This window comes from Cornus florida, unplaced genomic scaffold (assembly GCF_030987335.1).
Source record: "Cornus florida cultivar Cherokee Brave unplaced genomic scaffold, ASM3098733v1 CherokeeBrave_3.0.0_Hap2_Chr08, whole genome shotgun sequence".
NCBI classification, from domain to species: domain Eukaryota; kingdom Viridiplantae; phylum Streptophyta; class Magnoliopsida; order Cornales; family Cornaceae; genus Cornus; species Cornus florida.
The window spans coordinates 30,472,125-30,533,072 of record NW_026775578.1 but is presented as its reverse complement, the minus strand read 5'-3'; the positions used below and the strand labels follow the sequence as shown (position 1 = coordinate 30,533,072).

The following is a 60,948-nucleotide window of genomic DNA, read 5'->3' as shown; positions in this document are numbered from 1 at the left end:
TATGGAAAAAATATGATGTAGTTATTATAAAATTTCATCTTAAATAAATATGGTATCTTTTCCCTTCTTTATTTTTCAGTTTTTCATAACCCATTTTCTTATTTTTTTTAGTAAATGTACAACAAAAATTACAATTTTTTTTTTTACAATTTTTCAAAACTTTGCAAATTTTTTTTTTTTTAAACTTCTCTCCTTATTTTTATTTTTGAAAATAAGATAAATCACTAACAAATGCCTATCCAAGTAAATAACCACATAAATTCAAATTAGTAAGTTTTTATTTAGCATGACTCTCTCACACACACACACATATATATACTAGGAAAAGGTGAATGTTTTGTAACTTATACAATTTTTGTTTTCATATTTTTTTCTTCTAATTGTTGATTTGAAGCTTGTAACAATAAACCTTATAAAAATTTGCAATTTTTTGTAACTCTTTTTATATTAATTAATAAATATTTTTTTATATTAATAAATAAATACCGAAATATTTTGAAATTGGTGGTAGAGTTTGAGTTTTGTAAAGTAATAAATTATTCTAAGTTTTTATATTAATACTAAAATAGTTATAGTGTGATAGAGTTTTATTGAAAATAAAATAAGTAATTTGTGATTGAGTTTTATAGAAATTATTTTATTTTCATTAAATATATCATTTTATAATTAGATTTCCTTTTAATAATAAACTCATAATAAATAGATAAATACAGGTTATATGTGATAAAGTTTTAAAGAAAATAAAATAGTTAATTTGTAGTATAATTTAGGTAATTTGTGTTAGAGTTTTACAGAAACTCTTTAAATATATCCTTATCTAATGTGATAGAGTTTTATTGAAAATAAAATAGGTAATTCGTGATAGAATTTTATATAAATTATTTATTTTCTTTAAAAATATATATCCTTATCTAATTAGATTTTATTTTATTCAAAAAACTCATAATAAAAGGTAATTTGTGGTAGAGTTTTAGAAAAATTATTTTATTTTTTATATCAATTATTAAATATTTTTATATCAATTATTAAATATTTTTTATATTAATAATTTTTTTACTTATATTTTCTTTTATTAAAAAGCTCATACAGTTTTATTGAAAATAAAATAAGTAATTAGTGATAGAGTTTTTTAGAAATTATTTTATTTTCTTTAAATATATCATTGTCTAATTAGATTTAATTTTCCTAAGAAACTCGTAATAAAAGCTAATTTGTGGTAAAGTTTTAAAAAAATTATTTTATTTTATATATATCAATTAATAAATATTTTATATATTAATAATTATTGTCTAATTTGATTTTTTTACTAAAAAATTCATAATAATAAATAGATAAAGAGGTAAATTTGAATTTTATTAGGTAGATTTTAGAATTTTATAGATTTTTTTTTAAAAAAAATCTTTTCATATCAATTAATAAATATTTTTTTATATAAATAAATAACTACTGAAATATCTAAATTCTTTGCACATTTAATAATAGCATATATAAAAAGTCTTTTTATATCAATTAATAAATATTTTTTTATATAAATAAAAATTCAAACTCTTTGACAGAGTTTCTGTATTTTATAGTATTTTACTCTGAATTTCTATAATTCTTAATTTCTGTAACCCTTTCTCATTCATCCATAACTCTATTTATAGGATTATTGGATTAATAAGATGATGATATGTGTCCTCTCCTGATAATGACATAATCATAACTGGGCTGGGCAGTTATATTGCGATAATTATCTATAAAAAATAACTATTATTTTTATATCAATTAATAAATATTTTATTGTGATTGATTTTATTAAGTAATTTTTAGAGTTTTATAGAAACTATTTTTATAAAAATCTTTTTATATCAATTAATAAATATTTTATAATAAATAAATAAATAGATAATTTGTGTTAGAGTTTAATAAAAACTCTTTTTATATTAATTAATAAATCTTTTTATATTAATAAATTTTGTCTAATTAAATATTCTTTTATTAAAAAATTCATAATAAATAGATAAATAGGTAATTTGTGTTAAAGTTTTATAAAACTATTTAAAAACCTCTTTTTATATCAATTAATAAATATATTTTTATATTAATAATACTTGTTTAATTATATTTCCATTTATTAAAAAATCATAATAAAATTAATTTGTGGTGGAGTTTTAGAAAAAATAGGTAATTTGTAATAAAGTTTTATGGAAATTATTTTATTTTATTTAAATATATCATTGTCTAATTAGATTTCATTTTATTAAGAAACTCACACTAAAAGCTAATTTTTGGAAGAGTTCTAGAAAAATTTATTTTATTTTATATATCAACTAATAAATATTTTTTATATGAATAATTTGTGTCTATTTAGATTTTATTTTATTATAAAATTCATATTAATAAATAAATAAATAGGTTATTTTGAATTTTATTAGGTTAATTTTAGAGTTAGCTAATTTGTGGTAGATTTTATAGAAAAATTTTATTTTCTTTAAATATATTCATGGTTAATTATATTTTTTTTTCTTAAAAAAACTCATAATAAATAGATAAATAGGTAATACATGTGTCAGAGTTTTATAGAAAATATTTTAAAAACTATTTTTAATGATTTAATAAATATATTTATATATTGATAATTTTTGTCTAATTAGATTATCTTTTATTTAAAAAAACTCATAATAAAAGGTAATTTGTGGTAGAGTTTTAGAAAAATTATTTTAGTTTTTTTGTATCAATTAAAAAATATTTTTTATATTAATAATTCTTGTCTAATTAGATTTTCTTTTATTAAAAAACTTATAGTAAATAAATAAACAGGTAATTTGTGTTAGAGTTTAATGGAAACTTTTTAAGAACTCTTTTTATATCAATTAATAAATATTTTTATATTAATAATTCTTGTATAATTATATTTTCTTTTATTAAAAAACTCATAATAAATAGATAAATAGATAATTTGTGTTAGGGTTTTATAAAAACTCTTTTATAATATCTTTTTATATCAATTAATAAATAATTTTTTATATTAGTAATATGCTTGTCTAATTAAATTTTATTTTATTAAAAACTCATAATAAATAGGTAAATATGTAATTTGTGTTAGAGTTTTATAGAAACTCTTTAAATATATCTTTGTCTAGTGTGATAGAGTTTTATTAAAAATAAAATAGGTAATTTGTGATAGAGTTTTATATAAATTATTTTATTTTTTTATAAATATACCCTTGTCTAATTAGATTTAATTTTATGAAGAAACTCATAATAAAAGCTAATTTGTGGTAGAGTTTTATAAAATTTATTTTATTTTATATATTAATTAATAAATATTTTTTATATTAATAATTCTTTTGTAATTAGATTTTCTTTTATTAAAAAATTCATAATACTAAATAGATAAATAGGTCAATTTAAATTTTATTAGTTAGACTTTACAGTTTTTTTTTTTTTTTTTTTTTTTCTCTATAATAACTCTTTTCATATCAATTAATAAATATTTTTTTATATAAAAAAATACTGAAACTCTTTGCACATTTAATAATTGTACATATAAAAACTCTTTTTATATCAATTAATAAATATTTTTTTTATAAATAAATATATATGTTGAAACTCTTTGACAGAGTTTTTGTATTTTATTCTGAAATTCTGAATTTTTAGAATTCTCAATTTATGTACCCCTTCCTCATTCTTCCATACATTTATTTACAAGCTTTTTGGATTAATAGGATGACAACACGTGTCTTTTCCTGATAATGACATAATCATAATTGCGACGACATTGGGATAATTATCCATAAAAAATAATTATTATTTTTATATCAATCAATAAATATTTTATTGTGATTTTATTATGTAATTTTTAGAGTTTTATAGAAACTATTTTTATAAAAACTTTTAATATGACAAAATTTATTTCATCACCTTCCTAATCCATTTTCATTGATAAAAATAGCATATCATATCCTAATGTATCTATATTTGTAATTTTTCTTTATATTTTTTTATATAAATAAATAAATACTGAAACTCTTTGGCAAAAATTAAATATTTTATTCTGAAATTCTGTATTTCTATAATTCTCATAGGATGATGACATGTGTCCTTTCTTTATAATGACATAATCATGACTGGGGCGGGTCGGTTACATTGTGATAATTATTCATAAAAAATTACTATTTTTTTATATAAATAAATATATACTGAAATACTAAATCAAGAGTAGCATTCATAAAAAATTACTATTTTTTTATATAAATAAATATATACTGAAATACTAAAACAAGAGTAGCGTAGATAAAGAGAGGGAAAATTTTTTTTTATGTGAATTGATTGCTTCTTTCCTTTTTTTTTTCTTTTTTTTTTTTCAAATTTTTTTTTTCTCTCTCACTTTCTATCTCTCTCTCTCTATATATAGTAGTTAACCATACTGTGAATAGATTAGAAACCATACTTCTCTTGTTTTATATATCAACTAAAACTCAAAATTTATGATATTATTTAAATTAAAACTCAATCTCATATTGTTATTTCAATTAAATTACATAAAATCAAATAAAAAATCCATCAAGGTGGAACATATATATATATATATAAAAAAAAAAAAAAAGAAGAAGTAAAGAATGAAATATAGCCATATATATCCAATCAGAAAAAAAAGAAATAAAGAAAAAAAATAAAGTTGAGTATATGTAACAAAGGAAAGAAGAAAGGTTATTTGGTCCCAAAGTTAAAAAGGTAATTTGGTCTCAAATTAATTTAAAAGGATAATTTGATCTCAAAGTTGAAGTTTTATAATGCCAAAAAAGTAGAAAAGCGAACGACAACTGTATTGAACACTCTATATTAAGATTAAGATTTAAAGAGTAATTTTATCTTAAAAAAATAGGTAAGTTTGGAACATCCTTAAAAATATACACACTATATTAATGGGTGCTGCAATAATTAATATTTCAAGGAATTCCTCTCATTACGATGGATCTCCAAATGGCACGTAGTAATAAAGGACCTACAAATGATACCCTGACGTGGCATAATCAGAGACCCTACACCTGGCCCCAATGATTGACAATAAAAAAAAGACAAAATACTAACACAAACAAAGCCTTGTCTCCGTGCCGGCAAGTCGTTAGGACGTGGCCTGCTCCTTTGCGGGTCCCACACAACATCTGCTGGCTTTTTTTCCTTTCCATCATCTTCCCTCTCTTTCTTTCCTTCCCAGTTCACTATACATTCGACCTCCTCCGATTTCAATCCCTCTCATGTCATCTCCATTGAACTCGCACTGACTCAATTACTCTGATTTTCTCTGCTCTCAATATGAGGGTATATATATACGCCATTGTTGTATTGACATTGTTACAGTTCGTACAGTGCCAAGTCGTGGACGACAGCGACTATAGTCAAACCGACAACCCTGCGGTTCTTCAGTACCTCACACAGCATGTCTATGCTCAGCTATCGAACGTCACCAAATCCATTATCACCGGCGAAATCAGCAATCGCTCCAGATTTTGCGTTAAGGATCCGTGAGTTGTTCATATCTCTTGTAGTCTCTGTTTGGTTGCCGGGAAACTGCAGGAAAATTTCGGAAGAGAAATTGCAATTGTGAATTCTTTTTCAAGTAGAGTTTGAGTTTATTTATTTTTTATTTCGGCAGCCGAACGGAGGATTAGTGTTCCTTTGATGTTTGTAATGTTGGGATGAGTATGAATTCGATGTTTTGAAGTTTATTTTGTACTTCAGGGAAGCTGATTGGGATCGTGCCTTCAATTTCTCTTCTAATTTGGACTTCTTGACTTCTTGCATTCAGAAAACTAAAGGTATAATGTAGTAAAAGAAAAGAATTTTTTTTTTGCAATTTTGGCTTTTAAATTGACTTGTTTGGGGTTTGAGGAAACTATTCCCTCAATAACACGTTGCCAGTGTTGTTTTTAGCTTAATTCAGCCATATATATATATATATATATATATGTATTGAATAACTGCTTAAAGCATGGTTTTGAATTTCATTTTCTTTTAGTTTGCTACCTTTATCCTATTGATCAAAGGTGATTAAGTGAAATCGTGCTTTTTCTTGGTCTGAAATGACTATCTTGATGGATCAGCATTGATGGGGAATAACAGGGTTTAATGATATAAAACTTGAGGTACCAGTTATGCTGTGTCTGGTAAATTGAATTGGATTTTTGCTACCACTTAGTCAAAGCCATTCAAATCTAGAGGGTTTCACTTTAAAATTATTGCAATTGATCCTGTAATTTCTTCATTTTAATGCTGTTATGGGAATGTTAATATACCCATATTTTTTTGTTCCACATAATGCACAAGTTGCTCGTGGAGCTACCATTGTACTCTTTTCTTATGCAGTGATTTCTTTGATTACACCAGTGAGGCCATGAGCAGTACCTTATGGAAAGTGATAAGATGGAAGATCTAAATGCTAAAAACATTTTTTCTTATGAAATGTCTTGCTTCATTCTTGTCTTGTGACAATACCTATATTTTTTTGCTAAGTAGTTTCACATCGTTTCAAACCACTTATGTTCACTTTTTATGCCAAGTTTGTCTCATAAAGTATATTATAGCCAAGTTTGCCTCATAAAGTATATTCTCTTATATTATCTATCCTCTCGTGTCTCATTATGGTTTCAATTTTATCAACAGGAGATATCACACGACGCTTGTGTACAGCAGCGGAGGCAAAATTTTACTTCAGTAATTTATTTGAAGAGCACAGTGCCAATTACCTAAAACCTAACAAGAATTGTAACTTAACATCGTCGGTTTCTGGTTGTGAGCCAGGATGGGCATGTAGTATTGGCCCAAATCAGGAGGTTGACCTGAAAAATTCACGGGACACACCTGCTAGAACTCTTGATTGCCAAGCTTGTTGTGAGGGTTTCTTTTGCCCTCGTGGACTTACTTGCATGATACGTAAGTATTTGAAAAACCTTCAAATTCTGTTTCTTTCAATGACTGGAAGGTACTGATTATGTGTTTAATTTCATCTTTGTTAACTCTTCGAGCCATTAATGTTTTTCTTCTTTGTTCTCTGGAAAAATCATTTTAAATCATTGTTAAGGTGTTTTGTCCCCTATGAATGATCAAAGAGTTGCAGCCTTAAAGCTAAGATATATTATCATCTGGTCCCGAACTAATGTGAAGATAAAATGAAAGAAAACTGTCAAAAGTACCAAGTGTCAACTCTGAAGCAGCAAAAAGCTTAATATCAAACGTAACCAATTTCTCATTGAGAACTTCTGAAGAACTTGTATGACATACACAAAATATTTACTTGGCACTATATTCATATGTAGTTTCCATTTAAGTATTCTAATTAGATTGAACTGCTGAAGGATAGAGCTCTTAACATGTTGACTGTATTACTGGAGTTAGTGAAGTCTTACCCCAATCCTCCATCCTTCCCAAAGCAGTTCAAATAAATGGTTTTGTGCTTATGTGTGCCCTCTATGGGCTGGTTATGGATAATTTGAATGTAGTTTCTCCAGGGCAGGGTCCTTGCCTTTATCCCATATGAATTGGGTCGGCCACAAAATCCAATTTTTTATTTATTTTTAGCACCTAACATTTATTTTTTATTTGGATAAGTTTTAACACCCACCATTCCGCTCCTTATAATATAGCTAGCCTAATAACCGTCCTAGAGATTTTTCTTTAACTTATTTGGTATTCGTTTGTCACATAGAATATCACTAGTTTGTCTCCATTTTGTCCACCTGGCTCCAATCCATATTACTACACCAATATTTATTTCTCCACCTTGTTGTATTATGAACCCTAAATATCGAAATTGGCTATTTTGAGTAACCCTTTTGTTCTTAAATTGTGAGAGTTGTATTGTTATTCTCTACTACTTTATCACGCTTACATGGCATGTATTCTGTTTTATCCCTACTATTTTTTAGGCTTATACTTCTAAGACATTTTCTCTTGTTTCTAATTTTATTGTTAAGGCTTCCTTAGAAGTATCCAATAGAACTATGTCATCAACAAACAACATGCACCATAGAATGTCTTCCAGGTGACCCTTCGCTATTTCATCTGTAAGTACTGTAAATAATATGAACTTAAGATTAAGTCTTGGTGTAATCATACTTTTACAGAGAAATTACTAATCTCTCAGTTTATAGTATGAATAATAGTCCTTGTCTCAATATACATATCCTCAATAAGATTTATAAGTTTTATAGGGACTTGTTTTCTTTGTAGAGCCCTTAACACTCTATCATATGCCTTCTCTAAGTCTATAAAGCCATCTATAGGTCCTTTTATTTATTTCTACGCTCTTCTATCAATTATCTTCTTAAATAGATGGCCTCCACAGTGGATCTACCTGGCATAATTTCAATTTGATTATCGAATATTGAAGTTTATTTTCTTTATCTTTGTTTGATTATCCATCCACATAGTTTCATGTTAGTTTCATTGTATGACATTTCTCTTTTTTAAAAATTTGTTAGATTATCCATTCACATAGCTTCATTGTATGTCATTAATTTAATTCCTCTATAATATCTATAGTTTCACCTAGTTTCTCTATATTCATTATTACTAATGTTTTCAATACTTTTAGTTTTACCAAGTTGATTTAAGGTTGGCCCATTAAGGCTCCAGGTTTTCTAACCTGCTACGTGCAAGTATCCATGAAACTTAGAAAGTGACAAAATCATCTTCCAAAAGACAGCTGGGTGTTTTGAGAACTGAGACAATGTGCCCAAAATATTCTTAACCTAGAAAAGTTAACCCCACTTTAATTTACTCCAATTCTTAGCGAAAAGTGTCTCCCTAACTCAACCAAACCCAGGAACATATGTTTCGATGCCATCTGAACTCAGCCAGCCTTGGGCACCTGACCAAGCATGTCTGTTAGGTGTATGATGTATGCTTAGAAGACATGCACTTAAACAGGTTTAATCCTAGATCAAATTTTGAAAGCTATCGCCCAGGTTCTGGAAGTTATGCCCAAAATATAATCCAAGTGCAATTGTCTCAAGCAGGCCAGGTAACATATGTTTACTGATTAACATGTCATATTGCTACTGGAGGAGAAAAGAGTCAAATGTCATGCTCTGAACGATTCTATTAAAGATTTTTGGTTACTAGCTGTTGTTCATTCTATATCAAACTGAAAAGATATATTCGATGAGATAGAAAATGTCTAATAATATTCTGCGATGTCATTTGTTATCTTGTTTTTGAAGCTTGTCCATTAGGTTCCTTTTGCCCGCTTGCAACGCTCAACAATGGTACTGGTGTTTGTGAGCCGTAAGTTCAGATCTTAGCTATGGATTTTGCTTTATCTTTGTTTCTATGGCATATGGTGTGTGCAAAATATTAAGTGATAGGTTACTGCAGATACTTTTACCAGCTACCTCCTGAACAGCCAAATCATACATGCGGTGGAGCAAACATTTGGGCAGATATTGGTGGTAGTAGTGAGGTATTCTGTTCTGCGGGATCATATTGTCCAACAAGTACCGAAAAGGTTCCTTGCAGTAGTGGGTATTGGTCTTTATCCCAACTGTTCCAGTATTTATCTATTATTTTGCTAGTTGCATCCTTTCTTCATTTGTTGTAGCTTATTTTGATAAGACAGTCTGGATACATTAGCATTTGATCTGTATCCAAATAATTTGCACTTGCTATGTTATGCTCAATTACTCCTTGCTGCCCTTATTTTCATATTTTAATGCTATTAGTTTTCTCTTGCTTTTCCAGACATTACTGCAGGACGGGTTCCACATCTGAGAAACGTAAGTTTCCCTTTAAAGTGTGAGTTAATGCATGCTATATGGAATAAATACATTTTTTTTTGGTGGTGCGCGGGGGGGGGGGGGGGGGGGGGGCGGATTTTTTTTTTTTTAATTTATTTTTTTATCTATGCACTTGCTACTTTCATCCTTCATCTCCCTACGGTCTAGATTTTGAGCTCGTATCCCTGCATTGCTGGCTCCATAGAGCGTCTGACCTTTTTATTTTATCTTGCAGGGTGCTTCAAGCTGACTTCATGCAATCCCAACACTGCAACCCAAAATATTCATGCATATGGAATTATGCTTATAGTGAGTTCTTCATACCTGAAACCATTAAATTGATAATAGGCTTGTCTGGTTCCAGTGCTTCACAATTTCTTATGATTTAATTGTTCATTTGAAAGAAAAAAAAGTGCTATAGGTTTTGACTAATTCTTTTTCACAACACCACCACAATTCATAGTTGTAGTAGCATTGTACTAGATTATTCCTGTTGTTGTGTGATTGTTTCTGATAACTCCATTAGAATTTTCCGATTTAAACATGTTAGTGTATCTCTTGATATCAATTATTTGTTCTCCTAAAATTATATCTAATGTGAATCTTTTTATCTTCTGTACCAACATTGCACGAGGTATTCCATAGTTCTTCTCATGCAACCTTGCTACTAGATATTGACAACCTCCAATTGTCAATGCAGGCTGCTTTAAGTACTCTACTACTCATTATTTACAACTGTTCTGACCAAGTTCTTACCACACGCGAAAGGAGATACGCCAAATCCAGGGAAGCAGCAGCAAAAAGTGCAAGGGAGAATGCAAAGGCAAGTGAAAGGTGGAAATCAGCTAAAGATGCTGCTAAGAAGCATGCAATTCAACTATCTCGCACATTTTCTCGTAAAAAATCTGTCAAACGTCCTGAGAAAAGTAAGATTTTTAGTCAAACAAAAATTGAAACAGATGATAATCTATATCCACCAATGTGCCCAAGTACTTCAAGTTCAGCTCAGCAATCATCTGCTGCATTGGAAGGAAAGAATATGGAAAATAATGACCTCATGAAGACGATTCATGCAATTGAAGTGGAATTTGACGGTAGTGAAGGTTTCAGCTTGGAGATGGGGGATAAAAATATTAAAAAGAAAATGCCAAAGGAAAAACAAATGCATACCCATAGCCAGATTTTCAAGTATGCATATGCACAAATTGAGAAAGAGAAAGCTCTGCAGCAGCAGAACAAGAACCTTACCTTCTCAGGGGTAATTTCATTGGCTACTGATACAGAAATCAGGAGAAGGCCTCCAATTGAGATTGCTTTCAGAAACTTAACCCTTACTTTGAAGGGGAAAAATAAACATCTTTTGAGGTGTGTTACTGGGAAAATAAAGCCTGGCCGCATTACTGCTGTCATGGGTCCATCTGGGGCTGGAAAAACAACCTTTCTTTCTGCTCTGGCTGGAAAAGCAGTTGGATGCACAATGACTGGATTAATTCTTGTAAATGGGAAAACGGAATCAATCCACTCATATAAAAAAATAACTGGTTTTGTGCCGCAGGATGATATTGTGCATGGAAATTTGACAGTAGAGGAGAATCTCTGGTTCAGTGCAAGATGCAGGTATGTCAAATTGAGTCCTGTTGCATATCCAAACTGCAATTTATTTTAATGCCTTCAACTCAAATTCATCATTTGTCAACCAATAGTAAGCTCATATAGTAGCAAAGCATGAATAATTTTAAGTACCATTATGCTGGTTATCTGGTCAAATTCCTACCTCAAAAGTATAAAATAAACTGATGGTCGAGTGGAATTTAATAAAATAGGAAGAGCTTTTTTCGGGTTCATGTGCATCAATACCAGCTTGTCTTCTTCATCTTCTTTTTCAATAGGTTAACAAGTTCTTTGAGTTATGATTTAGTCACTGAGCTTTGGGACATTAGCTCATTATTTTTCCCTTAATTATTCACTTTGTAAATTTTCTTTATGTGTTCACTGAATATGTTCTGCTACTTCTTGTAAACACATCAATTTTCCCCCTAATAATGTGGTTATTCTGTTTCTTATCTATTATCCCAATTATTCGCATGCCAGTGGATAACAACCATTTGGAATATTTCACATAAGGCTACTTTTGGTAAACAAGAATAGGATGAAGTAGGGAATGGAAAGAAAATAGTAAGGGAATGTAATGGTTGTCCCAATTTTGTTGTTTGACGGTAGAATTGGAATGTTGCAAAAATGGAATGGTCATTGCCATTCCAGTGTTCGGTTAGGCTATTTAATAGTTGGAATAGAATGGATTTAAATGATTTGTCCAAAATACCCATATCCATGGTAAATCAATTAAATTAACAAAAATTTCATATATTCGTATTAAATTAAATAAATTTAAATTACTTATGTATATACGAGTCAAGTTACTTTCTTGTTCATAGCGGATAGGTGTTCTCCATCAAGTGTGAAGGATCAACATTGCCAACTTGAGTTGGTGGGACATTCCATGTTCTTCACAGATGTTATCGCTACCCTCACTCTAAAGGGGATATGGTGCATATATTCATCCATAAAGGGAATTGTTCTGTTTTATTTCTTGAATGATAATTGTATTAATCAAATGGAGTCAATTATATATATGTATTATATATATATATATATATATTGAAGCTAACGATTCATGGATGACTGACTCAAGATGTGAAAGTGACACAACCAGTCAAGATATAAAACTTGGTTGAATGGAACGAATACCTTAATAAAGAATCAATGAACAGGGGAGAAGACGGTGTTATTAGAAAAGAAAGAGCCGACGATCTGACTCTCTTTGTTTTGAGTCAAAATCCTACTCAATTCAATTAAACTTGACAAAGCCTTTTCCAAACTACTTGAATTCTATCCTTTCTTGTCTTGCCGCACATCCATTCTAACATTTAAATTTTCACTACACTCACAGTATGCATATGTTGTTTCTTAGTTACCGAACATTCTGTTCCATAAAGTATGAGTAGTCTAATAGCTGTTTTATAGAACTTCCCATTCAGTAAAACATGCTTATATATTTTTTATATATATATCTTTTCTATTTTCAAATTTTGTATACATTTTATATAAATATAAATTGAGCATTTTTGTAATTGTAATTTTTTCCAATGATTAAAGAAAGTCATATCCATTGTTCAAGATTCATTGGTCATATTTTACCATATGGTCAAGAAGTGTCAGACATGTGTCCTTAATTAAGAATTTTATTTTAAAATTGTGAACCCATCCAAGATGGGCTTAACATGTGTCTAGAAGTGTCCAAGAAGTGTTGCTACCCTACACATTTCTGACATGGACACAATTCCTTCTTAGAGACTTAGAATTGTCCGTGCTTCTCAGATGGATCAGGTAGAACGATTTTTTATGGCTCACAATCTATAGAAAATCGATAGTCCTTTATGTCTAAAGTAAATCCCAACATTCCTTTTCCTATAAATAATTCTATGAAACAGGAATCTTATAGATAATGGGATGAGATTAGTCCAATGCTGCTCACATACCCAATTCTACACGAAGTACCCAACACATATCCCATCAGTTCTAAGCAACTTCTTTTCATTTTCATTTGATTGGACATTTTTTATCATGTAAACAAGCATTGTTTCTACATTTTTCATCTTATAGTTTCAAATGGATTTGCCTGACACCAGTTTATACCTTATACCAACCACCTAGGATTGAAGATCCTTATAGGTACAAGGCAGCCCATCAGTTAGCCTGGAGAATAATTATGTGAGTGATTTAAGGCCTCAAGTATGTTGTGGATGTAAGCCCTAGTGGCTGAACCACGTTATATTCTTGTATTCTTCATGTTTTAATTTCTCTCTTCAACTCTTATTAATCTTTCAACAAAAATAAAAATAAAAAATTGGAATATGCGTTCCTTTAGTATTTCTTGCTAAGAATCACAATTGTCATTACACTTTAAGGCTCTGTAACATTTAAAGTTGCACTCTATAGATTGCGGCAACTTTCTGCCATTCAGGGTCAGTTGTTACTATATGAAGACGTTAGCTAAGATTAATTTTCTTGCTTGTCTTCCTCTTTGATGTCATGCTCTCTGGTCTCTGACATTCTGTTCTATGTAATGCACTGTTTTACCCCGATACTTCTAGTATCGACTTCTTTTAACTTTCTCCAATTATTGAAGACTATCTGCAGACTTGCCAAAACCGGATAAGGTTCTCATTGTTGAAAGAGTTATTGAGTCCTTGGGGCTGCAGGCAGTGCGGGATTCCTTGGTTGGAACGGTAGAGAAGCGAGGGATCTCTGGAGGCCAGAGGAAGCGAGTAAATGTTGGCCTGGAATTGGTAATGGATCCTTCACTTTTGATCTTAGACGAACCCACTTCTGGTTTGGACAGTTCATCTTCACAGCTACTTCTCAGAGCTCTTCGACGTGAAGCTCTTGAAGGGGTGAACATCTGTATGGTTGTCCACCAACCAAGGTAATGATATCAGTTATAAGACTGCATATTTTGGAACTCTTAACTCTTTTTCATTTTCATTTTCATTTTCTTTGTGTTCTTAAGTTTTGCTGTCTTCTTGCATAACCCAGTGATCATTCAAACCATTCAATATAAAAACATTTCATTTCAAGATTACTTTCTTAATTAGTAAATCAGGAAGCTGTACCTACTTAAAGAATATTTCACAAATTCAGCTCTCAGAATTAATGAGAACAACTTATTCTCGTGCATTTAACTTGTGTAGTTGTATGTACGTGTACACGAAATAAGAAAGTTCTCTTTGACCTTTGGAAAATTTATATTTTATCCCATGACCATACTGTCAGGCCCTAAAACATGGAGACCCATGCAACTCAAACCACTATGCTTAGCCCCTATTGTGGTGTGTTAATTGAAATCTTTACGTTTTGCGCACAAAATGTTAGTGCTGTAGTCCACGTGTTTCAGCCACCTTTTTTGCCAATTTCAAATATCAAAACGACATTTATGACCATATGAACTTTTTTACCCCTTTTTCTTCCTTCTGCTTCTTTCCTCATCAATCACTACAACAAACAAACACCAGTACCACCCACCACTGCCGCAGACAACTACATCACACAGCATCTTCTCTCATCTCCCCACTCGTACTTTCCCTCACTGTTTTCTCTCTTCACCAATTACCAAAACCACAACTAACCACCCGCACTGCACACCACCACCTGCCACTGCACACCACATTCAAAACCACCACCACCACCACCCCTGCCACTGCACCTCACACTTCCCACCACAACACCATCTATCTTCCAACCGCTCTTTCTCACTTCTTTCTTTCTCTACCTATAACTATCCTTTACACCACCCTCATATATATTTAACCTTATGCGCAAGACCTCTCTCTCTCCCCCCTCAAATCCAACACCTATGCATATTTACACAATTCGATTTGTTAGTCAGACCGCTGCATTGGTTTAATTTCACAACCTCACATTCGACCCTCATAATGTTTGTTTCTCGTTTCAATTCACTTACACACTCAAATATACTCCCTCCGTCTCACATTAGTAGTTCATCTTTCCTTTAGGGATGTCCCAAATTAGTTGTCCCATTTGTAAAGTCAAAGCAAAACAAATGTTATCTTCCATAATTACCCTTCTAAGTTTTCAAAATTTTCAAAATATATTAATATACATATTAAAAGTTTAAACTTACAAGGACAACTTGGTAATATTAAAACTTAAAATGTCCTAATAGCAAAAGTGGACAACAAATATGGAACGGAGGGAGTATATAAAATCAAACCCCAAAACATGATTATTCATTGATGCAGCCTTTTGCATTCTCTGAGGCAGCACTTTGCAATGAGCCAATCTCATCAAGTCCTCCATGATTTGCATTTATATGTACCTTTAGTTGGGATGATCTTGTTCTGATTATACATACCCACATATGATTGAACTTTTGTATAGTTTATTTAATTATCAAAAGTTATGGGTTTAGCATATAGAGAGAGAACGAGTTGTTTAATTTGAAGGGATAAATTAGAGAGAAATAAAATAGGTATGTGTTAGAAAGAGAATGTAGGAGTGGTGTTGCAGCATGCCATGTGACTATGTGGGGGACAAATAGACCTTCTACAAATGCAACACCAACAAATCCAGTACCTGATTCCCATGGTTTGGTGGTGATAGCAGGTATCCGAAGGGAATACTCTCGCCCACAACGGTGGTGGGGACACCCTCCAACACCCAAAACCCAAAAAAAAAAAAAAAAAAAAAAAAAATAATGAAAAAGAAAAAAGAAAAGAAAAGAAAAGAAAGGACCACCAAGAAATCTATACGCTGAAATGGAGGATTCATGCAGAAACTGAGCTATTATAAATAAATTTCAAGAGTTAGAATCTTAGTTAGGGAAGTTTAATTCAACACTCATTAGAAAATGATGCTTTTTTCTTCTCCCCAAACCACATCTCGTTGTGGTTGCTCCTACACTTAACTTTGCTCTCTTAATTAGTAATGGTAAGTTTTCTTCTCCAGCAGCCCAGCTACACCTTGTTTAATATTGTGCATTTTCTTAAACGCTTTTTTACTTTCCAATCAGCACTTCCCTGCAGGGGGTATTAATGTTGCATTTTTAGTATTGTGGGTCTCCGTGTTTTAGGGCTCACCTCAGGGAGGCAAAGATAAATTTCTCAAATCTTTTAACGATAATATATATGATTTATATACCATGCTTAGTTTTGTGTCACTTCCTTGCGGTTTTTATATGGTGAACTGATATGCATTCTGCTATTGCAAATTGCAACACCTAGGAATCTTTTATATATTACTTGTATATTGAAAGGGTGGACTCTTGCACAATTAATTCTGGGGATAAATAATTTGTCGGGTTATAATCTTAGTTAGAAAAATTGAACTTGACACTTGTTATACGATGTCAATTTCTTTCTTCTTCTCATTTGGCTGCTTGTATGTGTACTTCAATCTCTTAGTAATGGTAAATTTTCTGGTCCAGCTACACCTTGTTCAAGATGTTCGATGATTTAATACTTCTAGCAAAAGGTGGTCTTGTAGTGTATCAGGGATCGGTAAGCAAAGTCGAAGAATACTTTGCAGGCCTTGGCATCAGTGTCCCAGAGCGCGTTAATCCTCCGGACCACTTTATTGATGTTTTGGAGGGGATAGTCAAACCAAGCACGGATTCAGGTGTGGGTTTTGAGGAGCTTCCTATCAGATGGATGCTTCATAATGGTTATCCAGTACCCCCAGATATGCAACAGAATTCTGTTGGACTTGCTATGGTATCAATGGGTGTAAATTTAGCTAGCGCTAGCAATGAGGAACAATCTTTTGCTGGAGAAATATGGCAGGATGTGAAGTGTAATGTGGAGAGGCGGCGGGATATCATACGACACAATTTCTTGAGGACCAAGGACTTGTCGAACCGGAGAACTCCAGGTGTTTTCCTTCAATGCAAATGCTTCCTTGGAAGGTAGATTTTTAAGAATCTTTGTCCATTAAGTATTTCTTTTTATATTTATCGTTCTTATTTTGAAAGTTCCTGCAAACTACAGATTTATAATAGTTTTCTTTTTCTGTTATGAGAAACTTATGATAAATTGATGTACCGGAACTTTTTCATATCATGCTTCCATTTTTTTTTCTTCCTGAATTTTTTTATACATTTTCAATGCTTGATGTAAGCAATATGCTCGGAGTATTTTCTGGACAATTATGATATGAAAAGGTTGGACGAATTTGCAGAACCCAGAGTGAAGTTTCTTATGTGACTTAACGTGAAGAGCATAGTTGCTAAACCATCATGCTTCAGTTCATTTTCTAGAGTAAACACATTAGAGAGAATAGTGGGGTTTTGACAATAAGATTTCATTTCATCACACATATCCTGATGATGCATTTTTGGAATTTCAAAGTAAAGATATCAATTTTCCTGGCCTAGCATAATATTAAACTAAATTTATAAGGACATAAAATGCTAAGTATTATTTTATGTTTCTTTCCGAAGCCATTGAAACACAGAGGTTGAGTGCTGACATGGATCAATAATGAGGGATATGGTTAATAGTTTGATTCTTTTTGTTGATTAAAATATCATTTTATATTATTATAGGAATGCTCTATTATTTTGTTTCAGTTGTCAACTAGGGAGATGAAGGTGGGGATGGGGGGATGGGCTTTTCTTGTTGGAGTCTTTAGATTAATTGATTTTTGTTCAATTATTTGCTGCATTTTGATCTTCTATATGACCGAAAATTTCAGGGTTATTAAGCAGAGATTACGAGAAGCTAGAACACAAGTAATAGATTATCTCATCTTATTACTTGCTGGGGCCTGCTTAGGATCACTTACTAAAGGCAGCGATGAAACCTTTGGGGCACCTGGTTATACTTACACCATCATTGCAGTTTGTAAGTATGATAATCACTCATTTACCTAAATGAGTTAGGCTAACTTTAAATAACTTACTCTGTTGTATTTTGAACATAAATGAATCAGAATTACAGGGAGAATTATTGCTTTACAGTTTTCCCTCCAGATTTGTATAATCCTATGTTACTTATTTGAATGGTGAACCGTCATCCTTCTGTGGCATAAAATAGACTTGACTCACTGATAATTATGAACTCATAATTGCACAACTGGGTTAGTCTAACAGTCAATACAACTAATTTTTTGAATTATCTATATGCACATTTCAGCTCTTCTGTGCAAAATTGCGGCTTTGAGATCATTTTCTCTGGACAAGTTGCAGTGTTGGAGAGAGAGTGCTTCTGGCATTAGCAGCCTGGCTCATTTTCTTTCCAAGGATACAGTAGACCATTTCAATACAGTGATTAAGCCTGTTGTGTATCTCTCCATGTTCTATTTCTTCAGCAATCCAAGGTCTTCATTCACAGATAATTACACTGTCCTGGTCTGCCTTGTGTACTGTGTTACTGGTATAGCGTATGCATTGGCCATCTTCCTTGAACCTGGTCCATCCCAGCTGGTGAGTTGTAGAATTTCTTCAATTTAAGTTTACATAATCAGTTTCATTTTGACTGACCAGCTACTTCCACTTCATGCAGTGTGCAGTTCTTCTTCCTGTGGTTTTGACTCTCATTGCAACTCAGACAAAAAGTAGTAAATTTCTGAAGAATCTGGCAAATTTGTGCTACACAAAATGGGCCTTGGAAGCATTTGTGATTGCAAATGCAGAAAGGTACGTAATAGTCATAGACTCATAGGCCATACCTTAGACAGTTTGTGTCTTTCTTACTGAAAGTTCCAACCATGCATTTCTGGACGATGGAACAAAATTATTTTGGACAACAAGTATGTATCAAAAAACCAATATTTGTACAGAACATCTTTTTTTGACACTATTAGCTGTGCATGGCAGTTTGGGAGGAATATACATAAAATGCGTTTCATGGTATGATAGTAATAGAATTTTTCATGAATATGTGATTTGGAGTGGAAGATGCTATTCTTTTAAGATGCTGGATGGTCAGACACTGAAAAACCATCATTCAAATTTAATCAACTGGAGTCTACTCTCACATTTGCATTTGAGAACTAAAAACCTTCTGCCCAGTGCCTAGTGCCCACAATCACTAAAACCTGGAAGTCAACCCCTAGAAAGGTGATAACTGTCATGAAGAGGCTTAGGCAATGTAGGACCTGCTAAAAAAGCACAACATAGATGAAGCTATATCTAAGCAAAGCAAAAGCCAGTGATGATTTCCATCACCTTTTTTGTTGGATAATACATCCAAGGGAAAATTGCTAAATTCCAACATCCAATAACCTTGCTGTGGACTGTACTTCGGGCCAAACTTCGAATATGAAAGGCACTTTGAAAGATAAGATCTCTTTAGCATAAAGATACATATTCAGTAAATTAGATGAGATACAAGGAAAATGGAAAAAAAGCACATGCAGGAAAAGATCTCCTAGATTAGAGTGCACCCTACTGGATTCAGTAAATTTTACCAATAGATATGCACAGTTAATCAGATCTAAGGGAGAATCAATGCATGCGAGTATCCTTATGATTGTGATTGATATTGATATTCCAGGCAAATCCACTGAAATAATAATCAGATTATTAACATTTGAACCATTAGAATTTCCAAATCCCAACCCTTTTTTTTGGTCCTTGCTTTTCCCACCCTAGAAAGGTGGAATACACGAGGATGGGCAATTTATATTGGTTTTCTCTTGTTGAATCTCCAACTTGACTTCCACATCACATCTAACATGACAAGGAAATAAAGGTAATATCTGACTGATGAACCACAAGGAACTTTATTAATTTTGAGGGTGATTCGCAACATGTTTTTGTTTCTTCAAAAATAACTTTATTACTGTTTCAGAAGCAATTTGTTTGTCTGGAATTTCCAGAGTCAACTTTTCAACCATAACTTATATTCTTGATATAACATCAACATTTTTTGGGAGCCCACTGGTTTTGGGATTGTATCTTCAAATCTTGCTGTGCCAAAAACAATTTGCGCAACTGGAATTTCTGCAGTAACATCCAACATTCCAACCACAACTTATATTCTTGAAAACACATCACCATTTATAGAAACCCCTCTGGTTTTGAAATGAGAGTCTCGGGACCATTGGTTAAGTGACCTTCCTTTTTTCTTCCCATCCAAGTTACGGGAGCTTTGTTCAAATTCTTTCAACTTCCATGACTATTGGAGTTGGATTTTTGGGAGTTAGTAGGAAGTAAAATGTGACATTAGCAATGTCAAAACTAGAGAAAAATAGGGAGAAAAATCTTACGATTCTTTATTCTTCTCACAAGGAGGTATATATACTATACACACATTATACATATATGGTAAGTATTAAGTTTACAAAGTCAGCTCTAATCAATTACGCTAATTATGCTAATAGATGAAAGGTAAACCCTAATCAATCACGTTAACACTCCCCCTCAAGTTGGTGCATAGATGTCTCGCATGCCCAACTTGTCGATTGAAGTATTGAAACTTCTACTTGATACCATCTTCGTCAAAATATCTGCTAGCTGGTCTTTACAAAAGGCAAGCTAATTATTCCACATGTTAGTTTCTCTTTGATATAGTGTCTATCTACCTCAACATGCTTGGTACGATCATGTTGAACTGGGTTATGTGCAAAGCTAATGGCAGCCTTGTTATCACAATAAAGACTCATAGGTTTCAAGGGACAGAAACCCAATTCACCCATCAAGATCTTCATCCATAACAGTTCTTGAACCCTATGGGCCATAGCTCTAAATTCTGCTTCTGTACTTGATCTAGCTACCACATGTTGCTCCTTACTCCGCCAAGTTACTAGGTTTCCACCAACGAAAGTAATGTATGAAGTTGATCTTCTATCAGTTATTGATCCAACCTAATCAGCATCAGTGTAACCCTCAACCTCTAGATGTCCATGTTTAGAAACATTAAACCTTTACCAGGAGCAGATTTTAGATACCTGAGAATCCGATAAACATCATCCATGTGAGCTTCACTAGGTCCATGCATAAACCGACTCACCACACTAACCGTATAGGCGATGTCAAGGCGTGTATGAGATAAGTAGATAAGTTTCCCAACTAGCCTCTGGTACCGTTCCTTATTTGTGGGAACTTGATCTGAATATTCCCCCAACTTGTGGTTTTGCTCAATTAGAGTATCTTTTAGTTTGCAATCTAGCATCCCTGTTTCAGTCAACAAATCCAAGACAAACTTCCATTGGGACAGGAAAATACCATGCTTTGATCTGGCCACCTCAATACCCAAATTTTTTTTTAGAGTACCCAGATTCTTCATTTCAAATTCCTTGGCTAAATAATTATGGAGTATTCTAACCTCTTTGTCATCGTTACCAGGAACCACCGTATCATCCACATAAGCTACCTTTACCAGGAGCAGATTTTAAATACCTGAGAATCTGATATACAACATCCATGTGAGCTTCACTAGGTCCATGCATAAACCGATTCACCACACTAACCGCATAGGCGATGTCAGGGTGTGTATAAGATAAGTAGATTAGTTTCCCAACTAGCCTCTGGTACTATTCCTTCTTTATGGGAACTTGATCTGAATATTCCCCCAACTTGTGGTTTTGCTCAATTGGAGTATCTGCTGGTTTGCAAGCTAGCATCCCTATTTTAGTCAACAAATTCAAGATATACTTCCTTTGGGACAGGAAAATACCATGCTTTGATTTGGCCACCTCAATACCCAAAAAATATTTCAGAGTACCCAGATCCTTCCTCTTAAATTCCTTAGCTAAATAATTTTGGAGTTTTCTAACCTCTTTGTCGTCGTTACCAGTAACCACCATATCATCCATATAAACTATTAATGTAGTAATCTTGTCCTTATTTCTCTTGAGGAATACAATATGATCAGCTTGAGTCTATTTAAATCCATAGTTTTTAATTGATTGTGTGAACCTATCAAACCATGCCTTTGGAGATTGTTTAATTCCGTACAAGGACTTTTGCAACTTGCAAACCTTATCCACATCACAAGAAGTAGTAAACCCTGGAGGAGGGTCCATGTAGACTTCCTCATCGAACTCTCTATGTAGAAAAAACATTTTTCATATCAAACTGACGTAGAGGCCAATCTAGATTTGCAGCCAAGGACAAGAGGACCCGGATGGTGTTCATTTTGGCCACTGGTGCAAAGGTTTTTTGGTAATCAATCCTACAGGTTTGTGTATAACCTTTAGCCACTAGTTAGGCCTTATATTTGTCAATGGAGCTATCTGCCTTATGTTTCATGGTGAACACCCATTTGCAACCTAAAATTTTCTTACCCTTCGTTTGTTTAACCATATCCCAAGTAGAGTTTTTCTGAAGAGATTTCATCTCCTCAGTCATAGCACTTCTCCATTTAGGATTGCCAAGAGCTTCATGTACACTATTAGGAATGGACACAGAGGACAATTGATTTGCAAAAGCCGTATATGAATTAGACAAATGGTGAGATGATACATGATTAGATATAAGGTATTGGACAACATTACCAGATAAAAAAGTAAACCGTTTAGGATGTTTACCCCGATTAGGACGAACAGGATAACGAAGACTTGAGATTCATTTTGTATCTTAGAATGACAGATTGCTGGGATATCAAGGTTAGACTCAAAGGAAATGTTAGGCTTAAGAGAAAAAGGAATAGTAGGAATTACCTCCAGATGATCTTCAGGAATATCCTCAGAAGGAGCCGTTTGGTTCGATGGTTCATGAGGGGACTTTGTTGAACCTGTCTGAGTGCCTTCCTCATTATCTTTTCGATTATCCATATGTGCCTTTTTTCTTTTCACATACACCCTTAACTCTATCTCCTTCTTTTCAGGTACTATCTCTGTCCTTTCACCGTTAGTATTTTATCCAACAAAGACTTCTCTTCCAACTGACTCCCAATCTCCCCCTGAAGAGAAGTATCACTAACTCCCCCTGAAAAATAGGCTTCTTTCTCACAGAAGGTAACATCCATAGAAACAAATAGTTTACGGGTAGGAGGATGAAAACAACGATATCCTTTATGGGTGGCAGAATAACCCATAAAGATACACTTCAAGGCACAGGGATCCATCTTCTCCCGTTGATACGGTCAACATAGACAAAACTAACACATCCAAAGACCTTAAGAGGAATGTTAAGACGGGAAGGAAGAGAATGATATTGAGACAAGGCTTGAAGAGGTGTTTGAAACTGGAGATTACTGGATGGCATGCGATTTATAAGAAATGCAGCTGTGAGTACTGCATCACCCCAAAAAATTTTGGGAACACGCATAGTAAAGCATAAAGATCGAGCCACCTTTAGGAGATGGCGATTTTTACGCTCAACTATACCATTCTGTTGAGGGACAGAGACACATGAAGTCTGATGAACAAGGCCATGTTGCTGGAAGTAGGCACCAAGAGTATGTTTGAGATACTCTCGTCCATTATCAGATCTGATCACCTGTATGGAAGCATTAAATTGTGTACGAAGTATTTGGTGGAAAATTGGAAAAAAAGAAGTCACATCACTTTTTTTCTTCATCAAATAAACCCAAGATACTCGTGTGCAATCATCAATAAAAGAAACAAACCATTGTGCACCAGTGTGAGAAGGAACCGAAAAAGGACCCCAAACATCAGTATGAATGAGTGCAAAAGGAACATCACTTTTATTAAAACTTAAAGGAAATGAAACACGATGGTGTTTTGCTAAAATGCAATGTTCACACTGAAAATCTAAAAGAGAAACTTTAGAGAATAACGAAGGAAATAAACGTTGCAAATAAGGAAAAGATGGATGTCCCAGTCTTCAATGCCATAACCAAATCTCTTCTCTAGCCTTGGATTCCTCTACTCCAATTTGGTACGCTTAGGCAACCTTGGAACCAGGTGAAGCACTCAAATCTAAGTAGTACAGGCCTCCTTTCTCCCTACCAAGACCAATCGTTTCCCTCGTAAGAATATTCTAAAAAACATAATGGTTGGGAAAAATGTTACACAACAATTTAGATTCTTAGTAATTTGACTTATGGAGAGTAAATTATTAGAAAGGGAAGGAACATGTAAAACAGAAGAAAGAGATATAGAAGAAGACAAAGGAACAGAACCAACTCCTAAAACTGGTGTGGACAAACCATTAGTAACTTTAACACTACTCTTAGAAGGATTAATTTTTGAAACAAACAGAGTTGGGTTATTAGTCATATGATCGGAAGCCCCCTGAATCAATGATCCAACATTGAGCACAAGGAACAGAAAAAATACTCGAGGCATATCCCAAATTACCTGTATTAGCCAAAGAGGTAGGAGCATCAACCTGGGAAACCTGCTGAGAAGGTTAGGTTACTGAAGAAGGCAATGAAAGTTGTGGTGCAATTTGAGTGTCACCAGAAGTATGATGAGCCTGAGACCCAGAATTGCCTCCCTTTTTCTGGACATTCTTCTTCTGAACATACCAGTCTGGATAGCCATGTAGCTTAAAGCATGCTTCTTGAACATATTTAGTACCATTACAATAGGTACATCTTTGAGTATCAGAGGATTTGAAATCAGAAGAACCGGGAGAGTACCTGCCTAGAGGAATAGTGGTACCAGCAGAAGGAATCACCGATGCAATCTTAGGAGAAGATCCCACTTTCATAGTTGAGCCATCACTGAATTTTCCCGCCATCATAGTTAGTTGACGAAGTTCCTCACGACACACAAAAGCATAAGCATTTTGAATACTTGGAAGCGGATCCTGAGCCAATACTTGGCTTTTAATTTGGTCTAGATTGGGATCTAAACCAGCCCAAAAATCATATAAACGATCCTCTTCAATCTGTTTTTTCATTGTAACCGCATCTTTGCACATTCCATGGAACAAGGACAAAGATAATCCAATTCTTGCCAAATAATTTGAAGTGCAGCATAATACTCAGTCAAAGTCTTACCATTCTGATGGGTTTCATGTGCTTCATAACGGAGTTCATACATCTGTGAAGCATCTTTGCCTATAGAAAATGTTTGAGCAACTGCATCCCAAACATCATGGGCAGTGGGCAAGTGGAGAAATACAACCATAATTCTAGGAGCCATCGAATTGAGCAACTATGACTTAACCATGACATTCTCCTCCACCCAAGTAGCATAAGCAACAATATCTTTTTCATTAGGCTTAACCTTGGTACCAGTCAAGTAACCCAATTTCCCTCGACTTGTGACATATAACTCCACACTTTGGGACCAAGTGGAAAAATTGGAACCATCTAATTTATCTGGAGTAATTTGTAAGGACAAGTGGTCCTGATGAACAGTAACTGAAGGCAGACACAGACAGACACTGGAGAGGTAGAAGTTGAATTTCCTTTGTCTTTCGAGTCACCCATTACTTGTAGCACTTAAAATATATATTTATAAATATATACTGAATAAAGAACACAACAACACAGAATGTAAACCCCAAAAATTATAGCAACACAGATTGCAAAATTCAATTAGAAGAATAGTTGCAGTAGAGAAAACCCAAAAAACTCATAGCACAAAAGTAGAGGAATGAAGTCAGTGACGAGTCAACCCAAAAACAGATTGTCCACCACCTTCAGATCAAGCTGAGAGGGCCTGGGTAAGTCAAATTGATAATTCGCGGATAAGCAGAAGCGGAAATTAGTAGTTAATTTGGCAAGAAATTGACAAACCAAGCCGATTGGAAGCAAAGATAAGGCCGACGACAAGAACTGGTCGGTCGGAGAGAAAGACAAGCCACCGGCAAGCATAGTACAGCCAGCGGCAGGTATGATTTTAGGTATTTAGAGTGACGGTAAGTATGGGTATGGGTAGAGTTTAGACAAATTGGTGACTGCTAAGGTAAATCAGAAAGACCCTAATCGTGTAGGCTCTGATACCATGTCAAAACTAGAGAAAAATAGGGAGAAAAATCTTACGATTCTTTTATTCATCTCACAAGGAGGTATATATATACTATACACATATTATACATATATGGGAAGTATTAAGTTTACAAAGGCGGAACTATTTAAACTGGATGTGGCTGTTTACCCAAGGTGGCTGGCATATTTTAATCCTGATTAACTTGTACACATAGGCTGCACCTCTATGGTAAAATTAGGATTAGGGGACCGATTGCTTATCACAACCCAAAAGTGTAACATGTGATCCTCTAAATAATGTCCAGAATGTTTTTGGAATTATCGATTCCCATTGGCTTTCATTCCCATGTGTAATTTCTTTAGTTTAATGACGCTCCCATTTTTAACAAAACAACTAGTTTTCTTAGTGGTTAGGAGAGCTTGGTCATTGGCATTTTGCTTCAAGGTATTGTCTTCAAGTCTAGGCTAGTGCACAATACATGCGCATACACATTTATGCATGTGTGGCTTTTGGGTTCAAGTCCCTAGACGCTGCGATCATGTAGCACGTTAAGAACTTCATAAAAGGGTTTGTAAAAACTGATAAACGATAGAGAAAACTCAGAGAATCCCAAACCCTTTGATATCCAGAATCATTGTTGTTGATCTGCTTTTTTCTGAAATTCCTGATATTTGAATTTATGTGAATCCAAGTTGGTTGGAATTTGGTGGACATCAGGAATTCCCCATACTAAAGCAATTAATAGAAACTTTGCTGACTCTGGAAAGAGACACATGTTTTGAACATTTTGACCTCAAGGAAATTCCGTCATGCTAATATTTCCAGCAAATGTTATTGGAGACTATATTTCTTGAAAAATGAAATTCTCGTATAAATTGCTTTTTTGGTACTTGTGAGTATGTTTAGTTCACATAAAATTTATAAAACATGAATTAGTCCAAGATGAATGTATAGGCTCAAGCAGATAAAGAGCAACTTGGGCATATAAATCCAATATATAAGCATAGTTGAATCTCGGATATAGTGCAGTGGTGCTATCTAATCCCATTTACTTGTGGAAGAACATTGAACTTTTTTTTGCAAGTGTTTAACAACATCTAAGCTTGAGGTATACTGTATACCTTACAGATTTGAGAGTAGTTCTGACAGAACCTGGAGGCTTGAGGTATACCTTATTGCCCAGACTACTTGAGAGTTCTTCTGGCAGACGCTAAATTTCATGTTCATAAAATGATGCTGTTCCTCTACATGGGATTGAAATCTCCAAAGGTTGAAATAAAGGATTTAGCTCTGCCATGGACCTTCTCCCCATGTAACATTTTTTCAAGTGTCCAAAAGAAGGATTTTCTTTATATGTGTGTATATGTATCTTTTTTTATGAATACCTAGAGTCAAATACATGAAACTAACAGATGATTTTTTTAGGGTTTTCAGGAAATAATATAGTGAACAATACTTAATTATAAGATTACAAAATTTTATACTTCATCATACTGATCATGGTTTGGCTTCAGGTATTATGGAGTGTGGCTGATAACTCGTTGTGGTTCACTTCTGAAAACCGGCTATAATCTTGATGATTGGAGTCTTTGTCTATCCATCCTCATCCTCATTGGTATAGTTTGTCGTGCCATAGCTTTCCTAGGTATGGTGACCTTCCAAAGAAGGTGAATTCAAATTGCGATTTTTTAATTTTTTATTATTCTATGCTGATATACATACAATTTTGAGAGGCTCGTATCACAAAGTACATATCCCATCATAATGGAGAAGATTCTCAGAGGTGGATGAGATTGCTCGCTGACCATGTTACATGAAATAATGTAAATGACACTATGATCAAAGCACGTCGTATATTTGAAGATTTGATTAGGGGACCTTTCAATAGTTTAAATAATTTTTTTTTTCTTTCTAAAAATTGTTGTTATTTTTGATAATTTGTTAGGCATTTATGTACTAGGGAGGCAGGATATCTTTGCTTAAGGTATATCTTGAAACATTTTGATTCTGTTCCAGTAATATTTCTCTTGTATAGGTTGCAAATTAGTTATATTTGTTTCTTAGGAAAGTAAAATCATGTAAACCATTGTGATTGATGTCAGAGTGTGACAATAAGCAAGTCATCATTAATAGTTTGAAGTTTTTCAATCATTTTCCATAATCTTTTAGAGTCACTGAAGTAGTAGTGAAATACCAACCTCCTTGGAATAAAAGATGGTACAGAGAGTAGTGTAGGTTTCCAGAAACCATATTCTCGATCCGTTTTCTTCAATGTTTTCAACGTTTATGGATGTGTTGCAAAATTAATATCCTTTATGATGCATTTTCTGTTTGAATGTTATTGGTAATGCACCTTTGCTAGAAACATTGGCAAAACTTTTGGAGAAGACTGCAGGCTTATGTGGGTTCTGGTTTTGCACGAAATTACTTTTGGATTCTCTGTCCATCAATGGAAAACTTTGTTTTGTTTCTTTTGAGGTGACAATTATTCCGTTCTAAGCATTGTCACAGAATTACAAAGATATTCGTGTTTCAAATATATTTACATGGATAAATCTGTCAAGAGGGCTTTATCCTCAACTGTTGACTTGAATATAGTGTGAAGTCATGCTCACGTTTCATCATGATTCAACACGAGCTCACAGTGAGAACAGCTTCTGTGATGAGTTTTGTTGTATATTTCTTGTGGAACCTTTTTATAAGGATTAATGTGAGAGCTTAAAGTCCATATATGGTTGAAGTGTTAACCGAAGGCCCGAGCGCAAGCATAAGCCGAGCTTGATCGCTTCCACTTCAACCAAAGCTGATGATATGGCCGAAATAGAAATTTTAAAAAATCCGGACCATAGCTTGAAGGTGCCGAATCGCTTCTTAAAAATAGTGGAAGCCTTTCCACAAAGTGAAATGAATCATTGATAGATCTATCCTCATGATTCGACCAAGTATGGACTTGATTTACTTGATCTCTTCTCAGAATGCCCATGAATGAAAATTAGAATAGAAAAGTTCTGAACGTTAAGTTGAGAAAATTTGAGTATGAGTTGGGATTGAACTTGATCAATATTGGATCCATATTTGATTTTTGTTTGAATGAGGGGAGTGTGGTCCTTATATATACACATTTTAAGATGAATTTCATAAATGCGTGCAACCCATACATGAATCAAAAAAAATTATGTTTCAATGCAATGGTTCATCTAGAATTAAGTGACTTATTTATTGAGAATACCAAATGTCAAGCGTGAACGCTTTAAAACTTAATTGTTTTAGGAGGATGAATCAAGATAATAAGAGCTTAATTATATACATATTTATTTTAAAAAATATTATAAAAACATTTTGAAACATATTTCAATGTTAATTTTGTCCATTACTCTTTTTAATAACTCATATCATAATAATGTATCAAAATTGTCATCAACCCCCGATAAATTTGGGGGTCAATTTTAAATAACTGAGTCTTATCATTTTGCAGGAAGACCACAAATGCAGCATGAGTTGAGTTTTAGAGTATTTCATATTTGTGTAGAAGAGGAGGTTTCTACACTTAGTTTATAGAAATTGTGATATTATAGAATATTATCAAAGAGTGGTGATTTTTTTTTTGCAAAGTTTGTAAATATCTAAAATATTTTAGAAAGTGTATTTTATTATCATTCATGGGGTCTATATAAAAGGTAAACGTCTCATTTATAATCATCAAATCTTAATAGTGAGTGTAGAGCTTAGACGACTGAGTGTGAGTGCTGAATTACATATACAATATGTAAAAGTGAAAATGTTTTCATTATATGGCGATCCAACACTAAAATTTTGGTATATGAGGTTTTTCTATGACAAAGATTGGAAAAAAAAATTTATGCAGCTATTGGATTTTTTTTTTAGTTTCCTAGGGAAGACCAGTTTTGTCTCCTCAAAATTGTTGCAACTTTTTTTGTGTTAGTTTAATTTTATTGTGTCTTGTGTTGCGTTATTCTTATTTTTATTTGATGCACAAAGAAATGCTATTTCTCCATGGAAATGTTACATTACTTGTCACTACACTTGTAATGCCGAGTAGGGATATGAGGAGATAATTTTAAATTCCAAGTTTACTTTTTGGTATGATACCAATGTTAGCTCAGTTGCAAGTAAAGGGAAGGACAAGCTGTGCTTTAATTTCCTAAAGGAACACATACTTAGATTGCTAAATTTTTTTAGTTTCCTCTAATACTTCATTTAGAAATATACGATTAAAAATTTCATTTAACTCCTCTTTTTTTGAAAAAATAAACTATACATATTGCCAATCAATTGTAACCCTCACTTAATTTATTAATAGTGCTCATTCAAATGAAATGTTATAGACATATGTACAGAGCTTGTAATCACTAATATCATGCAAAAGATGCTCAATTTGAACACATACTGTACATGTATATGAGAAAAGAGCACAAGTAATGAGGAGTGGCAGTTAAAATTAAACAAATTAAATTTGAATAAACTTCTAGAACAATAAAATGCTTTTTTTTTTTTAATCAATAAAATGCTTCTGTATGTGAATTACATCAGCCAAACATGATATATTTTACATAGACAAATATGAATATACTGACCCGTTGATAAATGCCCATATATTCAAAATCTATATTTCAAACATTTAGCCCAGCCATATGATTTAAGTCCGTCCCAACCCATTTTTTTTTTTCATTTTTTTATTAGTACAATAGCTCACCATATTTCATCTCAAGCCATTGGATTTGCTAAAGTAAATGGTCTAATAATTTTAGATATGTTTGTCAAATTGCATACGGCGTCATTTTGGGGAAGTCTTGGGTCATCTATGGAGAAAGCCTAGAGGACAATTTATATATATATATAGTTTTTCCCTACTCATTATGGAGAGAGTTAGAGAACAATTTTAGTGTCAAGAGGCTCAGAGCTCATCCTTGCTTGGAGGGTGAGCAATTTGATCCAGAGATGACCTGTTTGGGTTGGCCCAGCATCAAGACCCACCTTGCCTTATATTGTAGCCAAGCCCTCTTATTCCAGAACTAGACCCAATTGTACCCAACCCCTCTTATTCCAGACCTAAACCCAATACACAAAGTCCATCAAATAGAATCAACACTGGTTCTGGAATTAGCACAATCAAGTTTGAGTCTGGCCCAATCAAAAGGTAATATCGGCCCACCCATTTTTTTCCCGCCTCCGTCATTGTTGTCAACCTATCTTGGCAATTCGAGTAAAGCCCACCAGGCTCTTCCTCTCTCGACCGAAAACCTCCTCAAACGTCGTCGTCGTCGTCATCGCTGTGCTGTGTGGGTTTAGGGTTTATCAATCACCGAATTTTTCGTGCCCACAGTATCTATCACTACTGTCTCGGGCTTCTCGGTCGGTTAGTAATCTCTCTCTCAAACATAAAACTAATTCACGTTTTGAAACTTGGATAGTTCTTCGTTTTCTTTCTTTTTCGTAATCGATAAACCCGATCTATATTCACACACATATACATTTAAATTTGATGTTTTAATTATGTGCATATAAATTTGAGATGTTTTAATTTGTGTTTGGGAGTGATGCACTGTGTGTTTTCTTCTCTGATTAATGGCAGCCATGGAAGATGGTGATGATGCCGGGTATGAGAGAGAGGAGATTCTTCCTATGTTTGTAGATAAAGTGTCCCACGAAGCTAAATTGAAAGAACTATTGCGTAATATTACTTCATTTGAACTTAAGTTATGTTCACATGCTTCAAAGGAGTTTATCAAGTTGCTTAGAGGTGGTACTGGAGTTGAATTACTCCGGGAATATGTACATACTTCATTGAATTTTTCGGAGCTTCTACAAGCTTGGAAGATTCGACAGGGGAAACCCGGGTTGTCGTATATATTTTCTTTAATTTCAGCTATTTTCAGTCATCCCGATGGGAAATACAAACCAGACAATTTGGATGGGGGCGCTATTAGCAGGGCACTTGACAAATTTGCTCGTGTGATCATTGAAGAAAAGTTGATTGATGTTGATAAGGAATTGAAAAGTAAAGAAGCGAAGCGCCAGAATGCTGCACTCTTGTTGTTAGCTTCTATAATTAGACGTGGTTCGGGTTTGGCTTCAGAAGTTGCTAATAAATTTGATTTCAAACTCCTTCCTAAGCTTGCGGAGTATAGACAAAAGCAAATTGAGATGAAGAGGAAGCATTCTACAAGAATATCATTTGTTGAGTTTGCAATGTCATTTTTGGAAATCGGGAAGCCAGGATTGCTTAGATGGGTTCTGCAGCAGAAGGAAATGTATTCTGGTGTTCTTTGTGGGCTTGGGAATGACGATGATGACACGGTTGTTTATGTTCTGTCCACCTTGCGTGATAGGATTCTCACGCCAGAGTCATTGGTACACCCAGGTCTTCGGAGTGTACTCTTTGGGCGTGTTACTCTTGATCAGTTGGTTAACATTTCTGGGAGGGAAAATGGTGGGCTTGCAGCAGAGATTGCACACAATGTTCTAGTTATGGTTTGTACCGACCCATCAAATGGGTTGATGCCAGATTTGAAGAGACAACCTAATCCATTGAGAGGGAATCCAAAGCGGCTCTTGGGTGTCATGAAGAAGCTAAAAGCAACAGATATTGACTACCACAATGACCTGCTTTTGGCCATTGTTAAAGGGAGGCCATCACTTGGTTCAGCATATATGGATGAGTTTCCTTACAATGTTGAAGATCATGCATCGCCAGCCTGGTTGGTTTCTTTTTATTTCTGTGTCTGCGTTTTCTTTTTTAATAATTTTCTTTTATGTGTTATGACTGAAGTGCTTGCAGGTTTGCTGCCATTTCGCTGGCTGCCAACTTGGTTTCCTCAGTGGGCACTGGCCTTTCTTTTGGTTTCCTTGATTCTCAGCTTCATGACAAGGCCTCCTTTAACAGCCCAGATGTGCAGAGTGTTATAAAATGCTTAGGTCCTCGTCCATTCACCCGATTGGTAATCAATAAAGGGTTGCTTCACTCTGATTCTCTTGTAAAACATGGAACTCTAAGGTTTGTTTTTGAGGTTCTGAAGTTACTGGACTCTTTCATTTTTGCTATAAACAGTAGATCTTGTTCCAACAGTCAAACAACGCAGATGTTGGTGTCTCTAAAGCACAATATTCAGACTGAAGTCCGAACTTCGCTTCCTGATCCTCAAGTTCTATTTTCATTGCTTTCTGCGCTCAATAGTCACTACAAGAGTCTTGAGTCAGGTTTAAAGAGAAAAGCAGATGCAGAAATTCCACTTGAGCATGATTTGATTAATATGAAGAAATTAAAAACTGATTCTATGAATGAGGGCTTGGATATTCTTGTAAGCGGGATTAGTTCAAATCCAGACAATGCAAAGCAGGGGTACAGTGGTGAAGTTCTTGGTACTCATAATGTGGTTGAATTGGATGATGCGGATGATTGTGTGAAGGCAATTATAAAAATTTGGGGTTCGCACTGGTGCTCTATTCCTGGTTTGGCATTAAAGGATTTAGAAACATTCTTTCACTCTAAGTTACTTGACACTCTTAAATTCTATCATGTAAGTTCCAATTTTCTAAATCTTGTTAGATATTATAGAATATTCAAAGTCAATTGTCGAAGAAAATTTGCTTGTGGATGTTTTTAGATTCAGCTAATTGTCAAAATCTGGATGGTGTGGCTACTATAGTTATCAAGGTTTCGTGAACATGTTAATTTACATCTAAAAAAGACAAATGCAATAATGCATAATTTCAGGACAGGAGAGAAAATAGAAGGAAAAACTCATGTTTTTATATCTTCCAGGTGATAATCAGCTAAGTTGGCTAACATTTGTTGTACTTTCTTTAACCATGTCTTAGTTTCAACATTTCGACTCTAAGCTTAAATAATCATATAAAGCTGATGTTATATTACTTAATTAATGTAATAGCCAATTTAATTTTTTATTTTTATTTTTTTATCATATGGACCTTGAAACATGGTCAGTTATTATTATTATTTTAAAAAAAAACTAATGTCATTTTCTTGTAGGATGCATTTCTGTTCAGATAGGTATCCAAGTTTCATGTTTCAGCATATTTATTCTTTTAAGAGAATATTGTGTGGCTTCTAAAAAAAAATTAGGTCTCCATATTAATAGACTCTTTTGTTCAAGTTGGCACTCTGGGTCTTTTGCATTTTAAATCAGTTGGCACTCTGGGTCTTTTGCATTTTAAATGTCAGCTGTAAAAATTATCTCCTGTCTTGAGGATATTTAGGCGTTGTTGTGGAAAACATACAATTGTTCAATTTTAAATGGAGATAAGCAAATGTCATTTCTATGCATTGAACATGTTTAAGATCTGTGTAGTCATGTCGATTTCGGTGAGTAAGTTGAGTTTATCTAGCGTTGCCTTGGATAATGTTTTGCTTCCACCATTTTCTTTGGAATAATTGAGATCCGTTAGAGTTTTAGATGGGAATAAAAGGATCATATGTCCTTTCTGATTTCTAGGGCATTTAATTTATTACCTTAGCAATAGTGACACAGGAAAGCTCACCTCGAAGTTATTTGATCGTGTATGGGTCTTAACTCAATAATAGTGTGTGTCCTCATATTTTAGTTTGTGGATATTCAATGAAGCTCTAAAAACACTCCGAAAAAAGGACATACAAACCCACAGAAAAATCTATATGCAGACCCCTCAAACACTGAGGACAGAAAATCCTAACCAACAACGAGTAAATGTAAACCCATGTCCCAGTTGCTTGAAAATTCAATGTTATTACCTACCAAAAAAAAAAAAATAATAAAACCCATGTGTTGGTTTATTTTCAGGCAGGATAATTTCTTTTCGGTTAAACTATGTTCCAGGGATTGCCTTGCCATATACTTGCTTGGATGCCAGATGGAAATGACATACATTCCAAATTTCGTCAATGTTATTTTCTCACTTAGTTTGTCATTTAGAATTTCTTGCAAAACTTAACCAACAAGAAGAAAATAAAACTCTCACAACCCCGAGAGGAACTCCTTCCTTTTCGTTGAGAGGTGTACATGAGGATGCTCTAGACATTACACCTTTGTCCATGCCCTTGTTACTTGATTATTCAATTTTGTTGGTTATCTCATATATCTTGGTTTTAATTTCAGGTAGGATAATTTCTTTTGGCATTGTGATTATTCTGTGTTCCCTAGGTTGCCATGTCATATACTTGGCTGGATGCCAGATGGAAATGGCATACAGTCCAAACTCTGTCCTTACTGTTAGTTTCTCACTCATTTGGTCAATTAGAAGCTCCCACATGTTCTTTCCTTTCATGGTATCTCAGAAAAGGTAGTCTGAAACCAATTTTATGTAAATATGAGATTCAGTTCTTCACTTAGCTGTTTACAGGTCAGTTCCGTTATTCACTGCCTTTGATGTATGGGCTTTACTATCTTGCAGTACATATGATTTCACAAATTTGCCTCTCAAGTCTTATACATTGCTAGTAGCCATTGATTTTTTACTGCAGTGCCAAGTGAGCACCTCCAATTATCCTCTCTTCCTCTCTCTTTTCCCAAATATTTTTCGCATTCATAAAATATACTAATGATTCCTACGGACTTTGATGACATTAAAATGTTACATGGTCATTTTAAACTCTCCTTTTTCTTTTCTCATAATGGTTATTGTTGTCTTGTTGTGCAGCGGACTATGCCTGATGTGTTAGAGGGATCCTTCGATTTCTTTAAAGTTCTCCCCAGCAATCCTTTATCATCACCGACTATTCTGCAGCAATCTCTGTTGTCTTTCCTCACAGAACACATTGGGTGGTTTCCTAACTGCCGGTTTCCGACCAGAATCCCACCACTAATGTACAAGCATCTGCATCCATTTATTAATTTGCTCATGTATTCACCTATTAGAGACATAAAGGATCAAGCCCATGTTTTGGCACGGGCAGCCATGTCAAGTACTGGTGCATTTGACAAGAACCCATGGGAAATTGGTGCATGGTTCTTATTTCTGCCTGGCTATTCCACTGGCAACATTTTTGTTGCAGACCAAGGCGTTGAAGTGTATCAGAATCTGTCTCCACCCGTTGTTTCATTTTTATGTGATTCTGTTTCCACAGTGGGAAACAACTTATTCAAATATTGGGATCTTTTGAGGAGTCATTCCAACAAATTAAAAGGCGTAAAAGGTAATTGATATTTCAGTTCCATTACATAGTTCTAACAACAGGTATTCATTTCCTTCTTTAATTAAATTCAGTTCTTTGTAATAATAGCCTTTTGTTAGTTAGGATACCTTTTTTTGGTAACGCTTAGTGTCTCAGGTTAGGGGATGAACATAGGCTGAGTGGGGTGCATTTGCACCCACTGAAATCTTTTTATTTTTTTATATCAGATAAATAGAATTTGCTAAAATTTTAAGAATTCTCCCTATAAATTTTTGGTAAAGCTCCTCTATATATGCTTGCCCCCAGGCCCCCATAACCGTCGTCTCTCTCTCTCTCAGTCTATGACAGAACCATAATATTGTCCCCTCAATTTTCTTTTCATTCTACTTTGATATATAAGTTTCTCAAAAGTTATAAAGTTGCACCCTCAAAATTTCTTCCGGTCTTTGGAAAAATTACAATTTAGTGCTTATTAGGAAGGTGATATTTACATTACACTTTGGTACTCTTTCATTTCAATTGTTTTTCTTTTGTTTTTATTTAGAAATGACATAATTATCCTTCGAAAGAACACTCACTCCACTATTTTATTTTTTTTAAAAAAAACTTAGACTCTACAAGATAATTATTCCTTTTCAAGTGGATTGCAAAAGTGTAGAGTCGGGCGTGAATATTGAACCATTTTAGTGATCAAATTATAAGAAAATTGTTATTTAATTGATCTTTGAGATGAAATTATTTGTTACTTTTATTGTTTTACATTGACCATGTTCATGATAAATTTTTCTTAATCTTTAGCATGATCATTGTCTTTGAACCTCCATTATATTAAAAGTTCAGGTCCATTTCAGTTTTATAATCATTTAAAATCTAAACATATGATCCACATCTAATATTAAGTTAAAAAACAACGAAATTTATTGTCATTTCTTGCATAAGCTAGTGGTAGTAGGTTTATACTTTATAACCGTGCAATATGATCCTTTCGGTGCATCGCATGTCGCCTCCTAAAGTAAATTTTTAGCTCTAATAGTTTGATTGTATATTGAAAAAGAGACATTTAGCAGATTAATTTTTTATCAATTAATGTTTTAAGTTCTTATCTGGACTACAAACCAAAAAATATCCCACTACACTAAATGCAATAAAGGCACAGTAGGTGCCAAAGACGGGTGTAATCCTAGAGCTCCTCCGAGTGTTACTGCTCCATGCCATAATGTAAATGCTAACAAGAACTACAATACTATTTTATTAATATGGAAGATTATAGAAAAAAGTCATATATAACCTTAATTTAGTGTGATGTAAGAATATGGTTAACAAAATTTATCAACTAATAAAATGAAAGCAAATATATATATATATTGATGTAAAAGTTTTTTGGTTTGGATTTTGTGACATCTAAACTGTGAACTGAATTGATCTGAGTATTACTCTGGAACCATTAGTTCACGAAACTGATCCAAACCGTGTGATTTGAATTGGTTCAAATCGGACACTAATTAATGTGTACCCATAAATCTAACGCAGAAATACATGCCTCGATCCATCTACCCACTTTTTCCTAAATCACATCCTTCCTGACATATAAAGCAAGAAACCTTAATCAAGCAAAGGCACTTTGTCATAGGCCTTCTTTCAACCCCCGGCTTTGCACTACTTACCCTCTAGTCTACACATTTATTGGCAGCAAGCACCATCCACAAAATCTTCTTTATCAAGCAAAGGCATTCTAAGGGCGTGAAATAACCACCACTCAACATCAGATAGTAGGAAATGGGTAATTACTCCCTTTTTTTTTTTTTTTCTCCCCTTCTACTTTTTACAACGTTAATATTATTTGGGTGTACAAAATTATCTGAGTATCTGCTCTTTGGAACATTTGTATTATATATTTTTTTGCGGTATTTGGTGTTAAAATTTTGAAACATTTCTGTTGAAGTGATAATAATATTTCTGTTTTCTAGAAAATTATAACTTAGTATTTTTATCACTCGCTAGGTTCTATTGGGAGTTTGATAAAACTTATATGAATTTTATCAAACTAAAATCAGCAGAACTTCTGGCTTGATCACTCTTAAGATTTATAAAAATGATTAAAATCATAAAGAACCTGAAAATTGAGTCTTTTAATCTTTAACTGAGGGGACTTTGTTACATTTTTCTATTTGAGTAGCGATCACTATATTAATGACCTCTTGATCAATTTCTTATACATATATCGTGAAATGATAGATATTCATTTGCATGCATGATAACAAATTCACGGGTTGACTTGACTTAATTTTGTTAATATGGTCAAGAAGTTATATCTATTCAGTAATAAATAAGTTATTGTTCTATTTTCGCTTACGAATTCTGTGTTGTTAATATTAGATTTCTTCTCTTTCTTATTGTTCTATTTTCACTGCAAAAGCTGTGTTGTTTTATTCTGATTTCCTCACTCTATATTGACAACTCTTAACATCTTAGTTTAAAATTCCAGGGGAAGAAAATTTTGGTTCCTTTTTCCAGGAAGACTTTGGTTATTTGACGTAATGCTGACTCTATTTTTGGTTAAGTGATATGGTTATTGGTACTGATACTTATATCATTATCTGGCAGTTGTATCTCCTGATTTCAGCCCTCTCGTCATTTGTGTCCTAGAGAAGTGTCTAAGGTTGCTCAGTTCTGAATCTGGGATCTTCACATTACCTGAGAAATCAATGATATCATTATACGTATGCAACACAATAAGATATCTCTTGCAAACTCAGGTAAACAAATTTTAAATTAGCTCTTTATTGCAAGATGTTCATAGGTTATGCATAAATAATAAAAGAACTTAATTCTGATAGGTAGAAGCTGGATTGCTTGCTTCCTTGATTGACCTGTTATTATCTGAGAGACTTGAAGACCGTTTATCTTTAGTTGATGTTTCTGAGGATTTATGTGAGTGGAGGCCATTGAAGAACTTGTTACTTTTTTCAAAGCACATTAAAGATCGTCAAAGTTGTAGCACTGCTTCTGTTGTTAGAGAAGCAGTGCATACTGACAATTCTTTTGTTAACACACTTGGCGAAGTCAAAAAATTTGTAAAGAGTAGGCATGGTGGTGAATTGGCTGGAATAACTAAAGCATTTTCCTTTTCATTGATGTGTACCACGCCTTCTGAGATATTACAGAATTTCCCATCAGTTATATCAGTTTCACAACACTTGGTTGGAGTTCCTCTATCATTCTTGTCATCCATATTTTCTCTTGAACAAAGTCTTCTTGGTGATGTTGCCAAGTTATGGCCTGAAATGTTCTTTAATTGTCTGGAAATGGTTGTTGCTATGATCCATGATGAAGGCAAATATGATTCCCCAAAACAGCCTTTCCAGTCTTCGTCTCATGAAGGACTAATTTGTAACATTGAAATTGACGCAGCAGAGTCTGCTTCGGCTGCTTTTAGTCTTTTTCTGAAGCAGGTGCCGTTCTATGTGTTATTTCCGGCAATTGTAAGCATTGGTAGTCCCTGTTTGTTGGTGTCAAAGCTACAAGACTTGCTTTTGGCTAAATTAAATGAGTTGACATCTGATCACTTAGTTTTGTCTTTCCGCCTCGTGTTATTCTGGGTCTATCAGATACAGTCACCTTGTAATATTAAACCATTTGGTGAAATGGAACAGCTTTATGGAACATGCTTCATCCTCATAGAGCGCATGTTGGCCCAACTTTTTGTTGTAAAACCTGCTTCTGGTCATTCAACAATTATTGAGGCTGCTTTGTCATTGCACCACATCCACGAAGTGGTTGAAACTATTTTCTCACATCCTGCAGTGACAACATCACTTGAAAGCCCTCTGGTCTGTAGTGAGAAATTGACAGATGGAATCTTTGAGAACAGTTTGGGGAATTTTCTTCATTTGTCCAGACAGGAAGTTCATACAATGAATTATCATGTTCTGAATTTGTTGACAACAACTTCCAACCACTTGTTATCTTTTTTCAGTGGCCAAGGGGCTATCTTTATAGTTGATGACTGTGCAAACAAACAGATTGTAAAGGCTTTCAAAGCTCTGGTTCAGAAGCTGATTGTGACATTCAGGGAGAAGTTTGATCTTTGCATAAAGACTAAAGATCTGGTGTCTCTTGTACCAACATTATATGCTTTATATACTTTGATCCGTTTCATATCCCCCTTTGAGCTGCTTGAATTAGTGCATTGGATATTTTGTAGAATTGAACTGAATGAGTTGACAATTTCGGAATCTTTCAAAAATTCTGCTCTCTCTGTGGGATTATGTATTGCTGGTGGTGCTTTTCAAATGTTATCAGATTATTTGCAGCAGCCATGTACAAAAAGATTTTGGGGAATAGAAGAAAACAATTCTGATGTTGATTTGCTTGAGAGAATTTATTTTCGAGTAGTTGAGATTGCCACACGTTCTGAGCTAAATGTTGCGGATTTATGTTTGCTGCAAGCTGTTAATGTTGTACGCATACATAAATTTATGCAGAATCAGTGTATTCCTTTTGGTATGGCCATGTCAAGAGTGATATCAAGGACTCCTTTAATAGTGCTTTCTCATTGCATCCACAGGATAAGCATGACCAAAGCTAAATTATTGTTTCTTCTTACTGAAGTGAGTCCCCTGCATCTGTCAGTGTTTGGGCAATTATTTTCTGATATTGTGAAGAAAGATATGCTTTGTAAGGATAATGTGATGGAAAATACCAGTAACTATACTCTTTCTGACGAGGATTTGATGCTACTTCTGCCTGTTGCTTTGTCATATTTAAATTCAAGTTTCTTGAAATTTGGAGAACACTTTCACAAGCATTTTAGAAGTATTCCTTCATTTTATATGAGGATCATCTTGGATGGTTTTGTTAACTGGAAGACTTATGTCTCTCAAGACATGTTTCAGGTAGAATATGGTGAATCATTGCCATCATCTTCAGAGGATATTCTCAATCTTGTCAATGAAAGTCTTCTTGGAAAAGCAATACATATGTTGAAGTATTGCCTTGCCTTAAAGCGGGATTCTAAATTGAAAAAGCGATTGAAGCTGTTCGATTCTGTTTGTCCATGTGATGAGGCACCCGATAATCTGCTGGATTGTGATGCCAATGCAATTGATGCTTCCTCACTTAATGAGTCCTTAAACATAATGAATAGAGTTGTTGCAAAGGTGACCTTTTGTAGGATGCTATTATTTCCTAAGTGTGATCAGATTCAGTCTCTGCTAAGGAATGGAGATGGTTACATGAAGGAGATAGCTTCTGAAGAGGGATCTAGTAAGGAGAACTTGTCAAGAATTCGATTTATAAACACTTTGGTGCATACTTGGCAACTGATAGTCAAGAAATTCCCTTTAATTTCTGATAATTCTGAAGAAGTGAAGGGCACAAATTATTTCTTGTTCAGAATTTTGGAACTCTTCATTTTGAGGAATGTTTCTGAATTAACTATGGAGATGCACAGTGGTCTTACCCAATTACTATCTCTTCCATTCCTTGAACAACTTGCAAAATCATCTTTTCTACACAGGTTTGAGGATCCTGCAACACTGAAAGTTCTTCAAAGTATGCTTGCTTTGCTATCTGAAGGGAAATTCTCATGCATTATACTTCTGCAGTTGCTGGTTGAGCACTCTCAGTTTGCATCTTCTATACAATCTGCCTTCAAGTCATCTGGTTGTTCTCAGGCTGGTGTGATTTTTAGGCCTATGTCCAGCATTCTGAGATCACTCGTCATTCCTTTTACTGACCATAATGTACTTGATGGCAAGATCAACCCTCAAACATCTGGGTACATGAAACAGATGGAAGTTATTAAGTTACTTAGAATACTCTTCCGCTTCAGGGCTAATCAGTGGGACTTTGGTTCTGAAAAAGACAACGGCATAAATTCCAAAGAACTCCTTTTTTTGCTTTTATCTTCTTATGGTGCAACACTCAATGAAATTGATTTGGAGATATTAACTCTCATGCATGAGATTGAATCCACTAATGAATCAAACTCTGGAAGTATTGCTGAATTTGACTATCTCTGGGGAAGTGCTGCTTTAAGAATCAGGAAGGAACAGGAGCAGGCCTCAGCTGATAATATCACTGACAATAAAGCAGTTGAGGATTTCAGAAGAAGTCAATTTAGAGAAAACCTTCCTATTGACCCCAAATTGTGTGCGGCAACTGTGCTATATTTTCCATATGATAGAACTTTTTCTGATGGAGCGTCATGCTCTAACAAGCTTCAGCACGATAATTCTGAGAACATGCTCGAGGTATATTTCTAACTACTGCTGGGGTAGTCCCTCTTTCGATAAGCTGCAGTTTTTTGGGCCTTTTGTGGCTTAGGCATAATTCTCAATAATTTCCTTGATATGCAGAAGCATTTTGCAAATTCTGAGAAGGTGCAAAAATATGATCCTGTTTTCATCTTGCAATTGTCAATCCATAGTTTATCCATGGGTTACATTGAACCCGTGGAGTTTGCTAGTTTGGGCTTGCTTGCAGTTGCATTTGTTAGCATATCTTCACCTGACGATGGGATGAGGAAATTAGGTTATGAGGCTCTTGGAAGATTTAAAATTGCGACCGAGGTAATGCTGTCTTCTATCACAACTGCTAATTGTGGGACAAGTTGTGTATATTTTATGTTTCTATTATATATATATAGATATATATATATATGTTTATTCTTTTCTATTGTTTTCTGTAACTCATATAAGAATGTGGAATGATGTAACCTCAATTTACCAAAGTGTGTGTAAAATAGGTGGGGAACTTTATGGGAAGAGTCCAGAAGTACTAGGGATGACAAAAATTGGGACAACACACCAACACGACTCAAAACTTTCAACACAAAATTAGTGTGGAAAAAGGGTTTGGGTTGACCTTACTCGTGTTACACAATTAACTCATTTATTTATTCGGATCATGTTTGGGTTTGGGTGCTCGATCTATTTAACCCAATATGGCCCATTTCATTAATCTTGTTGCAATCATGTCAGGTCACCTGGATCACCCGAGATTTTTTAAACCTTTATAATAGTAACACAAACGAGTTAGTATGGTACTATGATGAAACTATTACTTATCAAAAAATATATATAATAACATGAAAATTTGTTCTATAATTTTTAATTCAATATTTTATTTTTTGTTTTTATTTACATCTTATATTTGAAAAAAAGAAGAATAAGAAGATTGTTAAACGCGTTGTGTTGTGTTACATGTTATACGACCGATTTATTAAACAAGTTAAACATATCGTGTCGTGTTATGTATTTAATAAACATATCATGTTCATGTCAAGATTATCTGACTCGTTCAATAAACGGGTCGTGTTCGGGTTTACCAATATAACAAAATACCTTTATTTTGACACGAAAGGAATACGAATTGCCACCCCTAAAGTCCCAATCAATTAAACATGTTAAAGCCATTAATCAATTCAAAGAAATAATGAAGTTGCACCTTGAGTCTATTAATGTAGAAATTATTTAAAAAGCAAACTTAAAATATTAGAAACTTCATTAAAGAACAAACTTCAATATCCATTACATGCCATAAAAAGTGTGTCTAAATAACCAATGGAAAATCTTAAACTCAAAGAAATGAAGGCTTGTCCCGGATGAAGGTATGGGGATAGCTAGATAGAGGTGAAGGTGATAAAATGTGCTGTATAAAGGATCTTACCTAATTGCAGTGCACATTTTGTTAGCCAAAGAAAGTGCAACATGCTATCTAAACTCCCAAGCAGTCTAAACGGAGAAAGAGAAGGTGTAGGAGAAGAACAGACATAAAGAGGATAAGGATAAGAGATAGTGAAGAAAGAGAAAGGAAGAGGTGCAGGTATTGAGAGAAGAAGAGAAGGGAGAAGAAAGTCATCCACCATAAGGTTCGTCAAGGTCATCAACTTGCTCTTCAGAGAGACAAGGCAAGATATTGATGAGGGAATTCTAAAAATTATTAAAATATATGTACAGTCGTAATCTAATTTTCAGTTGATTACTTAAGTGGACCTAAATGGATGTTGACATCCCCATATCATATGATATAAATACTGTAGCTGAAGATAAACTAATAAATTTAAAATAAAAAAGGCAAACGCTTGAGCCAATCCTTAAATTGTGGGAGGAAAAGGCAGAAAAGTGAACCAACCCTAGGCAAATCCACTTCTTGTTATCCTTGTGTCCTATGTTAATCTGGACTCTTCAAAAGTAGTTGAAGTTCTCGTGTCGGACCCACTATACTGGGCCATGGGTGGGTATGGGATATAAGTCCGATACTTTTGGTAGGACATGCACCTAAAAAGCATATCGAATGATTCAATTTTATTATATCGCTTCAAAATGAGTGAAATGCCTATATTAAACACTGTAACATAAAGAAATTATTTTTCTCTTTAAAGTTAAATAAAAATATTAGATAATATGAATATTTAGCATTGTCCCCGTGTCCTTCTCTTTGAGGATTTGATGTCTGACGCTTGGATGCATACCTGCACCCAACACACGTACCCCAGTCTAGGTAACGTAGCTTATGCCTGATCAAGCTCCCGTGCCCAATCACTTTTAAAAAAAAAATGCTTTGTACCCAGTCCTTTAAATTCTAATTACTATGCTACATTAAGCTGGTTCAGGTAGCTTTAGGCTTGAGTGTAACAGTGTGGAAACAGTTAACTATAGTTACTAAAAAGCTCAAGGTTCTCTAAGATGGCATGTCTACTCGAGTTTAAGGGCAAGGTGCAATTTAAGGCACGGTCATGAGTAAAGTAAGGCATGTGATAGAATATATCAAATATGCTTACAGACTTACAGTTGAAATGATTCAAAATATGCAACACAAACTAGTGAAAAATCTTAAATTCTAATTACTATGCTACATTAAGCTGGTTCAGGTAGCTTTAGGCTTGAATGTAACAGTGTGGAAACAGTTAACTCTAGTTATTAAAAAGCTCAAGGTTCTCTAAGATGGCATGTCTACTCGAGTTTAAGGACAAGGTGCAATTTAAGGCACGGTCATGAGTAAAGTAAGGCATGTGATAGAATATATCAAATATGCTTACAGACTTACAGTTGAAATGATTCAAAATATGCAACACAAACTAGTGAAAAATCTTAACTAAACAAGTTTTTAACATATTGATTAGAGGTTAAGTTATTCAATATAAATATATTGTTTAAATTTTCATATGCGGTTTGGTAAACTAAATAAAATGCTAATGTGCAATCATTAAAGACTACAATCATATAGATTTTAAATATATATTATACTGTCATAAAATTTCAAATCAAGAACTAGATTTTTGTAATTCAAGTAGTCAACCATAAGCTCATGAATCCCAAGCTCCAAATATGATATTATTTAATAATATGATCTGTTATGTAAGCAATAATATGGTAGTGCATGTCAATCAGTGAACATTAAAAAAGAAAAAGAAAATAATATATGTTTTGAATTATGTAAAAAATAAAGGTATACTTTTCTTTAACCTGGAGCCTACTAAAATGTTAGCCAGCTCCATTGAGGGCTTTATGTGGGCCTAATTGAAGGGGACTAAAGGGGTTACACCTCTCATAGGAGAAAGTGTATTGCTGAGTCTCAACAAGCCTAGGGCTCTTTTGGGGTCTGGACGTGTCTTTGACAACTATGCACTTGAAATAAAATATATAAAGGGTCACAAGGAGAATGAAGACTCTGAGATCAGGCCATATATTGTTCTATAAAGCCAAAATCTGTCTTTTTCTTTTACTTATAAAAAATAAAAATAATAATCATTCCTTTTCTTTTCTTTCTCTCTCTTTGTAAGCGTCAAAGCGCCAAAAAAATACATACAACTTATATTGTGGATTATAGTGTGAATAAAACTTTTGTAACATTGCATGAGGAAAACATCTTCCATTTAAATTAGTAGTGGTGAATTAAAATTTATGTATGAAACAGTAACTAAATGATGGTTCAACTAAATGTTGCTTTATTTCACTGAGCAATACTCTTGTCAGGTAAAAAACTGAATTTCCTAAGAGCTCAAATCTATTTTAGGTAAGTTTTGAGGATCAAATAGACAAATACTGGATGATTGTTGTTTGTCACCAAACACCTATGGGTCGTACTAGATTTTAACCAAGAATTGTAGAATTGTAAATGTGTAGTGGGAACATCCTAATATAAGAGGATCGAAAAACTAAGGCATGACACACTCGGTTCTTGGGATATGTACCCTCTTAATAACTTAAAACATTTAACACTGTACCTTCTTAATAACTTAAAACCTTCAACACTGAAGATCAAACAACTAAGGCATGACACATTCTGTTCTTGGGATATGTACCCTCTTAATAACTTAAAACCCATTTAACACCATACAGCTCTTCTTTTCTGTTTATGCAGCATTTTCTTGATAGGCAATCACTATGTAGAGATGGCAGTAAACCTATTCTAGAGTCTAGATTTGCATAATTTTTGTTAATATTTGGGAATCTTTGCCTCATTCTCCTTCTCAATCCCCTCTCTTTAAAAGAGAAAAAAGGGAAATCAGAAAAATAATTAAACAAGAATGTATTACCTATGCTGGACATTGTATAGTAAAAATGATTTTTAAAGGACTACGTTTCTGGCCAATGTATTTTTATATAGTGTTGTACTGCTGTAAATCAACTTTAATCAGATGCTTCAAATTGTGGGTTTTCAACAGTTTGCAAATTGTGGTATTTTGTCGTCACTTGTCTCTGAAAGTGGAATCCAATCAGGAAACATATTCATTATTTGTTCCTTCTCCATGCTAAGGGGCATATTCTGTAAACTGTTGTGTATCAGGATAACCTACCTTAAAGGTTGCTGTGTTTTATTAGCTTGCATATTTAGTTCTGGGTAAAATATTATCGTTTATCTCTTGTGGTTCGTAACTTTGCTTCTGCATTCAATTTCTGTCTAAAGTTCTCTTTTAATCGAAGTTTCAAACTATTGGTTACAGAAGTGTCAAAGGAGGAAGGATATAAAGCGACTTCGGCTTCTGTTAACATATTTGCAAAACAGTATTGAAGAACCCTGGCAGAGAATTCCTTCAATCACTGCCATCTTTGTTGCAGAGGCTTCTTTGCTATTGCTGGATCCTTCACACGATCATTATTCAACCATAAGTAAGCTTTTGGTGAGCTCTCCTGGGGTGAATATGAAGGTATATCTATTATGACCAAAATAATCCATTTATGTTATATTTATGCATGTTGCTATTTCCACAGCCCAAATGTATGTGAGAGGGAAGGATGTGAATGGACCCATTGAGCTGTGAAAATAGGGCCAATTGGCCCTCTATATTGTCATTTAATCTATCATTTAGCTTTAGATATGTGCATGTTTGTTTTATTTATCTGCTGTTGTACAGTATTGTATGAGTTGTCACGTTGTACAGTTAGTATTGTATGAGTTGTCACACGTGTACGGTTAGTATTGTATGAGTTGTCAGTTGTCACCTACCCCTCAGTACCATATATAGAATTACCATGTATAGGGTTTACTTGTTCTCCACTTACCTACTCCCGTAGCTTCTCCTATATAAACACCATTGTATTATTGTATTACTCAGTCAATAACATATAAGTTTTCGTATATTCTCTCTCTCCCTCTCTTTCAACATCTGCTATGTGCTTTGCGAAGTAGTATTTACATGTTTTTAAAATGTCACTCAGTCAACTGGTTATCATTAGTTTTCTCTCTGCTGCTTATACGAGTTTTAATCCCATTCTTATGTATTTCATGATTTTGTTTGCAGTGTGTTCCTTTATTTCACAATCTTTTCAAGAGTAATTCTGTTAATTTCAAAACAGACAGGTTGTGGATACTGCGTCTGTTATATGCTGGGCTGAATTTAGAGGAGGATGCTCAAATATACATTAAGAATTCCATTCTCAAGACCCTGCTGAGTTTTTATGCTTCTTCTCTTTCGGATCTCGAATCAAAGCAACTGATCCTTCAGGTAATTCTACGCAATGATGTTTCATTCTTATTTTGGCTGTAATTGAATGTTAATTCCGAAAAAAAAAATGTTGGCTCCAAGATTGTATCCTTCAAACTTCAGTGTGGGCCATAATAAATGTTTGAAATTCATAAAAAGCTTCAATTTAACTCTTTATAGAAAGCATGAAAGATGTTAAAAATTTCTAAGATTGCAAAGTGCTTAAATGGATTATGCTATTGGAAACCTTTACACTTTAAGATTGTTCCTACATGTGGTTGCGGCGGCACCTATGCAAATACTTTGCTCCTATGAATGTCGAATTTACATGCCTAAACTGCTCATGGTTTTGGATGCCTGCTTGGTTGATTCATTGTAACTTTTTTTTTTTCTTCCTTTTTTTTATTTATTTATATTTTGCTATGCTCGGAAAAAGAAAATTCGAACAAAAAAATCAGTTGGTCTTGCTATCCGTATATTATTTACTCTACATTTTGTCTGTTCTTAGATCCTCTAAGACGCCTCCGAGGAACAAAGTTTCTGGAGAGATTTGTCTTTCTACACACCCCCTTATGTATTGTACTGAGTGCACATGCTTGTGTGCATTTTGCATATTTCTTTTTGGTTATTTTTCCAACAATTTACTTGGTTTGTGTTACAGATAGTGAAGAAGTCTGTGAAACTACATAAGCTGGCCTGTTACCTCGTTGAACATTGTGGTTTAATTTCATGGTTATCGGCTGTTATCTCATTCTTTTGTGGGAAGCAATGCGAAGATCAGAGTGGTTCTTCAGTAACTCTATTAAGTTTGGTACTAGAGGTGATAACTAATTCCTGCTTCGTTTTTCGTTAACTTAGTGCTGTAAATTTTTTTCTGATCTCTTTTCCTTTGCTGTTTGTGTATCTTGCCCTCCCCAATTTTTTATTTTTATTTTGGGTTGGGGGGTGGAGTGCTTCATTTTTGGCATCAACAGAAATATGCATTGTTGAGCATTTGCACAGTGGATCATCTTCTAGTAATGCAGTTGGGTGAATGCTAAAGAAAGGAAAAAATACCAATAACTCGTATTTGTGTCTTCTAAACATCAATAAGCCCTATAAAGATCTGTTAAGGCCATCAAGTTTACTTTTGAAACTTTGTTTCGCATAAATTCCAAACCTCTCAATATTCTATTTATATCCTTATTAGATTAGAACTAAAATTGTGCAGTTATAATTTTTGTCCAATAATTGGTTTTTTCTAAAAATAATTTATTTTGCTTAACTATTCAAACATGTTTAATTTTTATTCTATGGTTTTTTTGGGTATTTTATAATTTTAACGGTTAAATAATTAGTAGTTTTTGAAAAATATATAAGAAAATTATTTAAATGTTTTTCAAATTAAAAATGACATTAGTATTTTTTAGGGAAAAAAAAAAGCTCAACTTTTTAGAAATTGAAAATGTCTAATTACAAATTATAAAGGTTAAATAAAGGTTAAATGTGGATGTTTGTGAGATTCAGAACTAACATGGAAATATTTATCAAAGCCTTGATAGGACTTACATATCATTGGAATCAAAAGTAGGACTTTTGGTATTTTTTTTTCCAAAAAAAAAAAAAAAAAAGATTCTATATTCAATTAAAAAGTTAAGTTGTCATTATTCCTAATAGAGTTCTCAAGTGCCAAACTAATTATAGAACAAAACAGTAGTTTAGTTCAAGAGTCTTTTTACTTATGATATCTCCTCTTGAAAGCTCTTGAAAGAGTTGGAGTTAGTGTCAATAGTCAACAGGTTAATGAAACGTCTATGGTTAGTTACATCAGCGTGTGCTTGAGGAGCACTGTCAATTAAGTTAGGGATGTTGGAAGGACAAAGAAAATGATAATGATGTCGTGTTGAGGTAGTTAGAAAAGATCCATGGCCAATGATGTTAAAACTAGTGGCTGTGCAGGTCAGCCTGTTGAAACAACATTAATTTTGATGGTCAATATAGGTAGTCAATGACATTCGGGTAATTTTCATTGCTTTGCAAGTTTCACTACTATCTAGCAATTGAATTGTAGCGTTTTTATCTTCTTCATCCGCATCATCAGCATCATCTTCATCACTGCCACCACCATTACTCCTGTGATTGCGTGATGCTTTAGTTGCACAAGATAATTGTACTAGTTCCATGATAATGCAGCTAATGCCGGAGATTATACTAATGTAGCCACATAACTGTTGGCATTATATATATAATACATATTTTATAATACATTTATTTGATTCTATAGAAAGATCGTTTGCACTCTGATCCAGTTGTAGTAGCTGACCTCTTTTATTTATTTATTTATTTATTATTATTATTTTTCTGTCCCCTTACAGATTTCAATTTGTGTATGCAAACAGATGCCTTTCCATTGACTCTGTTCATATATTTTTTTTTAATTAGGTAGTCAGTGATGTTATTTCATCCAGAAGCACTGCAGAGTGGTTGCAAAACTATGCCCTTGAGCATCTCTCAGACCTTTCATCTCACATATACAAACTATTGGTTGGTGGCATGGAAGTGATGAAGGAAAGTGTTTCTTTGGCTAGTTCAATTCTAGAAATACTGACTTCAACATTGAAGATGTCACAAAATAGGAAAATAATCCAGCCACATTTTACCCTATCAGTTGACGGTTTATTTCATATATACAAAGCTGTCGATGTATATGGTGAGGCCATATATAATCCCGGAGCAGAATTGGGACTCAGAGCTGTTCTTATGAGCAATCCTCCAGTTGCTATTTTTCACATGGTATCTCTCTCTCCTTTTCCTGTGTGTGCATTGGTGCCTTGCTTGTTTATGTGTGCACTTGCCGGATGTGTTGTGCAGTGTGCGTGTTTTATATCTAATGTGAACTGGATTTTTTTTTTTTTTACTTTTATTATTATTATTATTATTCTGCATTTGGTTATATGCTTGTATATATGGGGTTGCTATGTAACTGGCACTTAGGAGGAAACTGTGTTCAATGATGCAAATAGAATACTTTTTTCTTTTCCTTTATGTCTTTGGCATCCTTGTATAAATGTTCAGTTGTTAATAGTAATATAAAAAGAGGTTAGTTCTTGTATCAATAAAAAATATATTTAAATTGTTATTTAAATGTTTTGGATTTTTGCCTGTAACCTGAGTTCTGAAAAGTCCTGTCCGATTATTTCACCATTATTGTTGTTCTCTTAACTGCCTGTTAAATCATAGGCCAACTTGACTTCTCTCACTGGTTAAACCTGTATTTTGGGACTTGCCTTATCCCTGCATTGCCTTCATCTAGAGCTTCTTTTTTTTTTTTTCCTCTCATACCCAGACTCCCAGTCATCGGTTTTAATTCACATGGTCATGCCATCTCATTTGGGTTTTTCTATTTTGTCTCTGGATTAGTTCTCTTAACTGCCTGTTAAATCATAGGCCAACTTGACTTCTCTCACTGGTTAAACCTGTATTTTGGGACTTGCCTTATCCCTGCATTGCCTTCATCTAGAGCTTCTTTTTTTTTTTTTTTTTTCCTCTCATACCCAGACTCCCCGTCATCGGTTTTAATTCACATGGTCATGCCATCTCATTTGAGTTTTTCTATTTTGTCTCTGGATTAGTTCTTCTCCCACCTTTTAACGAGTGGCATTTTGATCGGTATTAGTTTTGTCAGTGATGCTCTTCAGGTATTGTGAAGTAGACCTCCAAAAGTCATGTCCTATAAACATGACCGCATAATAAAAAAAAAAAAAAAAATTGCTTTTCTAATTAGTAATTGCAGCAGAACCTGGAAGAGAGAATAGAAAAACAATAGTGTTGGCACATTATAATAATAAGCTCTAGAACCTGGAAAAGAGAATAGCAAAACTATAGTGTTGGCACATTCTTTACGTCCTTACAATCCCTTATGTTGGCATTCCAAATAGTTATGACACTCCACCCTGCTTCCACCAACATCCACAACATAAGAGAGAGGTTTGGAACAAGATAGACATCAGGAGCAGATAAGTGGGAATGAGAAACAGACCCTGTATGAATAATAGCCATGGTGGATCCATCTGCCGTGTCTATGACAGGTGAGTGGGGGGTAGTTATATACTCCCTCTCTCTCTCTTAAGCACGAGCTAGGATTGAACCCAACCATCTTTGATTTTCATGAGAATTAATCAGTCACAAGAGGTTTGGAAGTTTATAGAAGACGATATTACCGCTCTGGGATAAAAAGATGCACTATCTAATTCTACAACTGGCTAAAATAGCGAAACCTGCTAGTAGTGATTTCATAACAAATTATTTGTTGAATTATATCATACTAATAAGTGAATATTATAGATGGATCCTGAAAGTCCCTTGAGAAGTATTTTTGGAATTCTAGTTTATTGACAAAATAAATAGATAATAATAAATAGATGTTATATTTGATAATAGCTTGGAATTTGATTGTCATGTGGAGGTTTCTCTATTTGCAAAATACTAATTAACCTTGGCCAATTATTATCTAATGTGCCACACATTTTTCATGTCATAGCTGTTTGTAAAACTATAGCTGATTCTGTAAGCTTGAACTAATTGCTTTTGAAGACCTACACAATAATTTCTTTATCTGAGTTGTTCTGTAACTGAATTACTTACTGTTCCTGGTCTTCAGCCGCTTGGAGTTAAGTCAAATTCCTTAAAATCTTAGAAAGAAGAAAGAAAAAACTAAGGTTTTCTAGCTCATAAAAGAAAAGGGTAGGTTTTTAGCTCGTTTGCACATGATTATCACATTCTATTCCATATTTTTAGCAGATTAAGTCAAATGGCAACGGAGAATGTATTATGTTCCAGAGTATTTTTGTTTGGATACCTTAACATGGCTTGTGTGTATGATATATAATTTTGTTGTCACATCTGTAACGTAGCGGAGCTTTAATAAGATTATGTCGTTGACATACTTGTTATAAAATACGTTGTTTTAGTGAATCACACTCCTTTTTCATTCTTGTCTCGCTTTTATGAATGTACCAAAATGTCGTCGTCTTCCTTTTTCTTTTATTTTTTTATAATGAAATGATGATATGTTTACAGGATCCACGAAAGCTTTCTAAGTTTGCTATTTGGGCAATTTCAACTGCTTTATGGTCAGATTCTAAAAGTGCGATGCAGTCGAAAGAATTTTTTCAGAATTTCACTATTTTTTCAGAGGATGAGCAACATGAAGATTCTTTAATATCAAAACTTTTACGCTGGTTGACTGCTTCAGTAATCCATGGAAGGCTTTCATGCAATTCAAGTAATTTGGACTCCATTCAATTTTCTGAAAGATCAAACCTGAAAGCACTGCAATCTTTTCTTGAAAGCATTGAGAAAGGATGTGCAGAAAACAACAAAACTGATTTTGGCTGTGAAGAGACATTAGCTACTACAATCTTCTACCTGCAGCAGCTTCTTGGCATTAACTGCAGCTTGCTTCCATCTGTTGTCTCTGCACTTTGTCTCCTGCTTTTTTCTGATGCTTCCTATGTAGCAGGTTCTCTCTGTTTCATTTACTTCTCCATTTATTGCGGCATCCCATAAATGTTCCTCCTAATGGTGCCACTCCTAAATAGGGAGCTAATTTTTATTTGGAGGACTGAGTTTTGAATGACTTATATTGTATACCTCCCAACTCTCGACTCTCCTTGTACTTTTTTTGTTTGGATGGTTAAGCAAACACACACACCCATGCCTCCATTGAGGCTCGAACACCCGAGCTCCCCTTTGGGAAGGAGGGCTTGTACCAGCTGGGCTTTTACCTGTTTGGTCTCTCTCCTCGTACTTCTTTGTTGACAGCACACCAGTTGCAACCACAAGTACTGCCAGAACCTTGTTACCGACTGCGAGGTCCACAACCAATGAGCAAACCTACACTAACCTCCTCTAGATAACCTTTTGTTACCAATATTGGTTGATTACTTCAGGAGGGTTATACAGACTACCTTGCTATCTTTTTCATTATATGTTGTATTTCCCAAAGAGTTATATTTAATGTTCAATGGTTATGTTGTTTGATAGAATATTATAATGACTTCACCCTCAGCATCCTCTTGTTTGAACCACTCTTATTGAGTCAATGAGTTAGCATTATGAAATACATCTCATTCAGCAGCATAGTAGCCCCATGCTCTTGTAGAACCTTTCAATGTTAAATCCATTGGAATTGGAGTTGGAGTTGACGGGCTATGGGTGTGTAGTATGATTAGTATCATTTTGGGTGGTCGAAGAGAAAGTTATTGAGGAAGGAAAACAAATATTTTTTTGGTATCACTATGAAGCTTTCCTTATATTTTAAGCCTTTCCACTTTCTTTTCTCAAGCGTGAATAGACTATAGAATCAATGTTTGATAATGAATGGTCAAACATTGTGCGTTTGTCTTCCTCTTAGAATGCTTTATAATTTTCAAATTCCTGTCAATCTCTGGCATCTCGGTTCCAATTGTGATTTCTTTTATTGGGTTTTAACTTTGGTAATATATCTTCATGTTGGTTAGGAACGGAATTCCTGATTGGCCATGAGCATCCTGTGGCATCACTGTTGACAAGGATACGTTGCCCAGCTGAAGCTAATCCTTCTTGGAGATGGTAATATATTCATTCTCTTCCAGCATTTATTTATTTTACATGTCATTTCTGTTTTCTGTTCTAACAAACAAAATATGTAATCAAGAGATTTCTTATTTTAGAATAGACCCTACAAGTTTACCGGGACTAGTAGTGTGGTACACTACTACTCCTACACCGAGCTTAACTTCCACTTCTACTCATATTGACCTAATGGTAATCATCTAGCAGTGGTCATATCTAACTTATGTTATTGCTGGGAGTGTGGATTGATCAAGAGAAACAAAATGGCTAGAATTATCTTTTGGTCCTGGGAGATGTTTTTAATAGTCATTTAGAAGGGTGTTTTGGATGAGCTTAAACGATAGAAAACTCTAAAAATCGTTTTCTAAAATTTGTGTTTTATTTATTCAAGGAAAAGTTGTTAAAAAATATTCTTATTAACATTATTTTTTTTTATTTTTCCAGGTAGAGATTCTAAGTAAACTAATCGCATGCTTATTGCCTCTAGAGAGGCTTGAACCCGCAATCTCCCCTTTGGAGTGGCTGAAAAGATACCATTCAAGCCAAAGGCTTGATGGTAAAATTTCATGCAGACTCCTCGGAGTTAATTCTGTCCTTTAAAAATAATAATAATAATAATAAATAAATAAATAAATCAAGACTACAACTAGAAGAGTACTTCAGGTCTCACATGATGTCAACTCATCTAAATCTATTGGTCCCTTTTCTTTTGTCTGGGTTATTCGGCTTAGTTCGTCGATTTGAAAAGCATTTTCCTTACTAAATCGCGATGACTTATTACTGTTGGAATTTTTCTGTAAGAACATTGAACTGCATGGTGTAGCTTGATCAAGAAAGAAACGCCATTCTTGTGGAACTAATTGCTGTTGCTATGTATATTTTTATATGGCAGGTCATTCTACCAACCCTGGAAGGATGATGATTCAGTTGATCTTAGTGATTCAGAGAAGATGGATGAAGTTCATGCTTGCCAAACTCTTTTAGTGATAATTGCAAATGTGCTCAAGAAGAATTCATCAGATTTGCAGGTTCTTTCGTATCAAGATTTGGAGGATTGTGGTGTATTTAAATGGGAAAGATGTATTCTTGAAACCGAATGATGTATTGGGTAAATGGTAATTCCATCTATTTTTCCAAATCACTCAAAAGTGGTGAAAGTCCAGTTTTTTATTTTTTTCATTTTATTTTTCCTGCTGCATGGAATTAGTAAAATTGGAGAAAAACAAGTTAAACAACTCACAAAATTCAAGTTAAACAACTCACAAAATTGAATTAAATTTTTTTTTTTCAATTTCACCAATTTCAATTCCAAAACTCTATTTTCATACTCCAACTGGTTTGTTTTCCAATTTTAGCAGTTGATAGTTTCTAAATACTACTAGAATCCAGAAAATTTATAATTATCAGAATTCAGAAAATATAAAAACAGTACCCATATAAGAATGTATTAGAAGAAAAAACAAGACGTGAAAATCTCTCTTTTTTAAGGCAAAAACTTTTTGAATGTCATGATTCATGAATGTTCATGCACTCTATTGCCTCAAATCACACTTTTTTACCTAAACAATTAGAACAATCGAGATGATTCTAGCTCCATTTTCACTAGAAGAAAATGTATTTATTCTAATGTATCTACTTAATTTACATCTTTAAAATACTTTTGTAATTCTATTTGTTTTTATAACCAAAAACAAAATCTCAATTTTATTCAACAAAATGAATATGCTCACGCTTCAAATGATGGGACAAAATCTTCTAACAAAGGTTTTTTTTTTTTTTTTTTTTTTTTTTTTTTTTTTTTTTTTTTTTTTTCTATATCACAATTTAACCAGCGAGTTAAGTGACATCAAAAATAAAATTCATAAATTATTTAAGATGCATGACATTTATTAAATTAATCATTCTCAGACAAGCTACTCAATCCCGGTGATTATCATTTTTCTTATATCATTTTTCTTATAATTTCACTGATTAATCAAATGATGCGATAATAGTTTTTCTAACCAAAATAAATTGATTTAGGATTAATTATTATATTGGCATATCTCGTTTGAAAGCAAAATAAATTGATAATAACTATTTTATTATCAATGTCTCTTGACTCTACTAATCCTACCAAAGACTATTATCCTTTTTAATTTAAATTCGTTCATGTCACACAAATATGAATAAATGAATGCATGAGTAAATTTCTTAAAGTTAGTTATAAAAAATTATAATAATCTAATCCTAACACTACAGATAAACAAGCGAGAGATAAATATTTAAAACATAAACATACTATTTTTTTATTTCTTGGATAGGACTTGTTGATTTTAGTAAAATGCAGGCAGGGTACATGTGAAAAAAAACTAGAAATGAGCACAGTCCTCGCATTTCCCACAAAACCCTAACCCTAATCCCTCGCATCTGCAGCACCCAAAATCAACTACAAACAAAACCCTAATTTCTCAAAGAGAGGCCAACCCAAAACCCTAATTTGTCAATTAATGATTAGCATAAGCCTGCAGAGCCTCACCAGTCAACCTACAAATCCTCCACTCCTGGTGGATCTGAGCCCCCATTTCTTCGTAGAACTTGATTGCATTCACATTCCAATCGAGCACCACCCACTCCACCCTCCCGTACCCCATCTTCGCCGCCTGAGTCGCCACCGCCGACAACAGCATTTTCCCAAACCCTTTCCTCCTATAACACTCCCTCACGAACAAATCTTCCACATACAATCCCGGTTTGGCCAAGAATGTTGAGTAATTGGGGAAAAACAAAACAAACCCAGCCACAACAATCTCATCATTAGGGTTTGATTTGAAGGAATCAGATTCTGGGTCATGAATTGGGAGGTCGAAATTTAGGGTTTTATGGATGGGGGTGAAGAATGGATTGGTGGGGGTGGGAGGGAAGGGGGTGGGTGAGACTTCGAGGAGGAAGATGGTGAAGGAGTGGAAGGGAGGGGCGGCGTTGTTGTCGAAAAGGGTGGCGGAGAGGGAGGCTTCGGTGCCCGAGAAGAGGTGGGTAAGACGCTCGAAGACGGCCATCTGGTGGATGAGCTTATGGATGTGTGGGACGTCGGACTTGGTGGCCAGCCGGATTCGGGCGAAGATTGGGTTGCCGACCGGCTGGTTTTCTGGCAATGTGGTGTTGGGAAAGGGGGCTGCGGATGGCGGTGGTGGTGGCGCTGCGGCGGCCATTTCTTTGTGTCGGTTGCAGAGACTAGAAAGAGAGAGAGAGAGAGAACGCTTTGAGTATGGGTGTGTATGTGCGTGTGTAACGTACTAGCCATATTTAAGGGGAAAAAATCCCCTCCAAGTCACCTCTCACCGGAGGCTGTCCTTGGAGGGATAAATTGGTGATATGGCCTTTCAGTAAAAAAAAAAAAATTTATTTATATACATACGAATATATCTGTACAAGAATTTATACAAAATGAAATTCAAATTTCCACCAAAACATAAAGGTGATTTACCCCAAAATTTTATTCTATATCCTTGATATTTCATTATTTCCCTCTAGGTCTCTCTCCCTTTGAAATTGAAGTATCTGATCTGACTAAAGACCAAGCTTCGTAAATTCCGACAACAACCTCATCAAACAAGCAAAACATTGTCCATTTTCAAAGAAGCTCCGATTCAAAGTAGAAGCACCATACATTCCGGTAGGAAGCAGAATTCCATCATACATTTCGGTGCGAAGTACAAGTCCACCATACATTTCGGCGAGAAGGAGAAGTCTACTATACAATATTTGTAATTTTGTTTGTTTATCTGCATTTTCATAAAATTGGTATGTTAAATTTGCAGAGTCTGGTTTTATTTATCTGTTATAAGTGTTCATTTGTGATTTAGAATATTTGAATTGAAATCCTTTCTCTTTTACTATATATATTACAGTATCATTTTTTACCCAAAATAAATCGATTAATTAATTATATTAGCTTTCATATCTGTCTAATTTATTTTACATAAATTACACATTCCTTATGTACTGTCCTCGCATTGTACTATCTTTTTAAGGGTTTTAGGAATTGAGAGATAATATGTTTTTCAGTGGAGATATCTATACTGTTGTATTGAAATTAATTTAATTTAATTTATAATTTTAATGTTGCATATTTAATTTATAATTTTAATGTTGCATTGGAATTTATTTGGAATGTCAAATTTAGTTATAATAATATGTGGATAATAAATTTAGAAATAATCTTAATATATTTTCTAGTGGAGATATCTCTACTGTTACATTGAAATTAAGTTAATTGCGCTTTTCATTGAAATTGATTTGGAATGTCCAATTTTGTTATAGTAGTAAGTAGTGCCAATGTTAAAAAAATGTTATGAATTTGTACATATCTATGATATTACTCTATTTATTAAAATGTGATGATTAATGTGATGATTAATGTATTGAACTGTTGTTAGTTTTTTTGTAAACATTATATTATTCAGTTGAAGTACGTTAGGATTTATTTTGTATGATATGTTCATATAAGTGGTGCTACATGTTGGAAAAGTTTATGAATGTTTGTATATGCATCATATTACTTTATCAGTAAAATTTGTGTGGAAATGTTAGTAAAAAGATGTGATGGTTTATTAATTAAAATAATGACACTTGTTTGTGAAAAATTATGTTGTTCAGTTGAAGTATGTTAGGATATATTTTGTATGACATATTCATATAAGTGATGCCACATGTTAAAAAAGTGTATGAATGTGTGGATATGCATTATATTACTCTATCACTTAAAATCAAGTGAAGATGTTAGGTAAAAGATGTGATGATTTATGTATTTAGCTGTTGACATATGTTTGTAAAAAGTTATGTTGTTATGTATAAAAGATGTGTTATTTATTTATTTCCCATTTTAAATAATTTTCCTATATAATGTTAACTTGAAGTATGTTATGATATATTTTGTATGACATGTTCATATAAGTGGTACCACATTTTGGAAAAGTGTATGAATGTGTGGATATATATTATATTACTCTATTACATAAAATTATGTGGAAATGTTAGGTAAAAGATGTAATGGCTTATATATCAAATTGTTGACACCAGTTTGTAAAAAGTTATGCTGTTATGTATAAAAGATGTGTCATTTATTTGTTTTTAATTTTAAATGATTTTCTTATATGAGATTCATTTGAAGTATGTTAGGATATATTTTGTATGACACATTCATATAAGTGGTGTCACATGTTAGAAAAATGTATGAATATGTGAATATGTATTTTATTACTTTATCACATAAAATCATATGAAGATGTTAGGTAAAAGATGTGATGATTTATATATTAAACTGTTGACACTTATTTATAAAATGTTATGTTGTTATGTTCAAAAGATGTATCATTTATTTGCTTCTCATTTTAAATAATTTTCCTATATGAGATTCACTTGAAATATGTTAGGATATATTTTGTATGACATTTTCATATAAGTAGTGCTACATGTTGGAAAAGTATATGAATATATGGATATGTATTATATTACTCTATCACTTAAAATCATGTGAAGATGTTAGGTAAAAGATGTGATGGTTTATATATTAAATTGTTGATGCCTATTTGTAAAATGTTATGTTGTTAAAACATCGGTCATTTATTTGCTTTCCAAAATAAATGTTGTTTTAGGATTGAAATTCCAAAATACGTTCACAAATATGATAAGTGTAATGGTAATATTAAGATAACTCTATGATTAAAATCCATGAGTCATTATAATTTTAATTTCTCCCAATACTTCATTTAACTCCAATGAAAAATTATGTAATAAATTAAAACACATTGTATAACTAAATGATTTAAATAAAATGATAAGAAGTTAGACTTTTGTGATAATAAGATACTCTTAATAGGTTAAAAGACTGTGACCACCAATATCATAAAAAAAATTATTTATTTGAATACAATTAATAAAAAATAAAAAATAAAAAAATTAATAATACCTAATTTTATTAATAATCATCACTAAATCGAGCTTATTCGCTATTGTATATTTTTTTAATTTGATTTACAAATTATTGTGCAGACATTATTTTGGCACGACTCGTTGCTGTGCTCAATTTAATCCATGAACTGGTATTAAACAAAACAAAGGGAAGACGCTGAAAGGAAAATACGATACGGTCTCTAAACCAGAGAGAAGGGAGAAGACGAACCAGA

The 60,948-nt window shown here is 33.7% G+C and overlaps 3 protein-coding genes across 4 annotated transcripts; 2 read left to right on the top strand and 1 right to left on the bottom strand.

The window, feature by feature from the left end:
• Positions 1-5,156: 5,156 nt before the first annotated feature.
• LOC132271082 (ABC transporter G family member 28-like) lies at positions 5,157-28,287 on the top strand. Its single transcript, XM_059772345.1, has 14 exons — positions 5,157-5,510; positions 5,728-5,804; positions 6,649-6,918; positions 9,207-9,270; positions 9,361-9,507; positions 9,724-9,758; positions 9,994-10,067; positions 10,459-11,375; positions 13,948-14,244; positions 16,762-17,238; positions 18,027-18,175; positions 18,467-18,756; positions 18,836-18,969; positions 27,641-28,287. Exons 1-14 carry the CDS (start codon positions 5,302-5,304, stop codon positions 27,795-27,797), a joined length of 3,297 nt encoding a protein of 1,098 aa, XP_059628328.1. The 5' UTR covers positions 5,157-5,301; the 3' UTR covers positions 27,798-28,287.
• A 3,079-nt stretch (positions 28,288-31,366) lies between these two features.
• Positions 31,367-56,060, top strand: LOC132271080 (uncharacterized). 2 transcript variants are annotated; one of them, XM_059772343.1, is made up of 14 exons: positions 31,367-31,503; positions 31,720-32,845; positions 32,926-33,664; positions 35,781-36,276; positions 38,860-39,011; positions 39,093-42,509; positions 42,615-42,827; positions 47,207-47,410; positions 48,005-48,208; positions 48,849-49,007; positions 50,609-50,959; positions 53,246-53,687; positions 54,688-54,778; positions 55,674-56,060. In XM_059772343.1, the coding sequence occupies exons 2-14, from the start codon at positions 31,722-31,724 to the stop codon at positions 55,879-55,881; spliced, it is 7,800 nt and encodes a 2,599-aa protein (XP_059628326.1). In that variant the 5' UTR covers positions 31,367-31,503; positions 31,720-31,721; the 3' UTR covers positions 55,882-56,060. The 2 variants fall into 2 exon arrangements, 1 of the variants encoding a protein (XP_059628326.1); XR_009469647.1 differs by lacking the exons at positions 50,609-50,959; positions 53,246-53,687; positions 54,688-54,778; positions 55,674-56,060 and having other exon boundaries at positions 48,060-48,208; positions 48,849-48,985.
• A 978-nt stretch (positions 56,061-57,038) lies between these two features.
• Positions 57,039-58,102, bottom strand: LOC132271081 (GCN5-related N-acetyltransferase 8-like). The gene has a single exon (XM_059772344.1). It carries the CDS (start codon positions 57,970-57,972, stop codon positions 57,268-57,270), a length of 705 nt encoding a protein of 234 aa, XP_059628327.1. The 5' UTR covers positions 57,973-58,102; the 3' UTR covers positions 57,039-57,267.
• Between the last annotated feature and the right edge of the window lie 2,846 nt (positions 58,103-60,948).

Excerpts from the sequence above, each read along its gene's own strand:
- LOC132271080 (XM_059772343.1), top strand. The coding sequence starts at position 31,722 with ATGGAAGATGGTGATGATGCCGGGTATGAGAGAGAGGAGATTCTTCCT. Across the intron at positions 47,411-48,004 it reads CTCCTGGGGTGAATATGAAG|TGTGTTCCTTTATTTCACAA; the intron begins GTATATCTATTA and ends TTTTGTTTGCAG. Across the intron at positions 53,688-54,687 it reads TGATGCTTCCTATGTAGCAG|GAACGGAATTCCTGATTGGC; the intron begins GTTCTCTCTGTT and ends CATGTTGGTTAG.
- LOC132271082 (XM_059772345.1), top strand. The coding sequence starts at position 5,302 with ATGAGGGTATATATATACGCCATTGTTGTATTGACATTGTTACAGTTC. Across the intron at positions 9,271-9,360 it reads GGTACTGGTGTTTGTGAGCC|ATACTTTTACCAGCTACCTC; the intron begins GTAAGTTCAGAT and ends AGGTTACTGCAG. Across the intron at positions 10,068-10,458 it reads CATATGGAATTATGCTTATA|GCTGCTTTAAGTACTCTACT; the intron begins GTGAGTTCTTCA and ends TTGTCAATGCAG.
- LOC132271081 (XM_059772344.1), bottom strand. The coding sequence starts at position 57,972 with ATGGCCGCCGCAGCGCCACCACCACCGCCATCCGCAGCCCCCTTTCCC.